Source organism: Haliotis rubra, unplaced genomic scaffold, assembly GCF_003918875.1.
Source record: "Haliotis rubra isolate DU_JTF1 unplaced genomic scaffold, ASM391887v1 Scf526, whole genome shotgun sequence".
NCBI lineage: Eukaryota > Metazoa > Mollusca > Gastropoda > Lepetellida > Haliotidae > Haliotis > Haliotis rubra.
The window spans coordinates 1-60,330 of record NW_025767220.1 but is presented as its reverse complement, the minus strand read 5'-3'; the positions used below and the strand labels follow the sequence as shown (position 1 = coordinate 60,330).

The 60,330-nt window shown below is 41.6% G+C and overlaps 2 protein-coding genes and 2 long non-coding RNA genes across 7 annotated transcripts; all 4 read right to left on the bottom strand.

Annotated features, from left to right (window-relative positions):
* Positions 1-293: 293 nt before the first annotated feature.
* On the bottom strand, positions 294-1,718 carry LOC124252823. 4 transcript variants are annotated; one of them, XR_006892040.1, is made up of 6 exons: positions 1,612-1,718; positions 1,438-1,512; positions 1,363-1,387; positions 1,211-1,260; positions 426-525; positions 294-374 (listed from the first exon to the last, which is right to left on the bottom strand). It is a non-coding gene; the product is annotated as an uncharacterized LOC124252823 (long non-coding RNA). The 4 variants fall into 4 exon arrangements; XR_006892037.1 differs by lacking the exon at positions 1,363-1,387; XR_006892039.1 differs by lacking the exon at positions 1,363-1,387 and having other exon boundaries at positions 1,587-1,616.
* Positions 1,719-4,348: 2,630 nt separating this feature from the next.
* On the bottom strand, positions 4,349-4,838 carry LOC124252838. Its single transcript, XR_006892045.1, has 3 exons — positions 4,778-4,838; positions 4,640-4,685; positions 4,349-4,415 (listed from the first exon to the last, which is right to left on the bottom strand). It is a non-coding gene; the product is annotated as an uncharacterized LOC124252838 (long non-coding RNA).
* Positions 4,839-6,830: 1,992 nt separating this feature from the next.
* On the bottom strand, positions 6,831-23,478 carry LOC124252844 (transforming growth factor-beta-induced protein ig-h3-like). Its single transcript, XM_046686517.1, has 6 exons — positions 23,265-23,478; positions 19,285-19,511; positions 14,063-14,249; positions 11,003-11,101; positions 10,794-10,898; positions 6,831-7,058 (listed from the first exon to the last, which is right to left on the bottom strand). Exons 1-6 carry the CDS (start codon positions 23,419-23,421, stop codon positions 6,961-6,963), a joined length of 873 nt encoding a protein of 290 aa, XP_046542473.1. The 5' UTR covers positions 23,422-23,478; the 3' UTR covers positions 6,831-6,960.
* A 31,828-nt stretch (positions 23,479-55,306) lies between these two features.
* On the bottom strand, positions 55,307-56,414 carry LOC124252843. Its single transcript, XM_046686515.1, has 3 exons — positions 56,187-56,414; positions 55,645-56,019; positions 55,307-55,444 (listed from the first exon to the last, which is right to left on the bottom strand). The coding sequence occupies exons 1-3, from the start codon at positions 56,412-56,414 to the stop codon at positions 55,307-55,309; spliced, it is 741 nt and encodes a 246-aa protein (XP_046542471.1).
* Positions 56,415-60,330: the final 3,916 nt, after the last annotated feature.

Here is a 60,330-nt window from a genome sequence, read left to right as displayed (position 1 = left end):
CTTGGTCTTGAAGGGAATTTACAGTCTCATATTTACATATATCAAGCTTTTTAGTGAAGTGGTGCTACATTGTGTCCTGGTTGTGTCATAGTTGTGTTGACATAGTTTTGTGTGCCTTACCCATCAAGTGCTTACTCTTTTCATGCAGACGTGTCATGTCAGAGCTTTTCAGTCAGTATAGTCTCATCACCCTTTATGTCTAAGGAAAGCATTTTGATAAAACTTCCATAACTGCCATTCCCCTGCATAATCTCAAATCACCCACCCTCTGTACCTGTTCTCATCCCCACCTTCTGTACCTGTAATCATCCCCACATTCTGTACCTGTAATCATCCCCACATTCTGTACCTGTAATCATCCCCACATTCTGTACCTGTAATCATCCCCCACCTTCTCTACCTGTAATCATCCCCACCTTCTATACCTGTAATCATCCCCACCCTCTCTACCTGTAGTCATCCCCACCTTCTGTACCTGTAATCATCCCCACATTCTGTACCTGTAATCATCCCCACATTCTGTACCTGTAATCATCCCCCCCCCCCTTCTGTACCTGTAATCATCCCCCACCTTCTGTACCTGTAATCATCCCCACATTCTGTACCTGTAATCATCCCCACATTCTGTACCTGTAATCATCCCCACATTCTGTACCTGTAATCATCCCCAACCTTCTGTACCTGTAATCATCCCCACCTTCTATACCTTTAATCATCCCCACCCTCTCTACCTGTAGTCATCCCCACCTTCTGTACCTGTAATCATCCCCACATTCTGTACCTGTAATCATCCCCACAATCTGTACCTGTAATCATCCCCACATTCTGTACCTGTAATCATCCCCCACCTTCTGTACCTGTAATCATCCCCAACCTTCTGTACCTGTAGTCATCCCCACCTTCAATACCTGTAATCATCCCCATCCTCTGTACCTGTAATCATTCCCACATTCTGTACCTGTAATCATCCCCCCACCCTCTGTACCTGTTCTCATCCCCACCTATACCTGTAATCATCCCCACCCTTCTGTACCTGTAGTCATCCCCACCTTCAATACCTGTAATCATCCCCATCCTCTGTACCTGTAATCATTCCCACCTTCAATACCTGTAATCATCCGCATCCTCTGTACCTGTAATCATTCCCACCCTATGTACCTGTAATCATCCACACCCCCTCTGTACCGGTAATCATCCCCACCCTCAATACCTGTAATCATCCCCACCCTCTGTACCTGTTCTCATCCCCACCTTCTATACCTGTAATCATCCCCACCCTCAATACCTGTCATCATCCCCACCCTCAATACCTGTCATCATCCCCACCTTCAATACCTGTAATCATCCACACACCCTCTGTACCTGTTCTCATCCCCACCTTCTATACCTGTAATCATCCCCATCCTCTGTACCTGTAATCATACCCACCCTATGTACCTGTTCTCATCCCCACCCTCTGTACCTGTAATCATCCCCATCCTCTGTACCTGTAATCATCCCCATCCTCTGTACCTGTAATCATCCCACCTTCTGTACCAATAGTCATGCCCAAATTCTGTACCTGTAATAATCCCCACATTCTGTACCTGTAATCATCCCCACATTCTGTACCTGTTTGAGTAGCTCTCCGACAGTGTAACAGAGTCATCTATAGGACAATATTGAATGGGGGTTGGTGGGGGTAGCACTCCGACAGTGTAACAGAGTCATCTATAGGACAATATTGAATGGGGGTTGGTGGGGGTAGCTCTCCGACAGTGTAACAGAGTCATCTATAGGACAATATTGAATGGGGGTTGGTGGGGGTAGCTCTCCGACAGTGTAACAGAGTCATCTATAGGACAATATTGGATGGGGGTTGGAGGGGTAGCTCCCACAGTGTAACAGAGTCATCTATAGGACAATATTGAATGGGGTTGGTGGGGGTAGCTCTCCGACAGTGTAACAGAGTCATCTATAGGACAATATTGAATGGGGGTTGGTGGGGGTAGCTCTCCGACAGTGTAACAGAGTCATCTGTAGGACAATATTGGATGGGGGTTGGTGGGGGTAGCTCCCCGACAGTGTAACAGAGTCATCTATAGGACAATATTGAATGGGGGTTGGTGGGGGTAGCTCTCCGACAGTGTAACAGAGTCATCTATAGGACAATATTGGATGGGGGTTGGTGGGGGTAGCTCCCCGACAGTGTAACAGAGTCATCTATAGGACAATATTGGATGGGGGTTGGTGGGGGTAGTTCTCCGACAGTGTAACAGAGTCATCTATAGGACAATATTGGATGGGGTTGGTGGGGGTAGCACTCCGACAGTGTAACAGAGCCATCTATAGGACAATATTGGATGGGGGTTGGTGGGGGTAGCTCTGGCACAGTGTAACAGAGCCATCTGTAGGACAATATTGGATGGGGGTTGGTGGGGTAGCTCTCCGACAGTGTAACAGAGTCATCTATAGGACAATATTGGATGGGGGTTGGTGGGGGTAGCTCTCCGACAGTGTAACAGAGTCATCTATAGGACAATATTGGATGGGGGTTGGTGGGGGTAGCTCTCCGACAGTGTAACAGAGTCATCTATAGGACAATATTGAATGGGGTTGGTGGGGGTAGCTCTCCGACAGTGTAACAGAGTCATCTATAGGACAATATTGAATGGGGGTTGGTGGGGGTAGCTCTCCGACAGTGTAACAGAGCCATCTGTAGGACAATATTGGATGGGGTTGGTGGGGGTAGCTCTCCGACAGTGTAACAGAGTCATCTATAGGACAATATTGAATGGGGGTTGGTGGGGGTAGCTCTCCGACAGTGTAACAGAGTCATCTATAGGACAATATTGGATGGGGTTGGTGGGGGTAGCTCTCCGACAGTGTAACAGAGTCATCTATAGGACAATATTGAATGGGGGTTGGTGGGGGTAGCTCTCCGACAGTGTAACAGAGTCATCTATAGGACAATATTGGATGGGGTTGGTGGGGGTAGCACTCCGACAGTGTAACAGAGTCATCTGTAGGACAATATTGAATGGGGGTTGGTGAGGGTAGCTCTCCGACAGTGTAACAGAGTCATCTATAGGACAATATTGAATGGGGGTTGGTGGGGGTAGCTCTCCGACAGTGTAACAGAGCCATCTGTAGGACAATATTGAATGGGGGTTGGTGGGGGTAGCACTCCGACAGTGTAACAGAGTCATCTATAGGACAATATTGAATGGGGGTTGGTGGGGGTAGCTCTCCGACAGTGTAACAGAGTCATCTATAGGACAATATTGGATGGGGGTTGGTGGGGGTAGCTCTCCGACAGTGTAACAGAGTCATCTATAGGACAATATTGGATGGGGGTTGGTGGGGGTAGCTCTCCGACAGTGTAACAGAGTCATCTGTAGGACAATATTGAATGGGGGTTGGTGGGGGTAGCTCTCCGACAGTGTAACAGAGTCATCTATAGGACAATATTGAATGGGGGTTGGTGGGGGTAGCTCTCAGACAGTGTAACAGAGCCATCTGTAGGACAATATTGAATGGGGGTTGGTGGGGGTAGCACTCCGACAGTGTAACAGAGTCATCTATAGGACAATATTGAATGGGGGTTGGTGGGGGTAGCTCTCCGACAGTGTAACAGAGCCATCTGTAGGACAATATTGGATGGGGTTGGTGGGGGTAGCTCTCCGACAGTGTAACAGAGCCATCTGTAGGACAATATTATCAGGGTATCTATCTGACTGTGTAACAAAGGCATCCATGTATGTTTTGTGCAAATAGAATCTGTAGTGAAGGGAAGTCTGTGAAGTAATTCTTGAGAATTGTAATGACTTGAGAAAGGTTAGCTAACAAAGCATCAAGTGCCACAAATAGAAACATATCAGTAAGTATCTCATTTCTATGAGTATTGTGGATTAGTCATGATGGTCTGTATATGGTCTGCATATCCATTATGCCACAGTAACAATGGGAACCTGCATTGTTTGTATCCATAGGTCACTTACCTGTGTATCTATAGGTCACTTACCTGTGTATCTATAGGGCACTTACCTGTGTATCTATAGGGCACTTACCTGTATCTATAGGGCACTTACCTGTGTATCTATAGGGCACTTACCTGTGTATCTATAGGGCACTTACCTGTGTATCTATAGGGCACTTACCTGTGTATCTATAGGTCACTTACCTGTGTATCCATAGGTCACTTACCTGTGTATCCATAGGGCACTTACCTGTGTATCTATAGGGCACTTACCTGTGTATCTATAGGGCACTTACCTGTGTATCTATAGGGCACTTACCTGTGTATCCATAGGGCACTTACCTGTGTATCTATAGGGCACTTACCTGTGTATCTATAGGGCACTTACCTGTGTATCTATAGGGCACTTACCTGTGTATCTATAGGGCACTTACCTGTGTATCTATAGGGCACTTACCTGTGTATCTATCTATGTATCTATCTATAGGCACTTCTACCTGTGTATCTATAGGGCACTTACCTGTGTATCTATAGGGCACTTACCTGTGTATCTATAGGGCACTTACCTGTGTATCTATAGGTCACTTACCTGTGTATCTATAGGTCACTTACCTGTGTATCCATAGGTCACTTATCTGTGTATCTATAGGGCACTTACCTGTGTATCTATAGGGCTCTTACCTGTGTATCTATAGGTCACTTACCTGTGTATCTATAGGTCACTTACCTGTGTATCCATAGGGCGCTTACCTGTGTATCTATAGGGCGCTTACCTGTGTATCCATAGGGCACTTACCTGTGTATCTATAGGGCACTTACCTGTGTATCTATAGGGCACTTACCTGTGTATCTATAGGGCACTTACCTGTGTATCTATAGGGCACTTACCTGTGTATCTATATGGCACTTAGGGCACTTACCTGTGTATCTATAGGGTACTTACCTGTGTATCCATAGGGCACTTACCTGTGTATCTATAGGGCACTTACCTGTGTATCCATAGGGCACTTACCTGTGTATCTATAGGGCACTTACCTGTCATTGTGCTGTAATTATTACATGTATGTAACAAGTGAGCATGTGGTCATGTATTGACACCATGACCTCTGCCTCCATTTGACATCCACAGTACAGAAGTGTACATGTTGTACAAGAAAGTTGGGATCTGTACAGTTCACATGGAACTTTGTAGTTTACATTTAGCCAGTGTGTTGTGTTCCCTATAAGCCAAGTACTTGCCTTCAGACAGTCCATCACTGTGAACTGTGAACCTTTATCCCTTCTGCCTTCAGACAGTCCCTTACTGTGTCCTTCTGCTTTCAGACAGTCCCTCACTATGAACCTATATACCTTCTGCCTTCAGACAGTCCCTCACTATGAACCTATATACCTTCTGCCTTCAGACACTCCCTCACTTTGAACCTATATCCCTTCTGCCTTCAGACAGTCCCTTACTGTGTCCCTTCTGCCTTCAGACAGTCCCTTACTGTGTCCCTTCTGCCTTCAGACAGTCCCTCACTATGAACCTATATACCTTCTGCCTTCAGACAGTCCCTTACTATGAACATGTATCCCTTACTAAGAACCTATATCCCTTCTGCCTTCAGACAGTCCCTCACTATGAACCTATATCCCTTCTGCCTTCGTATCTCTCATGTATTGGCCAACTGTGGTATATACTGTGTACACAGGGTCAGACTGGTTCATACTGTGTACACAGAGTCAGACTGGTTCATACTGTGTACAGAGTCAGACTGGTTCATACTGTGTACACAGGGTCACACTGTGGTTCATACTGTGTACACAGGGTCAGACTGGTTCATACTGTGTACACAGGGTCAGACTGGTTCATACTGTGTACACAGGGTCAGACTGGTTCATACTGTGTACACAGGGTCAGACTGGTTCATACTGTGTACACAGGGTCAGACTGGTTCATACTGTGTACACAGGGTCAGACTGGTTCATACTGTGTACACAGGGTCAGACTGGTTCATACTGTGTACACAGGGTCAGACTGGTTCATACTGTGTACACAGGGTCACACTGGTTCATACTGTGTACACAGGGTCAGACTGGTTCATACTGTGTACACAGGGTCACACTGTGGTTCAGAATGGTAAATACTGTGTACTTTACTGCTAGTTGTGATTGGTTATGAAAATTTACCATACTCCTTGTAATGACTGCTCCTGTCTCCTCTGCCAGACTGCTAGTTGTGATGCAGTATATTTATATATGTAGCAGAACGGTCCTCACTATGTGACTGCTGCACAGCGTGATATTGTCCAGGTCGGTTGTGTCTAAGATGAATAATTATCTGTGTTGTGGTGCATGTTTGTCTGAATGATACTTAGCAGTGTCCAGTGTATGGAGAAGAGACTATCAACTGACAAGGAATCAAAGGCATTAAAGCATTTTGTATCTCACTGTGTGTCCCTTGTCTCGCGGGGACTGCAGGGGGTCCATGCATTCCGTAGCTTCAATGTTTGCCAAGAATGTTAGTGCCATAATCGGCTTCAGCTGGTATGATGTCATTAGTGCCTCACTGTGCATCAATTGACAAGTTTTACATGTGTTTCGTGTTTCTGTGAGCCGGAGCCGCAATGGTTATCAAGCACAGTTACGTCAGATTTGATGGAAAACGTCCAACGAAAACGATTTGAAAAATCTATACTTTCTTTTGCCCGGAAGTATATTTCTGAAGTCTTCACATACTGGCCGAAAACGTGTGTGGAATATACTTATTACGTAAATAGTTACATGCATTACATAGAGATACCAGGTGATATCCAACAGACAAATAGGGCAAAACTGTGAATGTCGAGCCACTGACAGCTAATCATTATATTTGTCAATGGTTGCTGAGGAGTTCACTGAAAACATTTATTCTACAAATTATAAATACAAAGTACATATTGTTCCTGTTGCCAAGGGATGACACCAGACCCAGCTGTTGTGGCCTCCCAGAACATTCTCAGTGAGTGCTTCAGGCTGTGGACCTAAGCTTGGATCAGCACAGAGTCTATGGTGTGGAGCACGCCATTGGTCACAGTGGTGTCAGCTGTCGTGATGTTGGACCCATTCACTGTTAAGCCACCTGTCAACCAAACATATAATAATACATTGAACAGTGACACCATTAAAGTGGACATAAATGCGTTCAGAGCTGAATCTGAATAAACCTGTTCGTATAATATTCAACTAGTATATTATCAACAAAGGACTGTATATGAGATTCACTTACCAGTACCAGCCTATATATCAGTAATACCTACCTGTACCAGCCTATACATCAGTAATACCTAGCAGTACCAGCCTATATATCTGTAATACCTACCAGTACCTGCCTATATATCAGTAATACCTACCAGTACCTGCCTATATATCAGTAATACCTACCAGTACCAGCCTATATATCAGTAATACCTACCAGTACCAGTCTCTATGTCTGTAATACCTACCAGGACCAGTCTATATGTCAGTAATACCTACCAGCACCAGTCTATATATCAGTAATACCTACCAGTACCAGCCTATATATCAGTAATACCTACCAGCACCAGTCTATGTCAGTAATAGCTTCCAGCACCAGTCTATATGTCAGTAATACCTACCAGCACCAGTCTATATATCAGTAATACCTACCAGTACCAGCCTATATATCAGTAATACCTACCAGCACCAGTCTATATATCAGTAATACCTACCAGTACCAGCCTATATATCAGTAATACCTACCAGTACCAGCCTATATATCAGTAATACCTACCAGTACCAGCCTATATATCAGTAATACCTACCAGTACCAGCCTATATATCAGTAATACCTACCAGTACCAGTCTATATGTCAGTAATACCTACCAGTACCAGTCTATATGTCAGTAATACCTACCAGTACCAGTCTATATGTCAGTAATACCTACCAGCACCAGTCTATATGTCAGTAATACCTACCAGCACCAGTCTATATGTCAGTAATACCTACCAGCACCAGTCTATATGTCAGTAATACCTACCAGCACCAGTCTATATGTCAGTAATACCTACCAGCACCAGTCTATATGTCAGTAATACCTACCAGCACCAGTCTATATGTCAGTAATACCTACCAGCACCAGTCTATATGTCAGTAATACCTACCAGCACCAGTCTATATATCAGTAATACCTACCAGCACCAGTCTATATATCAGTAATACCTACCAGCACCAGTCTATATGTCAGTAATACCTACCAGCACCAGTCTATATATCAGTAATACCTACCAGTACCAGTCTATATATCAGTAATATACCTAGTCTAGTACCAGCCTATATATCAGTAATACCTACCAGTACCAGCCTATATATCAGTAATACCTACCAGTACCAGCCTATATATCAGTAATACCTACCAGTTTACCAGCATATAATAATCCAGTATATACCTACCAGTACCAGCCTATGTATCAGTAATACCTACCAGTACCAGCCTATATATCAGTAATACCTACCAGTACCAGCCTATATATCAGTAATACCTACCAGCACCAGTCTATATGTCTGTAATACCTACCAGTACCAGCCTATATATCGGTAATACCTACCAGCACCAGCCTATATATCAGTAATACCTACTATTTTATGGCTACATATCAATAATACCTACCAGTACCTGCCTATATATCAGTAATACCTACCAGTACCAGCCTATATATCAGTAATACCTACCAGTACCAGCCTATATATCAGTAATACCTATCAGTACCAGCCTATATATCAGTAATACCTACCAGCACCAGTCTATATGTCTGTAATACCTACCAGCACCGGTCTATATATCAGTAATACTTACCAGCAACAGCCTATATATCAGTAATACCTACCAGTACCAGCCTATATATCAGTAATACCTACCAGTACCAGCCTATATATCAGTAATACCTACCAGTACCAGCCTATATATAAGTAATACCTACCAGCACCAGTCTACATGTCTGTAATACCTACCAGCACCAGCCTATATATCAGTAATACCTACCAGTACCTGCCTATATATCAGTAATACCTACCAGTACCTGCCTATATATCAGTAATACCTACCAGCACCAGTCTATATGTCTGTAATACCTACCAGCACCAGTCTATATATCTGTAATACCTACCAGCACCAGTCTATATATCAGTAATAACTACCAGCACCAGTCTATATGTCAGTAATACCTTCCAGCACCAGTCTGTATGTCAGTAATACCTACTAGTTTAAGGCTACATATCAATAATACCTACCAGTACCAGCCTATATATCAGTAATACCTACCAGTACCAGCCTATATATCAGTAATACCTACCAGTACCAGCCTATATATCAGTAATACCTACTAGTTTAAGGCTACATATCAATAATACCTACCAGTACCTGCCTATATATCAGTAATACCTACCAGTACCAACCTATGTATCAGTAATACCTACCAGTACCAGCCTATATATCAGTAATACCTACCAGTACCAGCCTATATATCAGTAATACCTACCAGCACCAGTCTATATGTCTGTAATACCTACCAGTACCAGCCTATATATCGGTAATACCTACCAGCACCAGCCTATATATCAGTAATACCTACTATTTTATGGTTACATATCAATAATACCTACCAGTACCTGCCTATATATCAGTAATACCTACCAGTACCAGCCTATATATCAGTAATACCTACCAGTACCAGCCTATATATCAGTAATACCTATCAGTACCAGCCTATATATCAGTAATACCTACCAGCACCAGTCTATATGTCTGTAATACCTACCAGCACCGGTCTATATATCAGTAATACTTACCAGCAACAGCCTATATATCAGTAATACCTACCAGTACCAGCCTATATATCAGTAATACCTACCAGTACCAGCCTATATATCAGTAATACCTACCAGTACCAGCCTATATATAAGTAATACCTACCAGCACCAGTCTACATGTCTGTAATACCTACCAGCACCAGCCTATATATCAGTAATACCTACCAGTACCTGCCTATATATCAGTAATACCTACCAGTACCTGCCTATATATCAGTAATACCTACCAGCACCAGTCTATATGTCTGTAATACCTACCAGCACCAGTCTATATATCTGTAATACCTACCAGCACCAGTCTATATATCAGTAATAACTACCAGCACCAGTCTATATGTCAGTAATACCTTCCAGCACCAGTCTGTATGTCAGTAATACCTACTAGTTTAAGGCTACATATCAATAATACCTACCAGTACCAGCCTATATATCAGTAATACCTACCAGTACCAGCCTATATATCAGTAATACCTACCAGTACCTGTCTATATATCAGTAATACCTACTAGTTTAAGGCTACATCTCAATAATACCTACCAGCACCAATCTATATATCAGTAATACCTACCAGTGGCAGCCTATATATCAGTAATACCTACTAGTTTAAGGCTACATATCAATAATACCTGCCAGCACCAGTCTATATGTCAATAATACCTACCAGCACCAGTCTATATGTCAATAATACCTACCAGCACCAGTCTATATGTCAGTAATACCTACTGGTGTCCAACAATATGTTACTAAAACCCACCAGTACCAGACTACATATCAGTAAAAATTCCCGTACTCAACTTATTTCACTTATTTCTTCCAATACCCAGCTATATATCACTAATATTTCCACTACCAGACTATATATCTGTAATGTCTTTCTGTACTCCGCTACATTTCACTAATACCTACCGGTACACAACTGTATACCATTACTACCTATTAGTACCAGATTACATAAAGATTACAGATTGTAACTCAGTTATACCCACCGACTCCTATCTGTAGCTTGCCCTGTAAGGATTGAAGTACTAGACCTTCGTACAGCCCTGCACTGAAGAACGTTCCTGTGTTAACCAAGTGGTTTTGCAGCACACCTGTGAACAGACAGCGTGCTACTGAAATATGTCAATGTTTAGTGTCAGCAGAATCTCACTTCGCCACGGTGTGGAAATACCGGCAGACATTGACTTGTACCTACCCCGGAGTCGGGGGATGTTTTCCAGCAGGGAATCTAGGACCCCAGGGGGGAGGCGAGCAAAGGCGGCATCAGATGGGGCAAATACAGTCTGGTGGTCAGCTGAAAACACCAACATGTTCATCAGTAGCCTCAATTCACCCAAACTGATAGGTAACCTTCATTCAACAACCGATAAACGAGTAGCCTTGATAAACAACTGACCAGTAACCTTCATTCAACAACCGATAAACGAGTAGCCTTGATAAACAACTGACCAGTAACCTTCATTCAACAACCGATAAACGACTAGCCTTGGTAACATTGATTCATCCATTCTGAGAAGTATCACAGATTCATCTATTCTGAGAAGTGACTCTGATTCATCTATTCTGAGAATTAACATTGATTCATCCATTCTTACTAGTAAAGTTGATTCATCTATTCAGAGAAATAACACTGTTTCATCCATTCTGAGAAGTAAAACTTATTCATACAAATAGTTGTATTGTATCTGGGTGTAGTTGAATCCCATTCGTACATGTGTCACATATTTGTATTGCTAGTTCATTAATGAAAAACGTAAAAAGGAAAGGGCTTAAAATACAGCCTTGTCTAACACCTAGTTCACTAATGAAAGGTTCAGATAATTCATGCTGATTCCTTACACACACTTTAACATTTTCGTATATACTCTTCAACATTTTATTCATTTTACTACTAAGACCGTGCGAATGTAGAAGTCTCCATAGTTTATCCCGCTGCACAGAATCGAAAGCCTTTGCAAAATCAACGAATAGTGCGTAGAACTTTCCACCTTTTGAGCTGAGGTATCTTTGTATTAGGCTATACAGTATAAAGATATTATATGTTGTTGTATATCCCTCCCTAAAGCCCGCTTGACCCTCGTATATCTGATCCATGACGTCAGTCCATTTAACTAATCTTTTGTTGATAATGTAAGTAAATAACTTGCCAAATATACTAAGTACAGTTATTCCACGGTAGTTATTGGTATCTTTAGGGTCACCCTGTTTATAGACTGGAACAAGAATGCCAACTGACCAAGATTCAGGAAAGTTCCCAGTGTCGAGAATAATATTGAAAATAAGCTCAAGATATGGAAGTAAAAGATCAGATGAATGTTTGAAAAATTCCGGGAGGGTGTTGTCTAATCCTGGTGACTTATTACACTTTAGATGTTGTATACTGTTAAGTATTTCATCTCTACTTATTGGGGCATCCAATATGTCGGGGTCTACACCTGTAATATGAGTAGACTCAGTATCGTTCACATAGTCTTGTCTATTTGGATCTGGGTTGTTATCAGAGGTAGAGAATAATGACTGAAAGTAATTGAACCATTCGTCGATTTCAATGTTATTATTTTGGCTTTTCTTAGGATTTAGTGTTTTAAGTTCATACCAGAATTTTTTTGGCATCATTTATATTATTTTCTAGGTTATATTTATTTATATTATTTTCATATAATATACATTGCTGGTTATGAAAAAACATATAAACAAAATTATAAGCGTACAATCGCAAATCAAAAGTGCAATATTGTTTTCCTTGGGTTTACTTCCCCAGAAATCGAAGCAGCCGGGATACCGAACCCAGTCAGAGTGGGTGGGTGTGCACTCAAGTATAACGGCTGGTTCATTAGCAGATGCCCTCACGGCTCATTGTGTGTGTATATATAGAGATGTTGGGTTTTGTAAATACATGCTCATTTTTGTGTATAACATTTTACAATCAACAGACATCATAATATGTCATGTGTTTAAGTATCACACCTGCCTGTCTGTGTAATTACATAATGTGACAGAGACCGAACTCGGGCCATAAATCAATGCATTTTGTTTATGGTGTATAGCTTGATTGGTGTTAAGTTCACCACCATTACATGTGGTCAGTGATAGCAGCTGTATATTTAATATTGTCATTAGCAGACAGGCAGGCAGACACACAGGTGTCAATAAAACAATACATTGAGTTTTGTCTGTGACAACGACATATCTGTATCACAGTTAGAAATTCTGTCAACGCTAAATAATGACATTGCTTTTAAGTATCGAACTGAGAAAGTGACTCGGTAAGAAGAACGTGTGGTGAAATAGACAAATGAAATTATATAAACAGTTTATTTACTGTCATAACATATAAAAAGCTCGCGCCTGTGAGATATCAACAAAACATTAGGAAAATGGCTCACACCAAAGCCTTCACCGAGTATTCACCTGACAACCCGCTTCCAAGCTGCACGAACCTATTTCACTGCGCACGTGTTATGAGCGCAGCCCAGCTGTTGAAACCAGTTTTCCCCCGAAAAGTCTGGGGAAAATTAGTGAAACGTTTGAACTCCGATTTCGCGCGTGTTTTTTCATCGCGTTATTTTTCAACTTTTTAAGATGAATTTGCATTTTTTACGATTTGTTTCGGTAAGTCCATACCGAAAGGTATAAGAATCTGCAAAGCTGTGTTTTACGTTGCATGTGACCTTTAACATTGATTCATCCATTCTTACTAGTAACGTTGATTCATCTATACAGAGAAATAGCACTGTTTCATCCATTCTGAGAAGTAAAACTTATTCATCCTCTCTCATTGGTAACATCAACTCATCAATTATCACTGGTAACATCGACTCATCCATTCTCACTTGTAACATCGACTCATCCATTCTCACTGGTTACATCTACTCATCCATTCTCACTGGTTACATCGACTCATCCAATCTCACTGGTAACATCGACTCATCCATTCTCACTGGTTACATCGACTCATCCATTCTCACTGGTAACATCGACTCATCCATTCTCACTGGTTACATTGACTCATCCATTCTCACTGGTTACATTGACTCATCCATTCTCACTGGTACCTTTGATTCATGTACATTCTAACTGGTAACATCGACACATCCACAGACTATTATATGGTCTCTGCTTGACCTGACTATCAAGTTACCTACATTTATTCAGCCACTGACAAGCAGCTTTAATCAAAGATTGCCAAGTTACCTATATTCTGCAAATAATGCCTCAGTATGTGGGGCCATATTGTAAGAATTACGCTGATCACCTGCAAATTCCTGGGACAAGCTGGCTTTGGTGATGGCAAGACGGAGGGTGCTGAAACTGTCACTTCCGGCCACATAGTCGAATGCACTTCCGGTAGGTACAGGGTAGATAACTCCCTTCATCATAAACAACATGCCATTACTGCAGGGTAGATCCGAGAGGAGGACGGGGCTCCCGGACACTGTCGTCTGTCAGAGCGAAAAGTTAGAAATAGTTCACACGTTCTCACTCATGAGCATGATTTGAACCCAAATAAAATCTGAGTATCTAACAAGAACACAAATTGTACCTGGACTTTTATCTGTAAAAAAAGATGATAAACTGTATACGTATTAATTAGTGGACCCTGAAGAAGAGAGAGACAGCGTGAAGTGGACAACCCTGAAGAAGTGTGACACAACGTGAAGTGGACAACCCTGAAGAAGTGTGACACAACGTGAAGTGGACAACCCCGAAGAAGAGTGAGACAGTATGAAAGAGAGTGAGACAACATGAAGTAGACAGCCCTGAAGAAGAGTGAGACAACATGAAGTAGACAACCCTGAAGAAGTTTGACACAACGTGAAGTGGACAGCCCTGAAGAAGAGTGAGACAATGTGAAGTGGACAACGCTGAAGAAGTGTGAGACAGCATGAGGTGGACAACCCTGAAGAATAGTGAGACAATGTGAAGTAGACAACCCCGAAGAATAGTGAGACAACGTGAAATGGACAACCCCTAGGAGGGTGAGATAGTATGAGGGGGACAACCCCGAAGAAGAGTGAGACAGCGTGAAGTGGACAACCACGAAGAAGAGTCAGACAATGTGAAGTGAACAACCCTGAAGAAGTGTGACACAACGTGAAGTGGACAACCCTGAAGAAGAGAGAGACAATGTGAAGTGGACAACCCCGAAGAAGCGTGAGACAGCGTGAAGTGGACAACCCCGAAGAAGAGTGAGACAGCATGAAGTGGACAACCCCGAAGAAGATTGAGACAGCGTGAAGTGGAAACCCCGAAGAAGTGTGACACAACGTGAAGTGGACAACCCCGAAGAATAGTGAGACAACGTGAAGTGGACAACCCCGAAGAAGAGTGAGACAGCATGAAGTGGACAACCCCGAAGAAGATTGAGACAGCGTGAAGTGGAAACCCCGAAGAAGTGTGACACAGCGTGAAGTGGACAACCCTGAAGAATTGTGAGACAGTATGAGGTGGACAACCCTGAAGAATAGTGAGACAATGTGAAGTAGACAACCCTGAAGAAGCATGAGGCAGTATGAGGTGGACAACCCTGAAGAATAGTGAGACAACGTGAAGTGGACAACCCTGAAGAATTGTGAGACAGTATGAGGTGGACAACCCTGAAGAATAGTGAGACAATGTGAAGTAGACAACCCTGAAGAAGCATGAGACAGTATGAGGTGGACAACCCTGAAGAATAGTGAGACAACGTGAAGTGGACAACCCTGAAGAATTGTGAGACAGTATGAGGTGGACAACCCTGAAGAATAGTGAGACAACGTGAAGTAGACAACCCTGAAGAAGCATGAGACAGTATGAGGTGGACAACCCTGAAGAATAGTGAGACAACGTGAAGTGGACAACCCCGAAGAAGAGTGAGACAGCGTGAAGTGGACAACCCCGAAGAAGATTGAGACAGCTTGAAGTGGACAACCCCGAAGAAGTGTGACACAACGTGAAGTGGACAACCCCGAAGAAGAGTGAGACAATGTGAAGTGGACAACCCTGTAGAAGTGTGAGACAGCGTGAAGTGGACAACCCCCAAGAGGAGTGAGACAACGTGAAATGGACATCCCCTAGGAGGGTGAGATAGTATGAGGTGGACAACCCTGAAGAATAGTGAGACAACGTGAAGTGGACAACCCTGAAGAATAGTGAGACAGCGTGAAGTGGACAACCCCGAAGAAGATTGAGACAATGTGAAGTAGACAACCCTGAAGAAGCATGAGACAGTATGAGGTGGACAACCCTGAAGAATAGTGAGACAACGTGAAGTGGACAACCCTGAAGAATTGTGAGACAGTATGAGGTGGACAACCCTGAAGAATAGTGAGACAATGTGAAGTAGACAACCCTGAAGAATTGTGAGACAGTATGAGGTGGACAACCCCTAGGAGGGTGAGATAGTATGAGGTGGACAACCCTGAAGAATAGTGAGACAACGTGAAGTGGTCAACCCTGAAGAATTGTGAGACAGTATGAGGTGGACAACACTGAAGAATAGTGAGACAGCGTGAAGTGGACAACCCCGAAGAAGAGTGAGACAGCGTGAAGTGGACAACCCTGAAGAAGAGTGAGACAACGTGAAGTGGAAACCCCGAAGAAGTGTGACACAACGTGAAATGGACAACCCCGAAGAAGTGTGAGACAATGTGAAGTAGACAACCCTGAAGAAGCATGAGACAGTATGAGGTGGACAACTCTGAAGAATAGTGAGACAACGTGAAGTGGTCAACCCTGAAGAATTATGAGACAGTATGAGGTGGACAACACTGAGGAATAGTGAGACAGCGTGAAGTGGACAACCCCGAAGAAGAGTGAGACAGCGTGAAGTGGACAACCCTGAAGAAGAGTGAGACAACGTGAAGTGGAAACCCCGAAGAAGTGTGACACAACGTGAAGTGGACAACCCCGAAGAAGAGTGAGACAATGTGAAGTAGACAACCCTGAAGAAGTGTGAGACAGCGTGAAGTGGGCAACCCCGAAGAAGAGTGAGACAGCGTGAAGTGGACAACCCCGAAGAAGTGTGAGACAATGTGAAGTAGACAACCCTGAAGAAGCATGAGACAGTATGAGGTGGACAACCCTGAAGAAGAGTGAGACAATGTGAAGTAGACAACCCTGAAGAAGTGTGAGACAGCGTGAAGTGGACAACCCTGAAGAAGAGTGAGACAGCGTGAAGTGGACAACCCCGAAGAAGATTGAGACAGCGTGAAGTGGACAACCCCGAAGAAGTGTGACACAACGTGAAGTGGACAACCCTGAAGAAGAGTGAGACAATGTGAAGTGGACAACCCTGAAGAAGTGTGAGACAGCGTGAAGTGGACAACCCCCAAGGAGAGTGAGACAGCGTGAAATGGACAACCCCGAAGAAGTGTGAGACAATGTGAAGTAGACAACTCTAGAAGCATGAGACAGTATGAGGTGGACAACCCTGAAGAATAGTGAGACAACGTGAAGTAGACAACCCTGAAGAAGTGTGAGACAATGTGAAGTAGACAACCCCGAAGAAGTGTGAGACAGTATGAGGTGGACAACCCTGAAGAAAAGTGAGACAGCGTGAAGTGGACAACCCCGAAGAAGTGTGAGACAGCGTGAAGTGGACAACGCTGAAGAAGTGTGAGACAGTATGAGGTGGACAACCCTGAAGAATAGTGAGACAACGTGAAGTAGAGAACCCTGAAGAAGTGTGAGACAGCATGAAGTAGACAACCCTGAAGTAATGTGAGACAGTATGAAGAAGAGTGAGACAGTATGAGGTGGACAACCCTGAAGAAGTGTGAGACAGCATGAGGTGGACAACCCTGAAGAAGTGTGAGACAGCATGAAGTGGACAACCCCGAAGAAGAGTGAGACAGTATGAAGAAGAGTGAGACAACATGAAGTAGGCAACCCTGAAGGAGTGTGACACAACGTGAAGTGGACAGCCCTGAAGAAGAGTGAGACAATGTGAAGTGGACAACCCTGGAGAAGAGTGACACAACATGAAGTAGACAACGCTGAAGAAGTGTGAGACAGCATGAGGTGGACAACCCTGAAGAAGAGAGAGACAGCATGAAGTAGACAACCCTGAAGGAGTGTGACACAACGTGAAGTGGACAACCCCGAAGAAGAGTGAGACAATGTGAAGTGGACAACCACGAAGAAGAGTGAGACAATGTGAAGTGGACAACCCTGAAGAAGTGTGAGACAATGTGAAGTAGACAACCCTGAAGAAGAGTGAGACAATGTGAAGTGGACAACCCCGAAGAAGAGTGAGACAATGTGAAGTGGACAACCCCGAAGAAGTGTGAGACAATGTGAAGTGGACAACCCTGAAGAAGAGTGAGACAATGTGAAGTGCGCGACCCCGAAGAAGAGTGAGACAATGTGAAGTGGACAACCCTGGAGAAGAGTGACACAACCTGAAGTAGACAACGCTGAAGAAGTGTGAGACAGCATGAGGTGGACAACCCTGAAGAAGAGAGAGACAGCATGAAGTAGACAACCCTGAAGAAGAGTGAGACAGCGTGGAGTGGACAACCCCGAAGAAGAGTGAGACAATGTGAAGTGGACAACCCTGAAGAAGTGTGAGACAATGTGAAGTAGACAACCCTGAAGAAGAGTGAGACAATGTGAAGTGGACAACCCCGAAGAAGAGTGAGACAATGTGAAGTGGACAACCCCGAAGAAGAGTGAGACAATGTGAAATGGACAACCCTGAAGAAGTGTGAGACAGCGTGAAGTGGACAACCCCGAAGAAGAGTGAGACAATGTGAAGTGGACAACCCCGAAGAAGAGTGAGACAATGTGAAGTGGACAACCCTGAAGAAGTGTGAGACAGCGTGAAGTGGACAACCCCGAAGAAGCGTTGAGACAGCGTGAAATGGACAGCCCCGAAGAAGTGTGAGACAATGTGAAGTAGACAACCCTGAAGAAGCGTGAGACAGCATAGGGTGGGCAACCCTGAAGAAGAGAGAGACAGCATGAAGAAGAGTGAGACAGTATGAGGTGGACAACCCTGAAGAAGAGTGAGACAGCGTGAAGTGGACAACCCTGAAGAAGAGTGAGACAACATGAAGTAGACAACCCTGAAGAAGTGTGACACAACGTGAAGTGGACAACCCTGAAGAAGAGAGAGACAACATGAAGTAGACAACCCCGAAGAAGAGTGAGACAGCATGAAGTAAATGTCAAAATAAGTTACAACTGTTATTCATTTTGGATTTTCCCTCCCATCCGGTCTGTTGCTGGTTGAAGCTGGAGATGAGAAAAAAACTTGACGAGGTTCCACTATGACGAGGTTCTACTATGACGATTTTCCTACTATGATGAATTTCTTCTATGACGAGTTTCTGCTATGAAGACTTCCCCCTTCCAAAATTTTTTTCTTTTGGATATAATGATGTAATTATCTATGAATATTATACTGGAGATTTTATAAACGGGTAGTCGAATATAACTAACTACGGATACTCGGGGCACATTGACAACTAAAGACCTTGCCGGCTTGCCACTCACAATCTCCTTGCCACTTTTGACGATGTACTTGTTGATGCGGACAGCGGCGCCAGCAACAGTGGGCAACAACTCCTCGTTGTTGAAAAATGCGGATACCATGCTGCCAGTGACGATGTGGTAGGACATGAGGTTTTTGCGGAAGGATGGGTCATCGTTGAGACTGTTGTTGACGGTGGCTGGGAGGGACTCGAATGCCGTCGGCACAGGTGCAAAGAGGCTTAGATTTCCTGGGTCGGTTAAACGAGGTTAACTTCAACTGTCGGAGTATCAATTTTTTATACTTTGGCAACACCCCTTCCCCCACCAACCCCAACATTGACTCTCTCTCAGTCACTCACCCACTTCTACATTGACATATGGTGCTACGTGGACTTCTGGACTGACATATGGGATAAGTGGACTTCTGCATTGACATATGGGATAAGTGCACTTTTACATTGACATATGAGATAAGTGGACTTCTATATTGACATATGAGATAAGTGCACTTCTACATTGACATATGGGATAAGTGCACTTTCACATTGACATATGAGATAAGTGGACTTCTATATTGACATATGGGATAAGTGCACTTCTACATTGACATATGGGATAAGTGCACTTTTACATTGACATATGAGATAAAGGGACTTCTACATTAACATATGGGATAAGTGCACTTCTACATTGACATATGAGATAAGTGCACTTCTACATTGACATATGAGACAAGTGGACTTCTATATTGAATCCAGTGGACTTCTAAATTGAACTTCTAAATAAGTGGACTTCTAAATTGACATATGGGATAAGTGGACTTCTATATTGAATCCAGTGGACTTCTAAATTGGACTTCTAAATAAGTGGACTTCTAAATTATCATATGGGATAAGTGGATTTCTACAATGACAGATGAGATAAGTGCACTTCTATATTGACACATGGGATAAATGCACTTCTACACTGACATATGAGATAAGTGGACTTCTACATTGACATATGGGATAAGTGCACTTCTACATTGACATATGAGATAAGTGCACTTCTACATTGACATATGAGACAAGTGGACTTCTATATTGAATCCAGTGGACTTCTAAATTGAACTTCTAAATAAGTGGACTTCTAAATTGACATATGGGATAAGTGGACTTCTATATTGAATCCAGTGGACTTCTAAATTGGACTTCTAAATAAGTGGACTTCTAAATTATCATATGGGATAAGTGGATTTCTACAATGACAGATGAGATAAGTGCACTTCTATATTGACACATGGGATAAGTGCACTACTACATTGACATATGAGATAAGTGGACTTCTACATTAACATATGGGATAAGTGCACTTCTACATTGACATATGGGATAAGTGGACTTCTACATTGACATATGGGATAAGTGCACTTCTTCATTGACATATGAGATAAGTGCACTTCTACATTGACATATGAGATAAGTGCACTTCTACATTGACATATGGGATAAGTGCACATCTACATTGACATATGGGATAAGTGCACTTCTATATTCACATATGGGATAGGTGGAGTTCTACTTTGACACATGGGATAAGTGCACTTCTACATTAACATATGGGATAAGTGCACTTCTACATTGACACATGGGATAAGTGCACTTCTACATTGACACACGCCGCTAGGTAGACATATGTCGTGGCCAGAGAGGTTAGTGAACACTTGTATTTGGTCAAACAGGGTTAACTGTACTGGTGTATGGACGTATAGTGATAGGTTGATTAGCAAGTGGTCCCAATAGGTAGGTAAACGTCTGTATGGACGTATAGTGATAGGTTGATTATCCAGTGGTCCCAATAGGTAGGTAAACGTCTGTATGGACGTATAGTGATAGGTGGATTATCAAGTGGTCCCAATAGGTAGGTAAACGTCTGTATGGACGTATAGTGATAGGTGGATTATCAAGTGGTCCCAATAGGTAGGTAAACGTCTGTATGGATGTATAGTAATAGGTGGATTATCAAGTGGTCCCAATAGGTAGGTAAACGTCTGTATGGACGTAAAGTGATAGGTGGATTATCAAGTGGTCCCAATAGGTAGGTAAACGTCTGTATGGATGTATAGTGATAGGTGGATTATCAAGTGGTCCCAATAGGTAGGTAAACGTCTGTATGGACGTATAGTGATAGGTGGATTATCAAGTGGTCCCAATAGGTAGGTAAACGTCTGTATGGATGTATAGTAATAGGTGGATTATCAAGTGGTCCCAATAGGTAGGTAAACGTCTGTATGGACGTATAGTGATAGGTGGATTATCAAGTGGTCCCAATAGGTAGGTAAACGTCTGTATGGACGTATAGTGATAGGTGGATTATCAAGTGGTCCCAATAGGTAGGTAAACGTCTGTATGGATGTATAGTAATAGGTGGATTATCAAGTGGTCCCAATAGGTAGGTAAACGTCTGTATGGACGTATAGTGATAGGTGGATTATCAAGTGGTCCCAATAGGTAGGTAAACGTCTGTATGGATGTATAGTAATAGGTGGATTATCAAGTGGTCCCAATAGGTAGGTAAACGTCTGTATGGATGTATAGTAATAGGTGGATTATCAAGTGGTCCCAATAGGTAGGTAAACGTCTGTATGGACGTATAGTGATAGGTGGATTATCAAGTGGTCCCAATAGGTAGGTAAACGTCTGTATGGATGTATAGTAATAGGTGGATTATCCAGTGGTCCCAATAGGTAGGTAAACGTCTGTATGGATGTATAGTAATAGGTGGATTATCAAGTGGTCCCAATAGGTAGGTAAACGTCTGTATGGACGTATAGTGATAGGTGGATTATCAAGTGGTCCCAATAGGTAGGTAAACGTCTGTATGGACGTATAGTGATAGGTGGATTATCAAGTGGTCCCAATAGGTAGGTAAACGTCTGTATGGACGTATAGTGATAGGTGGATTATCAAGTGGTCCCAATAGGTAGGTAAACGTCTGTATGGACGTATAGTGATAGGTGGATTATCAAGTGGTCCCAGTAGGTAGGTAAACGTCTGTATGGACGTATAGTGATAGGTGGATTATCAAGTGGTCCCAATAGGTAGGTAAACGTCTGTATGGATGTATAGTAATAGGTGGATTATCAAGTGGTCCCAATAGGTAGGTAAACGTCTGTATGGACGTAAAGTGATAGGTGGATTATCAAAACATGCCTCTGTTCACCCAGCAGAAAATGGGTACACGGTTGGAAAAAAGTCATGTGACTATAACCTTCCAGCGCCTTTCAGGCAGCTTATCCGGGGTAATAATCATCAGATTCTGATAAAGCGCCGCGAGCAATCACTTGGTGTTTGGATACTGCGCGCTATAGAAGATGACTTATTATTAGTATTATCATTATTATATACTGTTTATGAATTTACTGTCTCGTGAATTTCGTTCAAGCATTGTTCATGATGTGCACGTGAACATGTTCGGGATAAAACTCCAAAGTTTGAGTGAAACGTGTATGTGTTGTGTAGGCACATCCTTGGACACGTCATCGTCGACAACCACCGACTACTTTCAGCGAATTTGGGGCTGCCCTGCATGAATGGAATGAACCAAAGTGGCATTGGACATTTGATTAGCAATATGCGTCGTCGAATCTGAGATGTACGTCATTCACGTAATATTACCGAGTTTGACTTTTCATGGTAAATGACTTGATATACAGGAAGGCGCTTTGGCCGATCGTTTAACAAAATAGCTGTTATTCAACTCTTGCAATATAGTATCCACAGTTTCCAATATAGTATCCATTCATGTTACGTAGTATTCACACATCGTAACATGATATCATTAGGTTATAATATAGCTGTTATTCAACTCTTGCAATATAGCATCAAACTGTTCCAGTACACTATCGATCGCTTGTAATATGATTGATTGTATCCACAGGTTCTAATATAACTATCTTCTCATAACTGATGAAATGTATTATCTACGTGTATGGTAAGTAAAAGCTCACTGCATGGAGGTACCTGGTTGTTTCACCATGCTGCTCAGCCCCGCATCGGTGAGGTAATCTGTCAATGAAGTGGCACCATAGTAATTAGCATCGTCAAACAGCGTCACGTTGTCCCTCACGGCGGACACAGCCGTCAACAACAGGAACACGCCACAGCAAACTGAAGCCATTATAATCGATATCTTCGTGAGACCTGACGCCAGTTGGAGCTATGTGTTTGTTATCTCGGGAACGCAGAAGCCTATCTACAAGGTGACACAGCGAGAGACTCCTATCTGTAAACAGATCTACTTCTATCGTCCACTTTCATACACACATGCCTTTACATGTCATCTATTCTTGTGACATAAAACACACACACACACACACAAACATACACACACATACACCCCCGCGCGCGCGCACACGTCAAGTACATGTCATCTGTTGCTGCTACTATATTCTCACATGTCTTCTATATCTTCTATATTCTCACATGTATGTAAAAGGACACAAGTGCTGCTGCTACTATATTCTCACATGTCTTCTATCGTATATAAAGGACACAGGTGCTGCTACTATATTCTCACATGTCTTCTATTGTATATACAGGTGCTGCTACTATATTCAGGTTCTGCTGCTACTGTATGTATATAAGGACACAGGTGCTGCTACTATATTCTCACATGTCTTCTACATGTCTTCTACTGTATATAAGGGACACAAGTGTGCTACTATATTCTCACATGTCTTCTACTGTATATAAAGGACACAGGTGCTGCTACTATATTCTCACATGTCTTCTATTGTATATACAGGACACAGGTGCTGCTACTATATTCTCACATGTCTTCTATTGTATATAAAGGACACAGGTGCTGCTACTATATTCTCACATGTCTTCTACTGTATATAAAGGACACAGGTGCTGCTACTATATTCTCACATGTCTTCTATTTTATGTAAGGGACACAAGTGCTGCTACTATATTCTCACATGTCTTCTACTGTATATAAAGGACACAAGTGCTGCTCCTATATTCTCACATGTCTTCTACTGTATGTAAGGGACACAAGTGTTGCTGCTATATTCTCACATGTCTTCTACTGTATGTAAGGGACACAAGTGTTGCTCCTATATTCTCACATGTCTTCTACTGTATGTAAGGGACACAAGTGTTGCTGCTATATTCTCACGTCTTCTACTGTATGTAAGGGACACAAGTGTTGCTCCTATATTCTCACGTCTTCTACTGTATGTAAGGGACACAAGTGTTGCTCCTATATTCTCACATGACTTCTAATGTAAACGACACAAGTGCTGCTCCTATATTCTCACATGTCTTCTACTGTATGTAAGGGACACAAGTGCTGCTCCTATATTCTCACATGTCTTCTACTGTATGTAAGGGACACAAGTGTTGCTCCTATATTCTCACGTCTTCTACTGTATGTAAGGGACACAAGTGTTGCTCCTATATTCTCACGTCTTCTACTGTATGTAAGGGACACAAGTGCTGCTACTATATTCTCACATGTCTTCTACTGTATGTAAGGGACACAAGTGTTGCTCCTATATTCTCACGTCTTCTACTGTATGTAAGGGACACAAGTGTTGCTGCTATATTCTCACATGTCTTCTAATGTAAAGGACACAAGTGCTGCTCCTATATTCTCACATGTCTTCTACTGTATGTAAGGGACACAAGTGTTGCTGCTATATTCTCACGTCTTCTACTGTATGTAAGGGACACAAGTGTTGCTCCTATATTCTCACGTCTTCTACTGTATGTAAGGGACACAAGTGCTGCTACTATATTCTCACATGTCTTCTACTGTATGTAAGGGACACAAGTGTTGCTCCTATATTCTCCCGTCTTCTACTGTATGTAAGGGACACAAGTGTTGCTGCTATATTCTCACATGTCTTCTAATGTAAAGGACACCAGTGCTGCTCCTATATTCTCACATGTCTTCTACTGTATGTAAGGGACACAAGTGTTGCTCCTATATTCTCACATGTCTTCTGTATGGAATGGACACAACTGTTGCTACTCCTATTATTCTACACGGGTTCATTCTGTCAACTTGTTCCCTTGTCAACATACATTTAATAATTTATTCAAAACTAAACGAAAACGTTCTGATATATAGTAAAGTCAGATATTCAATAATGAGGCCAAAGGTCAAAGATTAGATGATTGCAGACAGCAATGTGTAAACGTGAGGCAGTACATCACCAAGCGCTACACACAATGTACAGCATGACGACAGTCGTGGAATATACATACTGAGCATAGTACACACAATGTACAACATGATGGCAGTACAGGCAATATACATACTGAGCATAGTATACACAATGTACAACATGATGGCAGTACAGGCAATATACATACTGAACATAGTACACACAATGTACAACATGATGGCAGTACAGGCAATATACATACTGAACATAGTACACACAATGTACAACATCATGGCAGTACAGGCAATATACATACTGAACATAGTACACACAATGTACAATATGATGGCAGTACAGGCAATATACATACTGAACATAGTACACACAATGTACAATATGATGGCAGTACAGGCAATATACATACTGAACATAGTACACACAATGTACAACATGATGGCAGTACAGGCAATATACATACTGAACATAGTACACACAATGTACAATATGATGGCAGTACAGGCAATATACATACTGAACATAGTACACACAATGTACAACATGATGGCAGTACAGGCAATATACATACTGAGCATAGTATACACAATGTACAACATGATGGCAGTACAGGCAATATACATACTGAACATAGTACACACATAATGTACAACATGATGGCAGTACAGGCAATATACATACTGAACATAGTATACACAATGTACAACATGATGGCAGTACAGGCAATATACATACTGAGCATAGTACACACAATGTACAACATGATGGCAGTACAGGCAATATACATACTGAACATAGTACACACAATGTACAACATGATGGCAGTACAGGCAATATACATACTGAACATAGTACACACAATGTACAACATGATGGCAGTACAGGCAATATACATACTGAACATAGTACACACAATGTACAACATGATGGCAGTACAGGCAATATACATACTCAGCATAGTACACACAATGTACAACATGATGGCAGTACAGGCAATATACATACTGAGCATAGTATACACAATGTACAACATGATGGCAGTACAGGCAATATACATACTGAACATAGTACACACAATGTACAACATGATGGCAGTACAGGCAATATACATACTGAGCATAGTACACACAATGTACAACATGATGGCAGTACAGGCAATATACATACTGAGCATAGTACACACAATGTACAACATGATGGCAGTACAGGCAATATACATACTGAGCATAGTACACACAATGTACAACATGATGGCAGTACAGGCAATATACATACTGAACATAGTACACACAATGTACAACATGATGGCAGTACAGGCAATATACATACTGAGCATAGTACACACAATGTACAACATGATGGCAGTACAGGCAATATACATACTGAGCATAGTACACACAATGTACAACATGATGGCAGTACAGGCAATATACATACTGAGCATAGTACAATACACACAATGTACAACATGATGGCAGTACAGGCAATATACATCCTGAGCATAGTACACACAATGTACAACATGATGGCAGTACAGGCAATATACATACTGAGCATAGTACACTCAATGTACAACCTGATGGCAGTACAGGTAATATACATACTGAGCATAGTACACACAATGTACAACATGATGGCAGTACAGGCAATATACATACTGCGCATAGTATACACAATGTACAACCTGATGGCAGTACAGGCAATATAAATACTGACCATAGTATACACAATTTACAACCTGATGGCAGTACAGGCAATATACATACTGAGCATAGTATACACAATGTACAACATGATGGCGGTATAGGGAATATACATACTGAGCATAGTATACACACTGTACAACATGATGGCAGTACAGGCAATATACATACTGAGCATAGTATACACAATGTACAACCTGATGGCAGTACACGCAATAAACATACTGAGCATAGTATACACAATGTACAACATGATGGCAGTACAGGCAATATACATACTGAGCATAGTATACACAATGTACAACCTGATGGCAGTACAGGCAATATAAATACTGAGCATAGTATACACAATGTACAACCTGATGGCAGTACAGACAATATACATACTGAGCATAGTATACACAATGTACAACCTGATGGCAGTAGAGGTAACATACATACTGAGCATAGTATACACAATGTACAACCTGATGGCAGTACAGGCAATATACATACTGAGCATAGTATACACAATGTACAACCTGATGGCAGTAGAGGCAATACACATACTGAGCATAATATACACAATGTACAACATGATGGCTGTAGAGGCAATATACATACTGATCATAGTATACACAATGTACAACATGATGGCAGTACAGGCAATATACATACTGAGCATAGTACACACAATGTACAACATGATGGCAGTATAGGGAATATACATACTGAGCATAGTACACACAGTGTACAACATGATGGTAGTACAGGCAATATACATACTGAGCATAGTATACACAATGTACAACATGATGGCGATGGCAGTACAGGCAATACACATACTGAGCATAGTATACACAATGTACAACATGATGGCAGTACAGGCAATATACATACTGAGCATAGTACACACAATGTACAACCTGATGGCAGTATAGGGAATATACATACTGAGCATAGTACACACAATGTACAACATGATGGTAGTACAGGCAATATACATACTGAGCATAGTATACACAATGTACAACATGATGGCGATGGCAGTACAGGCAATACACATACTGAGCATAGTATACACAATGTACAACATGATGGCAGTACAGGCAATATACATACTGAGCATAGTACACACAATGTACAACATGATGGCAGTATAGTGAATATACATACTGAGCTTAGTATACACAATGTACAACATGATGGCAGTACAGGCAATATACATACTGAGCATAGTACACACAATGTACAACCTGATGGCAGTACAGGCAATATACATACTGAGCATAGTACACACAATGTACAATATGATGGCAGTATAGACAATATACATACTGATCATAGTATACACAATGTACAACATGATGGCAGTACAGGCAATATACATACTGAGCATAGTACACACAATGTACAACATCATGGCAGTACAGGCAATATACATACTGAGCATAGTACACACAATGTACAACCTGATGGCAGTACAGGCAACATACATACTGAGCATAGTACACACAATGTACAACATGATGGCAGTACAGGCAATATACATACTGAACATAGTACACACAATGTACAACATGATGGCAGTACAGGCAATATACATACTGAGCATAGTACACACAATGTACAACCTGATGGCAGTACAGGCAATATACATACTGAGCATAGTACACACAATGTACAACCTGATGGCAGTACAGGCAATATACATACTGAGCATAGTACACACAATGTACAACCTGATGGCAGTATAGGGAACTATGTGCACCCTTTCTTATTTCACAGTAGAAACAAATATTTACACTATCTGTATATAATATCCGGAACATGCAACTGTGTAATAATTATCTGGAATGCTTATCCCTTGTTAAAGGTGTTATATAATAGCAGAATTGACTACACCCTTTCTTGTGGCCATATTTGAACAATCTCTACCCAGTCTATGTATAGCGGAGGCACCATGGATCGGTGTCATATGAGGTACTGACTGACTGACTGACTGAGTTTGGTTTTACGCCGCTTTTAGCAATATTCAAGCAATATGACGGCGGGGGACACCAGAAATGGGCTTCACTCATTGTACCCATGTGGGTTTCGAACCCGGGTCTTCGGCGTGACGAGCCAACGCTTTAACCACTAGACTACCCCACCGCCCCCATATCAGGTACATCTCTACCCAATCTATATATAACAGTAGAACAGCACATAGTTATATATATATCTGCAGGTGTATAAGCAAAAATTATATAAAAGATGAGTCCAGATATTCTTGCTCCTTTATATCTGCACAAGACTTTTCCCCGTTCAACGGTCCTTCATGTGTACAATGAAAACTATGTGTCGCCATAGGCGACGCTATGTCGTCATCATGCGTTTGACAATAGTGACAATAACTGGAGACGTGAAAGGTAGTCATGGGTGACACTGTCACTAACTGTAACGTCATACGCATGATGACGACAAAGCTTTTACCGTTACGGTAGGAAATAATTTAGAAAACGTAGCAGATACGCACCACAGCGATGGTGTACCTTCTTAGAATCATTTACAGATGTATTTATCTAAAACATGTCAATCTGATTTCAAGCAGTGTCCTATCTTTGAATTTACGTGATAGCGACACATGGGGGTTTCCCTTGTCGTGTTCCGGGAGTCCTGGTTGCTAAGGAAACCAAGTACCGCACCGACACATCTCGGTTAAATGTGATTGGTCAAAATTGCGCACGTGCATATAAACATGGCGGCACAGAAACAGAGGTCATTCATGACCAACTCGTGTTATTCCGGGACAAGCCGAATAGCGACTCGTGCCCCTCTTGAAGGATATCATATTGGCGCATGAACATCATGCCCCGATTTCTTGAAACAAACTTAAGTTTTTACTCAAATTTCAAACTGAGATTGACAATTTAAAACAGCTGAATGTTTAACTCAACTGCATTTTAAAAATAAAGAAGCCCCAACAACTTGAGTAATCTATTCACCAAGCGCAAATTGTCTTCCATGTTTGAGTTTGATGTCGATTTCAGTTCTTTCTGGGAAATGCATTTCCCTGCGTTTTCTCAAATTTGAGTAAAAACTCTTCAGACGTAGTTTGTTTCGAGAAATCGGGGCCAGAACTACTTTAAACAAGAACGATAACTCAATCTCTGTTTGATTCCAATGTTTCCCAAAGCACTCGCACACTGCTGTTTTTGGCTCTACTTGTCTATTGTAAAGCATGAAACCTCTTGATACAACTCTAAAAGGAGAAAAACATATTTGTTAAAGACATATTCTAATGTAATTATTACCAGCTGTTCACCTTATATTTCCAATTTAATCACCACAAATGGCAATTGTTTTATTGAATATGCGAAAAATATAATAAACAATCATCTACATTAAATCCCAAAAGCAGATGCTCAAAAAGTTACTTTAAAATATTCCTCAAACTGAACGTTTGTGTAACCTTGCTGTCATGGTTGAATTTTAAATGAATTCGCTGAAAAAAAATATGAATGCGCAAAAAATGTCAGACTAAGATATCACCACAGACGTGAAATATAAGCCCAATGTTAAAGATTAAACTTGATTAGTTACATACAGATATATTATTGTTGTTTTGAAACTCGTAGCGATATATAATGGCATTTCCTGAAAATGTTGGAAGCGGACGTACAATCTCCAAAACAAGCCCACAAGACTGTCAGAAATACACTCAATTGGACCCATGGGAGCCGTTATGTCAACAAACGCACGTGCGTGTATTTGAATCTCTCACCGCCCATGGCACTATCCTTACTAGAATCTTCACGAGGCAACAAAGTTCTGTAAACTACGTTCTTTGTGCTTTCAATATGACGATATATATTTTTCATGATTTCTGAAACAATGACATAATGCCATAACGGATTTAAGTACTCGGGATTATATCTATCAAAGCACGGCAATCATTACGCTCGTTCTGATTGTTTGTCGTATTTTCGCACATAACAAGCATCGATCGGGGGACGAGTCTTCTTGGAGGTTACGGTAAGGCGCGAGTGGTGACGAATGAAACAGAGGTCTTTCAGAAACAAGACTGTGCCTCGGCGACCTGTAAACAGTCAAGTCATCAAATTGAACATTGAACGAACTGCTTACTACTGTAGTATCACTCGTTCGTGTTGTCGTAGTCAAGGCGGTTTAAACTTACAAACTACAACGGAAAAGAATCGGTGAACCTACCCATGGCTCGAAATCATCGTAACTGAAACAATGATCGGAAACTGTTCTGTTCACTGTGTAAACACGCGAAGAAACATAATGCTATGGCTTCTACTGTTGTAGTGATGTACATAATGCTATGGCTTCTACTGTTGTAGCGATGTACATAATGCTATGGCTTCTACTGTTGTAGTGATGTACATAATGCTATGGCTTCTACTGTTGTAGCGATGTACATAAAGCTATGGCTTCTACTGTTGTAGTGATGTACATAAAGCTATGGCTTCTACTGTTGTGTGATGTACATAAAGCTATGGCTTCTACTGTTGTAGTGATGTTCATAATGCTATGGCTTCTACTGTTGTAGTGATGTACATAATGCTATGGCTTCTACTGTTGTGTGATGTACATAAAGCTATGGCTTCTACTGTTGTAGTGATGTACATAAAGCTATGGCTTCTACTGTTGTGTGATGTACATAAAGCTATGGCTTCTACTGTTGTAGTGATGTACATAAAGCTATGGCTTCTACTGTTGTAGTGATGTACATAAAGCTATGGCTTCTACTGTTGTAGCGATGTACAAATTTCAGCCATTAAGAAGCATAACGTACACTACCAGCATAAATCTGCAATTCTGTCAAAGTTGAATCGTACATGGACATGTACTTCTTCTAATCAATTACATTTGTTATTTTATTTTTTAATTGTAGGATATTTATATAGCGCACATATCCACACACTAGTGTAGGATATTTATATAGCGCACATATCCACACACTAGTGCAGGGTATTTATATAGCGCACATATCCACACACTAATGCAGGGTATTTATATAGCGCACATATCCACACACTAGTCCAGGGTATTTATATAGCGTACATATCCACACACTAGTGCAGGGTATTTATATAGCGCACATATCCACACACTAGAGCAGGGTATTTATATAGCGCACATATCCACAGACTAGAGCAGGGTATTTATATAGCGCACATATCCACACACTAGTGCAGGGTATTTATATAGCGCACATATCCACACACTAGAGCAGGGTATTTATATAGCGCACATATCCACACACTAGTGCAGGGTATTTATATAGCGCACATATCCACACACTAGTGCAGGGTATTTATATAGGTCACATATCCACACACTAGAGCAGGGTATTTATATAGCGCACATATCCACACACTAGTGCAGGGTCTTTATATAGCGCACATATCCACACACTAGTGCAGGGTATTTATATAGCGCCCATATCCACACACTAGTGCAGGGTATTTATATAGGTCACATATCCACACACTAGTGCAGGGTATTTATATAGGTCACATATCCACACACTAGTGCAGGGTATTTATATAGCGCACATATCCACACACTAGTGCAGGGTATTTATATAGCGCACATATCCACACACTAGTGCAGGGTATTTATATAGCGCACATATCCACACACTAGTGCAGGGTATTTATATAGCGCACATATCCACACACTAGTGCAGGGTATTTATATAGCGCACATATCCACACACTAGTGCAGGGTATTTATATAGGTCACATATCCACACACTAGTGCAGGGTATTTATATAGGTCACATATCCACACACTAGTGCAGGGTATTTATATAGCGCACATATCCACACACTAGTGCAGGATATTTCTATAGCGCACATATCCACACACTAGTGCAGGGTATTTATATAGGTCACATATCCACACACTAGTGCAGGGTATTTATATAGCGCACATATCCACACACTAGTGCAGGGTATTTATATAGCGCACATATCCACACACTAGTGCAGGGTATTTATATAGCGCACATATCCACACACTAGTGTAGGAAATTTATATAGCGCACATACCCACACTAGTGCAGGATATTTATATAGCGCACATAACCACACACTAGTGCAGGGTATCTATATAGCGCACATATCCACACACTAGTGCAGGGTATTTATATAGCGCACATATCCACACACTAGTGCAGGGTATCTATATAGCGCACATATCCACACACTAGTGCAGGGTATTTATATAGCGCACATATCCACACACTAGTGCAGGGTATTTATATAGCGCACATATCCACACACTAGTGCAGGGTCTTTATATAGCGCACATATCCACACACTAGTGCAGGGTATTTATATAGCGCACATATCCACACACTAGTGCAGGGTATTTATATAGCGCACATATCAACACACTAATGCAGGGTATTTATATAGCGCACATATCCACACACTAGTGCAGGGTATTTATATAGCGCACATATCCACACACTAGTGCAGGGTATTTATATAGCGCACATATCCACACACTAGTGCAGGGTATTTATATAGCGCACATATCCACACACTAGTGCAGGGTATTTATATAGCGCACATATCAACACACTAATGCAGGGTATTTATATAGCGCACATATCCACACACTAGTGCAGGGTATTTATATAGCGCACATATCCACACACTAGTGCAGGGGTATTTATATAGCGCACATATCCACACACTAGTGCAGGGTATTTATATAGCGCACATATCCACACACTAGTGCAGGGTATTTATATAGCGCACATATCCACACACTAGTGCAGGGTATTTATATAGCGCACATATCAACACACTAATGCAGGGTATTTATATAGCGCACATATCCACACACTAGTGCAGGGTATTTATATAGCGCACATATCCACACACTAGTGCAGGGTATTTATATAGCGCACATATCCACACACTAGTGCAGGGTATTTATATAGCGCACATATCCACACACTAGTGCAGGGTATTTATATAGCGCACATATCCACACACTAGTGCAGGGGTATTTATATAGCGCACATATCAACACACTAATGCAGGGTATTTATATAGCGCGCACATATCCACACACTAGTGCAGGGTATTTATATAGCGCACATATCCACACACTAGTGCAGGGTATTTATATAGCGCACATATCCACACACTCTTGCAGGGTATTTATATAGGTCACATATCCACACACTAGTGCAGGGTATTTATATAGCGCACATATCCACACACTAGTGCAGGGTATCTATATAGCGCACATATCCACACACTAGTGCAGGGTATTTATATAGCGCACATATCCACACACTAGTGCAGGGTATTTATATAGCGCACATACCGTATACCGGGAAATTTTCGAGGTATCTAATTTTCGAGATTTCGAGGTTAGAAACGCAACCTCGAAAATATTATATCCATGAATTTTTCCGAACTTCGTACCTTTGGGCTAGATTTCCTATCGATAAGCATTTCAACTGCTGACAAACAATGACTTCCTGACATATCTCCTTAAAGGAATTGTAACAATGACTTCCTGACATGCGCATTAACTCTGTAATGCCTACAACCACGCTATTAGACTCATTTTGTCTCGTTAAAATGTAACGATATCGACTGAAACAAACTTTTATTCGTGCGATGGCACGTTTGAGTCAAGCTACTTACATGAATAAACTATCGTAAACAATATCGTCTGAGAAAAAAATGACGTCATGTTTGAACTCTGCCGTTAGAATGTTTTATTGGCCATTTATCACAACAAAGGATCAAACGTTTGTTTTCATTACTCTTATTGCTACCATGGACTGGTATACCGGTTGTTATAACAGTCAGACAGCAGTTATCACTGGCTACTGGGAGTTTTGCCGATAGCTCAGTGAGTATTGGTCCGGTAAGTGATGTTTCTGGCCCCTTTCTTCTAACCTCGAAATTAACATTGTCTACAATATTTATATATTTTAGGTCCCCAAACCTCGAAATTTAAATCACCTCGAAAGCTCTGGGGGTCTCAAACCTCGAAATTTTAATACCTTGAAAATTTCCCGGTATACGGTATTCACACACTAGTGCAGGGTATTTCTATAGCGCACATATCCACACACTAGTGCAGGGTATTTCTATAGCGCACATATCCACACACTAGTGCAGGGTATTTATATAGCGCACATATCCACACACTAGTGCAGGGTATTTATATAGCGCACATATCCACACACTAGTGCAGGGTATTTATATAGCGCACATATCCACACACTAGTGTAGGAAATTTATATAGCGCACATATCCACACACTAGTGCAGGATATTTATATAGCGCACATATCCACACACTAGTGCAGGGTATCTATATAGCGCACATATCCACACACTAGTGCAGGGTATCTATATAGCGCACATATCCACACACTAGTGCAGGGTATCTATATAGCGCACATATCCACACACTAGTGCAGGGTATTTATATAGCGCACATATCCACACACTAGTGCAAGGTATTTATATAGCGCACATATCCACACACTAGTGCAGGGTATTTATATAGCGCGCATATCCACACACTAGTGCAGGGTATTTATATAGCGCACATATTCACACACTAGTGCAGGGTATTTATATGGCGCACATATCCACACACTAGTGCAGGGTATTTATATAGCGCACATATCCACACACTAGTGCAGGGTATCTATATAACGCACATATCCACACACTAGTGCAGGGTATTTATATAGCGCACATATCCACACACTAGTGCAGGGTATTTATATAGCGCACATATCCACACACTAGTGCAGGGTATTTATATGGCGCACATATCCACACACTAGTGCAGGGTATTTATATAGCGCATATATCCACACACTGGTGCAGGGTATTTTTATAGCGCACATATTCACACACTAGTGCAGGGTATTTATATAGCGCACATATCCACACACTAGTGCAGGGTATTTATATAGCGCACATATCCACAAACTAGTGCAGGGGTATCTATATAGCGCACATATCCACACACTGGTGCAGGGTATTTATATAGCGCACATATCCACACACACTAGTGCAGGGTATTTATATAGCGCATATCCACACACTAGTGCAGGGTATTTATATAGCGCACATATCCACACACTGGTGCAGGGTATTTATATATGGCGCACATATCCACACACCTGGTGCAGGGTATTTATATAGCGCACATATCCACACACTAGTGCAGGGTATTTATATAGCGCACATATCCACACACTAGTGCAGGGTATTTATATAGGTCACATATCCACACACTAGTGCAGGGTATCTATATAGCGCACATATCCACACACTAGTGCAGGGTATTTATATAGGTCACATATCCACACACTAGTGCAGGGTATTTATATAGCGCACATATCCACACACTAGTGTAGGAAATTTATATAGCGCACATATCCACACACTAGTGCAGGGTATCTATATAGCGCACATATCCACACACTAGTGCAGGGTATTTATATAGCGCACATATCCACACACTAGTGCAGGGTATTTATATAGCGCACATATCCACACACTAGTGCAGGGTATTTATATAGGTCACATATCCACACACTAGTGCAGGGTATTTATATAGCGCACATATCCACACACTAGTGCAGGGTATTTATATAGCGCACATATCAACACACTAATGCAGGGTATTTATATAGCGCACATATCCACACACTAGTGCAGGGTATTTATATAGCGCACATATCCACACACTAGTGCAGGGTATTTATATAGCGCACATATCCACACACTCTTGCAGGGTATTTATATAGCGCACATATCCACACACTAGTGCAGGGTATTTATATAGCGCACATATCCACACACTAGTGCAGGGTATCTATATAGCGCACATATCCACACACTAGTGCAGGGTATTTATATAGCGCACATATCCACACACTAGTGCAGGGTATTTATATAGCGCACATACCGTATACCGGGAAATTTTCGAGGTATCTAATTTTCGAGATTTCGAGGTTAGAAACGCAACCTCGAAAATATTATATCCATGAATTTTTCCGAACTTCGTACCTTTGGGCTAGATTTCCTATCGATAAGCATTTCAACTGCTGACAAACAATGACTTCCTGACATATCTCCTTAAAGGAATTGTAACAATGACTTCCTGACATGCGCATTAACTCTGTAATGCCTACAACCACGCTATTAGACTCATTTTGTCTCGTTAAAATGTAACGATATCGACTGAAACAAACTTTTATTCGTGCGATGGCACGTTTGAGTCAAGCTACTTACATGAATAAACTATCGTAAACAATATCGTCTGAGAAAAAAATGACGTCATGTTTGAACTCTGCCGTTAGAATGTTTTATTGGCCATTTATCACAACAAAGGATCAAACGTTTGTTTTCATTACTCTTATTGCTACCATGGACTGGTATACCGGTTGTTATAACAGTCAGACAGCAGTTATCACTGGCTACTGGGAGTTTTGCCGATAGCTCAGTGAGTATTGGTCCGGTAAGTGATGTTTCTGGCCCTTTCTTCTAACCTCGAAATTAACATTGTCTACAATATTTATATATTTTAGGTCCCCAAACCTCGAAATTTAAATCACCTCGAAAGCTCTGGGGGTCTCAAACCTCGAAATTTTAATACCTTGAAAATTTCCCGGTATACGGTATTCACACACTAGTGCAGGGTATTTCTATAGCGCACATATCCACACACTAGTGCAGGGTATTTCTATAGCGCACATATCCACACACTAGTGCAGGGTATTTATATAGGTCACATATCCACACACTAGTGCAGGGTATTTATATAGCGCACATATCCACAAACTAGTGCAGGATATTTCTATAGCGCACATATCCACACACTAGTGCAGGGTATTTATATAGCGCACATATCCACACACTAGTGCAGGGTATTTATATAGCGCACATATCCACACACTAGTGCAGGGTATTTATATAGCGCACATATCCACACACTAGTGCAGGGTATTTATATAGCGCACATATCCACACACTAGTGCAGGGTATTTATATAGCGCACATATCCACACACTAGTGTAGGAAATTTATATAGCGCACATATCCACACACTAGTGCAGGATATTTATATAGCGCACATATCCACACACTGGTGCAGGGTATCTATATAGCGCACATATCCACACACTAGTGCAGGGTATCTATATAGCGCATATCCACACACTAGTGCAGGGTATCTATATAGCGCACATATCCACACACTAGTGCAGGGTATTTATATAGCGCACATATCCACACACCAGTGCAGTGGTATTTATATAGCGCACATATCCACACACTAGTGCAGGGTATTTATATAGCGCGCATATCCACACACTAGTGCAGGGTATTTATATAGCGCACATATCCACACACTAGTGCAGGGTATTTATATAGCGCACATATCCACACACTAGTGCAGGGTATTTATATAGCGCACATATCCACACACTAGTGCAGGGTATCTATATAACGCACATATCCACACACTAGTGCAGGGTATTTATATAGCGCACATATCCACACACTAGTGCAGGGTATTTATATAGCGCACATATCCACACACTAGTGCAGGGTATTTATATAGCGCACATATCCACACACTAGTGCAGGGTATTTATATATAGCGCATATTTCCACACACTAGTGCAGGAGTATTTTTATAGCGCACATATTCACACACTAGTGCAGGGTATTTTATATAGCGCACATATCCACACACTAGTGCAGGGTATTTATATAGCGCACATATCCACAAACTAGTGCAGGGGTATCTATATAGCGCACATATCCACACACTAGTGCAGGGTATTTATATAGCGCACATATCCACACACACTAGTGCAGGGGTATTTATATAGCGCACATATCCACACACTAGTGCAGGGTATTTATATAGCGCACATATCCACACACTAGTGCAGGGTATTTATATAGCGCACATATCCACACACTAGTGCAGGGTATTTATATAGCGCACATATCCACACACTGGTGCGGGGTATTTATATAGCGCACATATCCACGCACACTAGTGCAGGGTATTTATATAGGTCACATATCCACACACTAGTGCAGGGGTATCTATATAGCGCACATATCCACACACTAGTGCAGGGTATTTATATAGGTCACATATCCACACACTAGTGCGGGGGTATTTATATAGCGCACATATCCACACACTAGTGTAGGGAATTTATATAGCGCACATATCCACACACTAGTGCAGGGTATCTATATAGCGCACATATCCACACACTAGTGCAGGGTATTTATATAGCGCACATATCCACACACTAGTGCAGGGGTATTTATATAGCGCATCCACACACTAGTGCAGGGGTATTTATATGGGTCACATATCCACACACTAGTGCGGGGTATTTATATAGCGCACATATCCACACACTAGTGCAGGGTATTTATATAGCGCACATATCCACACACTAGTGCAGGGAGGATATTTATATAGCGCACATATCCACACACTAGTGCAGGGTATTTATATAGCGCACATATCCACACACTAGTGCAGGGTATTTATATAGCGCACATATCCACACACTAGTGCAGGGTATTTATATAGCGCACATATCCACACACTAGTGCATGCTCAAGGCGCTGTTATTTTTCCCCTCGATCATTGGATGTCAATTACATGAAACTGACAGTAATGACAACAAGGATTACGAAGTTACTGGTATTAGACTTGAATTCAGATCTGCTTTGTTCAGTGTCACCGAGACTTTAGCAGTGAGTGATACACTCATGCATTGATTGTTGGAAACTAGAAACGTATAGTATGATCATGATGATGGGAGGAGATGCTATTCACACTTGCTTATGTTGATTCCAGGACTGAGATGAATAGTTTAAGCATAAACCTTACTTCAAATGGCATTTAACTTTAAATGTTTCAGTCGTTCAATTTCAGTTAGAAATTACCAGTCCTTCTGACCGCTGTAACATTTTGCATAAACAGTTTTGTAACAGTATTTCATGTCATAACCAGGTCCATTAGGTCCTTTTCCCATGTCACCTTATCTTGTATGTTACAAGTTGCCCCAGAATTCTAAAATGCATGTGTTAATCTAACATAAAAATGATTATTCTAAATATATTTCCAACCTTTATATACCGATTATTCCCACGTGATTCTCGCCACGAATCAAACCATATTTCTAGATGAACATGTCTTCAATATCTCCGAGTTCTTGGATCCCAATCACAAGTCCTTTCTCGTCAGCTTAGTGGGGCTACGATTCTGGGGTTGGTGACGTCTCTTCCAAATCAGCTCATATCTTGCTCGGAGCCTGGGGGCGTTGAAGTTCGCCAAGTTCAAACAATTTAACACATATTTGTGGACATTTAAGAATTTCCGTTTGGAAGGCATACTGACTTATCGCTGTCAACCTAGAACTCTAACAAACATCCTACTCAACGTGCATTGAAATCCCCGATAGGTACAAAATCTGTCGCCAACCACCCCCACCCCAGAAACTGGAATCACATCTAAGCTTACAGATTCTCGTAGCTCATGTCTCCTGACCCAGCTCGACAAACAGCTACGACATGATTCACTTATCGCTGTACAGAACTCTGTCCTACAGTGATTTAAACTCCTCCGATACAACACTTGCTTCAGCAAAGTGCATGTGTCCTGAAATACGAGTGATTTATACTTACGAGTACATACTTTACAAATCATATGAATCGATTTATCGATTTAGAAGACGGGTCGGTATGGACCTTTTTTCGTCATTGCGATAGCGGCCAGCAATTCGTTCTTTCTGGGCGAATCTAAGCTGATAAACACAAACAAGGTTTCGTGATCAGGATTTCCCGTACATACATTTGAAGATAGTTGTTTCAGGAAGCGAATCCTGGTGACGTTTTTCCTGAATATTACCGCTTAATCCCTGTAAACACGCATAGGACCCAGTGCCCAACCAGGGACCCAACTGTGTAACACGGGAGGGGATTTCACTTGCATTTGACACATAGATCAAATAAATAGCGAGAAACAAGGAAACAATTGATTAACACGAGTGGTAAATGCTCGTAATTATCTATAATGGCATGATTGTGTTTGCGAATAGTGAACATTTTCGTTTAATGTTTGCGACAATATGAGTCATTCCAGGTAATCGCAAACATATACTATCGGAAAGAAGTAACTGTGCATAACATAACATTGCATAAAATAAAAGTGATTTGAAAGTTATAAAAATAACCCTAAATAAACATTTAGCAAAAAACTTTGCATGAAATTTGATGTCACGTACAGCGCGTGACACGAGCACTTTGTGCACAGTGGACTTTTCCACGTTTTGAATGCTTTTTGACACCTGAAGTTCGCACACCTGGGCCTCGTTCTTCAAAACGATCGAAGCGCTAAGATGATCGTAACTCCCATACTTTAACATACACTTTCGACAGTCATAGAGCTAAGATGATCGTAACTCCCATACTTTAACATACACTTACGATAGTCATAGCACTACGATGGCTTTGAGGAAAGAGGCCCTGATATCAAAAATTGAAGAACGATTGATCATTCTCTAGTTTCTGAATGTTGTGGAAAAATATGTCAATGTCTAATCCTCGCGTAAGTCATGCCACGGCTTACAGAAAATCAGCGTCTCCGCGCAGTGGGTATGCTGGAGACTGGAATGGCCCAAAATGAAGTGACCAGACATTTTGGTGTTCAACTAAACACGATCTCATCTCTATGGAGACGTTTTCAACAAAATGGGAACACAAGAGATTTCCCTCACGTCAGCAAGACAACCCATTCTGCTGACCCATCTAAGGAATCGATTCTAGACTACCAGCTTGACTGCTCAGACCATTCCTGGCTTAAGCCCAATCAGTTCCCGGACTGCACGGAACCAGCTGATGGAGCACAACATCCGGCCCCGACGGCCTGCAATACGTCCAACTTTGCTTCAACGTCACCGACAGGAAAGAATTCCTTTGTCGGGCAAATAAAGCATTATTATTATTATTGCTTGGTGCAGACATCATCTACGACACATGAGACAGGATTGGGATGGTGTTTTGTTCACTGACGAGTCGAGATTTCATCAAGACAGCTCAGATGGCAGGGCAAGGGTGTATAGGCGGCGAGGTGGACGTTATGCTGACGCGTGCGTTGTCCAACGTCGACTGGCGTCAGCGTTGTTATGGCGGATGGTATATAAGATGCTCGTTTGACAGAGCATGGTTTGATAGAGAGAATTGATTGTATATAAGTAACTATGTACGTACGTTGGCATTTGTGCATTAATAAAACATCAGGAAACTTTAGGATATTTCTTTGTCTTGGCATATCTTATTTCTCTGTGTACGCAGGTGTCTGTATCACTGACATTACATCACTACTTCTTGTGATCACATTGCTACTTCTTGTCAGCACTGGTCATTGTAATATTTCTTGTCAGCACACGTCATTGTAATATTTTTGTCAGCACACGTCAGTGTACTACTTCTTGTCAGCACACGTCAGTGTACTACTTTGTCAGCACACGTCATTGTAATACTTCTTGTCAGCACACGTCATTGTAATATTTCTTGTCAGCACACGTCAGTGGTACTACTCTTTGTCAGCAATCAGTGTAATATTTCCTTTGTCAGCACACGTCAGTGTACTACTTCTTGTCAGTACACGTCATTGTACTATTTCTTGTCAGCACACGTCATTGTACTACTTCTTGTCAGCACGTCAGTGTAATATTTCTTGTCAGCACACGTCATTGTAATATTTCTTGTCAGCACGCGTCATTGTACTACTTCCTGTCAGCACACGTCATTGTACTACTTCTTGTCAGCAGCACGTCATTGTAATATTTCTTGTCAGCACACGTCATTGTAATATTTCTTCTTGTCAGCACACGTCAATGTACTACTTTCAGTACAGTACACGTCATTGTAATATTCTTTGTCAGCAAACGTCATTGCTACTTCTTGTTCAGCACATCGTCATTGTAATATTTCTTTATCAGCACATCGTCATTGTACTTACTCCTGTCAGCACATCGTCATTGTAATTCACTTCCTTGTCAGCACACGTCATTGTAAATATTTCTTTCAGCACATCGTTTGTACTTTCTGTCAGCACACGTCATTGTATTTATCCTTGTATACTTCATTGTAATATCAGCACACGTCATTGTATCACTTCTTTCGTCAGCACATCGTCATTGTACTACTTTGTCATCAAATCGTCCGCCGTACTACTTCATCAGCACACGTCATTGTAAATATTTCTTGTCAGCAATACGCGTCATTGTACTACATCATCAACGTCATTGTACACTCTCTTTGTCAGCACACGTCAGTGCTACTTCACACTTTGTCAGCTATACATCGTCATTGTACTCACTTTGTCAGCATCAATCATTGTACTCACTTCTTTGGTCGCAAACGTCATTGTAATATTTCTTGTCAGCACATCGTCATTGTACTACTTATTTATTCAGCACTTCTTGTCATTCACTTTGTCATTGTCATTACTATTTATCAGCACAACGTCATTGTAATTCACTTCTTTCGAAGCACACCATTGTCATTGTCGTTAACAACGTATTTTCACCTTTATCAGCACATATCATTGTACTACTTCTTCAGCACACGTCAGTGTCACACTTCTTTCAGCAACATCGCCATTGTAATACATAACACGCCAGTAATTTTGTCAGCACACGTCATTGTACTACTTTGTCAGCACACGTCATTACTCACTTTCCGTCGTCATTGTCTTTGTCAGCACACGTCATTGTATTAATTTTGTCACCAAAGCACACGTCATTGTACGCCGTTCTTGTCGCATGCTTTACGTCATTGTACTATTTCTTGTCAGCACACGTCATTGTACTACTTCTTGTCAGCACACTTCATTGTAATACTTCTTGTCAGCACACGTCATTGTACTACTTCTTTTCAGCACACGTCATTGTAATATTTCTTGTCAGCACACGTCATTGTAATACTTCTGTCAGCACACGTCATTGTAATTCACTTCGGTCAGCACACTTCATTGTAATACTTTGTCAGCACACGTCATTGTACTACTTCTTGTCAGCACACGTCATTGTAACATTTCTTTGTCAGCACACGTCATTGTACTACTTCTTGTCATTGTAATACTTTTGTCAGCACACGTCATTGTACTACTTCTTGTCAATACTTTTGCACACACGTCATTGTAACACTTCTTGTCAGCACACGTCATTGCTACTTCTTTGTCAGCACACGTCATTGTACTCACTTCATTTCTTCTTGTCAGCACACGTCATTGCTACTTCTTTTCAGCACACTTCATTGTAACACTTCTTGTCAGCACACGTCATTATACTTCTTTCAGCACACGTTATTGTATACTGCTCTTGTCAGCACACGTCATTGCTATACATTCTTGTCAGCACACGTCATTGTACTTTATCGTTACTTCTTGTCGCTACACTTCATTGTACTACTTCTTGCCACCACACTTCATGGCTACTTTTGTCAGCAAACGTCATTGCTACTTCTTGTCAGCACACGTCATTGTACTACTTCTTGTCAGCACACGTCATTGTACTACTTCTTGTCAGCACATCGTCAGTGTACTACTTCTTGTCAGCAAACGTCATTGTAACACCCTGTACTACTTCTTGCCACACGTTATTGTATCACTTCTTGCCACCACACTTCATGGCTACTTCTTGTCAGCAAAACGTCATTGCTACTTCTTTGTCTTCATTGTACTACTTCCTTGTCAGCACACTTCATGTACTGCTTCTTGTCAGCACATCGTCATTGTAATATTTCTTGTCAGCACACGTCATTGTAATACTTCATCATTGTAATGTACCACTCTTTATCAGCACACGTCATTGTAACACTTCTTGTCAGCTACACGTCATTGTACTACTCAGCACGTCATTTCAGCACACTTCATTGTACTACTTCTTGCCACCACACTTCATGGCTACTTCTTGTCAGCACACGTTATTGTACTACTTCACCACACTTCATGGCTACTTCTTGTCAGCAAAACGTCATTGCTACTTCTTGTCAGCACACGTCATTGTAATCTACTTCTTATCAGCACACGTCAGTGTACTTACTTTGTCAGCCACACTTTGTCAGCACACGTCATTGTAATATTTCTTGTCAGCACACGTTATTGTAACTTCTTGCCACCACACTTCATGGCTGCTTCTTGTCAGCAAACTCATTGCTACTTTGTCAGCACACGTCATTGTATTACTTCTTGTCAGCACACGTCAGTGTACTACTTCTTTGTCAGCACACGTCATTGTAATATTTCTTGTCAGCACACGTCATTGTATCTACTTCTTGTCAGCACACGTCATTGTACTACTCTTGTCAGCACACGTCATTGTAACACTTCTTGTCAGCACATCGTCATTGTACTACTTCTTGTCAGCACACGTCATTGTACTACTTCTTGTCAGCACACGTCATTGTACCATTTCTTTTCAGCACACGTCATTGTAATATTTCTTGTCAGCACACGTCATTGTACTACTTCTTGCCACCACACTTCATGGCTACTTTTGTCAGCAAACGTCATTGCTACTTTTTTTCAGCACACGTCATTGTACTTTACTTCTTGTCAGCACACGTCATTGTTGTACTACTTCTTGTCAGCAATACGTCATTTGTAATATTTCTTGTCAGCACACGTCATTGTACTACTTCTTGTCAGCACACGTCATTTCATTACTACTTCTTTGTCAGCACACGTCATTGTAATATTTCTGTCATTAAACGTCATTGCTATGCTTTTCAGCACACTTCATTATTACTTCTTTTGATCACACTTCATTACTACTTCTTTTGATCACACTTCATGGCTACTTCTTGTCATCACACGTCATGGCTACTTCTTGTCATCACACATCATGGCTACTTCTTGTCATTGTACTACTTCTTGTCATCACACTTCATGGCTACTTCTTGTCATCACACTTCATGGCTACTTCTTGTCATCACACTTCATTGCTGCTTCTTGTCAGCACACTTCATGGCTACTTCTTGTAATCACACGTCATTGTTACTTCTTGTCATCACACTTCATGGCTATTTCTTGTCATCACACTTCATGGCTACTTCTTGTCAGCACACTTCATTGCTGCTTCTTGTCAGCACACTTCATGGCTACTTCTTGTCATCACACTTCATGGCTACTTCTTGTCATCACACTTCATGGCTACTTCTTGTCATCACACTTCATGGCTACTTCTTGTCAGCACACTTCATGGCTGCTTCTTGCCATCACACTTCATGGCTACTTCTTGTAATCACACTTCACGGCTACTTCTTGTCATCACACGTCATTGCTACTTCTGTCACGGTATCTGACTGTATCTTTACACGAAGCCTCTGTAGTACCATTGTGACCTAGCTAGGAACACTGTTATGGTGTCTGACTGTAATTAAGCACTAAACCTCTAGATATAGTGTGACTATGAAGTATTTAGGAGACCCGTAGGAACTGATAACAGAGTAATATGACTAATCTAATGTTATACCATATATTGTAATATGACTAAACTCTATAACAGAGTAATATGACAGGAGTAATATGACTAATCTAATGTTATACCACATATTGTGTAAACTCTATAACAGAGTAATATGACTAATCTAATGTTATACCACATATTAGAGTAAACTCTGTAAACTCTATAACCAGATATAATCTATGACAGAGTAATCTAATGTTATACCACATATTCTGTAAACTCTATAACATATTCTGTAAACTATGACTAATCTAATGTTATACCACATATTGAGTAAACTCTATAACAGAGTAATATGACTAATCTAATGTTATACCACATATTGACTGTCAACTCTATAACAGAGTAATATGACTAATCTAATGTTATACCACATATTCTGTAAACTCTATAACAGAATATGACTAATCTATATTATACCACATATTCTGAAACTCTATAACAGAGTAATATGACTAATCTAATGTTATACCACATATTCTGTAAACTCTATAACAGAGTAATATGAGTGAGTAATATGACTAATCTAATGTTATACCACATATTGTGTAAACTCTATAACAGAGTAATATGACTAATCTAATCCACATATTTGTAAACTCTATGATTATACCACATATTCTGTCTAAACTCTATAATGTTATACCAGAGTAATCTATGACTAATCTAATGTTATACCACATATTGTGTAAACTCTATAACAGAGTAATATGACTAATCTAATGTTATACCACATATTGGAGTATTATAACAGAGTGTAAATCTCTATATACCATGTTGAGAGTCTATAACAGAGTATGATGACTAATCTAATGTTATACCACATATTGTGTAAACTCTATAACAGAGTAATATGACTAATCTAATGTTATACCACATATTCTGTAAACTCTATAACAGAGTAATATGACTAATCTAATGTTATACCACATATTCTGTAAACTCTATAACAATGAGTAATCTATATGACTAATCTAATATTAATATTGTACGCTAATAACTAATGTTATCTAATGTTATAATGACTAATCTAACGTCATATATTGTTAAACCACATATTGAGTAATAATGATAATATATTCTATTTTTCAGAAGCAGGTTTTGGTTAGGGTTTCGGAGTATCATTTCTCGAACTTAACATTTTATGTCATCGTAACAAGGCTATTTGCTCGATTAATTGACTGAGCCTTCCAGCTGTTCCTATAACTCTCTCTCTCTGTGTATATATATATATATACACATATATATATATACACATATACACACACATATATATACACACACACACACACACACACACACACACACATACATACACACACACACACACATTAGACCCCAAACTAATTTTGAGGAGGTCTGTATACATTCTACTCAATTATAAGTAAGGAAATGACGAAATAGTAGTTTGTATTGCAGATTTATCAGACACAGTGCATAGCATCAGGAACACCGGCGTCTTATTTCGAGAGGCGAAGACAAGGGAGCGGACACTCACCACAAAGCACCGATAAAGGAAGCCAGCGAAACACTCCCATTCAGATATATGGTTACAGATTCAGAGTGCTCACAACTGTTCTAAGGACTGTGTGGCAAGAGAAATGACAACCTTCACAACTTTAGCGGTATAATCGGCTAATATACTCATGCCAATAATGGTTGTAACCCTCCTCCAAGTTTGTTAATTGGAGAGGTGTGGGGTGGAGTGTGTGTGTGTGTGGTGTGGGTGTGTGTGTGTGGGGTTGGGGTGGAGAGGAGGGTGACAACCATTATTGGCATGAGTATATATTAGGAGAAACCATACACCAGATGTTGTTGGATTACGGGTCAACATCAAAGCCTCAAGTGAGTGATGATGCAATATGCAATATTCCAACAATAGGACCTCGAAGGGACATCAGAAATGGTTTCGTATCCATTGTGCCCATGTGTTGAATCGAACCTGGGTATTCAGGTGAATATATATTCTTTGAGAACACAAAGAGTTGAATGTGAAACTATGCACTTACTTGTTGTTTCAGCTGGGAACTTCACCCTGTTTGTGCCGACAATAAAGCCTTCCATGGTCTGTGTAGAAACATCACCGGCAACAAAACACTGCTTGACTCAGCTCATTCTCTTCCACTCAGTCAACGGAACATACAACAGATCAGAGATGATCCGAAACAAGAAACTACAGGCACTGTCAGGGAAGATTCCTTTACTTCAAACCACACACTAAGACCAAGGTATAGAAGAACGACATATAATATTGTGTAGGTACATGTACATTTACGACACTACAACCACGACAGAGCAGCAACGACAGACACTGACCTCTGAATTCATGTACCTTTGACACTAGGACCAAGGTAAACAGAGACGACGGATACTGCTTGGATTTGATTCCTGTACTTCAACGAACGTAGGATCCAAGGTTAACGAAAGGACAAGGTGTGAGGAAAGAACCTACTCTGACGGAATGCAGGAACGGTGTATGAATAGAACCTACTCCTGACGGTATGCGGGAAGGTATATGCTAGATAGAACCCACTCCTGACGGTGTGCGGGGAGGTATATGCTAGATAGAACCTACTCTGACGGTGTGCGGGGAAGGTGTATGCTAGCAGATAGAACCTACTCTGGCAGTGTGCGGGGGAGGTATATGCTAGATAGAACCCACTCTGACAGTGTGCAGGAGGTCGCATGCTAGATAGAACCTACTCTGACAGTGTGCGGGGAAGGTGTATGCTAAGATAGAACCTACTCTGACGGTGTGCAGGGAAGATAGCCATGCTAAGATAGAACCTCTGACGGTGTGCGGGGAAGACAGCATGCTAGATAGAACTTTACTCTGACTGACGGTGTGCGGGAAAGGTGTATGCTGAGCCGAACCCACTTCTGACGGTGTGCAGGGAAGGTGTATGCTAGATAGAACCCCACTCCTGACAGTGTGCAGGGAAGGTGGTATCTTTAGATAGAACCTACTCCTGACAGTGTGCAGGGAAGGTCAACATGCTAGATAGAACCCCACTCCTGACGGTGTGCGGGAAGGTGTATGTGCTAGATAGAACCTACTCTGACGGTGTGCGGGGAAGACAACATGCTAGATAGAACCTAATCCCGACAGTGTGCGGGAAGGTGTATGCTAGATAGAACCCACTCCTGACGGTGTGCGGGGGAGGTATATGCTAGATAGAACCCGCTCCTGACGGTGTGCAGGAAGGTGTATGCTAGATAGAACCTACTCTGACGGTGTGCAGGGAGGAATGTATGCTAGATAGAACCTACTCCTGACGGTGTGCGGGAAGGTCTTCATGCTTGCTAGATGGAACCTACTCTGACAGAATGCAGGAAAGGTGTATGCTAGATAGAACCTACTCCTGACGGTGTGCAGGGGAAGGTGTATGCTACAGATAGAACCTAATCCACGACAGTGTGCGGGGAGAGGTGTATGCTAGATAGAAACCCACTCCTGACAGTGTGCAGGGGAAGGTGTATGCTGAATAGGAACCTATCCCCGACGAGGGTGTGCAGGGAAGGTATATGCTAGATAAGAACCTACTCCTGACAGTGTGCAGGGAAGGTGTATGCTAGATAGAACCTAATCCCGACAGTGTGCAGGGGAGGTGTATGCTCAGATAAGAACCTACTCTGACAGTGTGCAGGGAAGGTGTATGCTAGATAGAACCTACTCTGACGGTGTGCAGGGAAGGTATATGCTAGATGGAACCTACTCCTGAGAGAAGTGTGCAGGAAGGTATATATGCTATATAGAACCCACTCCTGAAGCAGTGTGCAGGGGAGGTATATGCTAAGATAGAACCTACTCCTGACAGTGTGCGGGGGAGGTGTATGCTAGATAGAACCTACTACTGGCAGTGTGCAGGGGAAGGTATATGCTAGATAGAGACCTACTCTGACAGTGTGCGGGGAAGGTGTATGCTAGATAGAACCCACTCTGACAGTGTGCAGGGGAAGGTGTATGCTGGATAGGAACCCTACTCCTGACAGTGTGCAGGGAGGTATATGCTAGATAGAGCCTACTCACGGCAGTGTGTGCAGGGGGAAGGTATATGCTAGATAGAACCTACTCTGACAGTGTACAGGGGAGGTGTATGCGAGATAGAACCCACTCCTGACAGTGTGCAGGGGGAGGCATATGCTAGCTAGAGACCCCACTCCTGACAGTGTGCAGGGGAAGGTATATGCTAGATAGAACCCACTCCTATGACAGTGTGCAGGGGGAAGGTGCCCAATGCTAGATAGAACCCACTCCCTGACAGTGTGCAGGGGAGGTATATGCTAGATAGAACCTACTCTGACAGTGTGCAGGAAAGGTGTATGCTGGATAAGAACCTAATCCTGGCAGTGTGCAGGGAAGGTGTATGCTAGATAGAACCCTACTCCTGACAGTGTGCAGGGGAAGGTGTATGCTAGATAGAACCCACTCCTGACAGTGTGCAGGGAAAGGTGTATGCTAGATGATAGAGACCTACTCCTGACAGTGAGAGCAGGGAAGGTATATGCTAGATACAGAACCCACTCCTGGTGTGCAGAGGGTAATATGCTAGATAGAACCTACTCTGACAGTCTGTGCGGGGAAGGTGTATGCTAGATGAGAACCCTCTGACAGTGTGCAGGGAAGGTATATGCTAGATAGAACCTACTCTGACAGTGTGCAGGGAAGGTGTATGCTGGATAGAACCCCACTCTGATGGTGTGCAGGAAGGTGAAATGCTAGATAGAACCTACTCCTGACAGTGTGCAGGAAGGTGTATGCTAGATAGAACCCACTCCTGACAGTGTGCAGGGGAAAGGTATATGCTAGATGGAGAACCACTACTGACAGTGTGCAGGGAAGGTGTGTATGCTAGATAGAACCTTACTCTGGAAGCAGTGTGGGGGAAGGTGTATGCTAGATAGAACCCACTCCCTGACAGTGTGCAGGGAAGGTGGATGCTAGATAGAACCCACTCCTGACAGTGCAGGAAAGGTGCATGCTAGATAGAACCTTACCCCGACAGTGCAGGGAAGGTGTATGCTGGATAGAACCTAATCCCTGACAGTGTGCAGGGAAGGTGTATGCTAGATAGAACCTACTCCCCTGACAGTGTGCAGGAAGGTATATGCTAGATAGAACCCACTTCCCTGACAGTGTGCAGGGAAGGTGTATGCTAGATAGAACCCACTCCTGACAGTGTGCAGGGAAGGTATATGCTAGATAGAACCCCACTCCCGACAGTGTGCAGAAGGTAATATAGCTAGATAGAACCTACTCCTGACAGTGTGCAGGGAAGGTGTATGCTAGGATAGAACCCACTCCTGACAGTGTGGGAAGGTGCAGGCTAGATAGAACCTACTCCCCACAGTGTGCAGGGAAGGTAGATGGATAGAACCTGGCACTCCTGACAGGAAGGTGTGCTAGGGATGGAACCTACTCCTGACAGGATGCAGGGGAAGGTGTATGCTAGATAGAACCTACTCCTGACAGTGTGCAGGGAAGGTATATGCTAGATAGAACCTTACTCCTGACAGTGTGCAGGGGAAGGTGTATGCTAGATAGAACCCACTCCTGGACAGTGTGCAGGGAAGGTGTATGTCTAGATAGAACCCACTCCTGACAGTGTGCAGGGAAGGTGTATGCTAGATAGAACCCACTCCTGACAGTGCGCAGGAAGGTGTATGCTAGATAGAACCCACTCCTGACAGTGTGCAGGAAGGTGTATGCTAGATAGAACCCACTCCTGACAGTGTGCATGGGAGGTATATGCTAATGATAGAACCCCCTCCTGACAGTGTGCAGGAAGGTATATGCTAGATAGAACCTACTCCTGACAGTGTGCAGGAAGAAGGTGTATGCTAGATAGAATCTACTCCTGACAGTGTGCAGGGGAAGGTGTATGCTAGATAGAACCTATTCCTGACAGTGTGCAGGGGAAGGTGTATGTTAGATGATTGTGTGACAGGATAGGGTGTGTGTTCATATAGAAAGAGGGTATATGCTAGTTAAAAACATAATCAATGAAGGACTATATGCGAGATCACATATCAAATATACACGGTGGTAGATAGCATTTGTATGGAGTAGATTTAGTCCTTGGCCCAAGTGAGTCTGTTCGTTTCTGTTTGTGCAGTCAGTGCTTGTGAACGGTGTGGATATAACTGGATTCAACAAGAGAGCCTCGAACGGCTTCATCTTCCTTGTGAGCAAGGTCATGCTTCAGGGATCAGGACTACCGAAATAAACAACAATGGCAACAGTACCCATATGAGACTTCACATACAACACCAACAATGTCAATCACCCAATCGTGCATGCTAATGGTATATTCCGTCAACGGAACCTGGGGTAAAACTGTACCTTCCATGGGAATGGTACACATGGCAACAACATTTTGTCCCAACAGGAACCTAGGGTGTCAACTGTACTTACCATAGCAACAGTACACATGGCAACGGTACTCATGGCAACAGCACACTTTTGCCCCGACGGAATCTGGGGCTTCAACTGTACTCAAGCATGGGAACATAACACATGGCAACGGTACTCATGGCAACGGTACACATGGCAGCTTGAAGTACTTATGGCAACATGACGCATGGTAGTATCAGTCAAGTGTTCTGAGTCAGGGCTATGGCCAGTTCAGCACCCTGATAACGGACTTGATGAAAACTGGAGTCTGGAGCGAGCTCGAGAGTAAGTAAAATGCTTACGTCTTGCAGACATTTTTCCACCGTTTAGACATTTTCTCTATCAATATTTAGCTGTTCTGAGTGAATACTGGGTGTAATCGTTAGCATGCTTTCACATTAATTTAACATATTCTGGTAGAACGGACACACCAACTTTACTTTGACAGAAAGAAGCCCTTTCCGTGTTGAAAGACACAAAAACACGTGTGTTGCTGAACTTATCTCTTCCGTGAATATATAATGTATCATTTGTCTTCCGGTAGGACCTCAAGTGACCCTCCTCGCTCCGACCAATACAGCGTTCAGCAAGCTCCCCGATGGCCTACCGGAACAACCTGGACAATCACGCCAATTTTCTGAAGAGTGCGTACATCTCTCCTGTTTGCTATTGCTACAAAACCTCCCGCATTGCTGAATACTAACTGAATGTTTCTTCAAATGGTATTTATACACATCTGCACTAACCAACGGCCATATCAGGCACAGTATCGATGGTATTTTCAGGTACAATGATGTACCACATCCTGAACGGCATCCGAGACCCTGAGTCCCTGCACCAGAACGACATGATCACCTCCTAGGGGAGCACAGCGAATCCACGTGTCCATGCAGAACGGTGAGATATATACCATGGAAAACACAAGTCCTGTACACATGGTACACACTGAGCATTTCAACATGATAAGCACAAGGCCTTTAAGCATGATAGACACAAAGCATGGACACATGGTAGACACTGAGCATTTCAATATGATAGAAGCACAAGGCCTTTAAGCATGATAGACACAAAGCATTGGTTGATCATATTGTTTGTCATGAGCTTAGCACTTTGGAAAGCATGGAAACTGTGGCCAAGCAAAGTCTGAAAATGATTACAATTTGTTTTGCACTTGAATTATTCTCTTGAATTGTGTCAGTATTCAAGTGAGCGAACTGGACGCCTGTTCTGATAAAAGGTTTTCATAAAGTTGTTCTTCCAAATTCGAATGGAAACGTTTGTACCGTATACCGGGAAATTTTCGAGGTATCTAATTTTCGAGGTTTTCGAGGTTAGAAACGCAACCTCGAAAATATTATATCCATGAATTTTTCCGAACTTCGTACCTTTGGGCTAGATTTCCCATCGATAAGCATTTCAACTGCTGGCAAACAATGACTTCCTGGCATATCTCCTTAAAGGCATTGTAACTCTTTCGAGGTATCTAATTTTCGAGGTTTTCGAGGTTAGAAACGCAACCTCGAAAAATATTTTATCCATGAAGTTTTCCGAACTTCGTACCTTTGGGCTGGATCTCCTATCGATAAGCATTTCAACTGCTGGCAAACAATGACTTCCTGACATATCTCCTTAAAGGCATTGTCACAATGACTTCCCTGACATGCGCATTAACTCTGTAATGCCTGTCTACAACGGTTACATACCTGGAAGTAGACATTTGTGATGTTTAAAACAACAAACCAGTGGAGCATGTAAGGATTTTCAAGTCCACTGCCTCCAGAGAACAATGGAGGTTCTATGTTATTTCAACCACATGGGTCATACAAAAATGTTAACTGGTAAATAGATGGAATACATCCACAAACCATTCCCAAGGTAAAACAAAATACATAGCATAGTTTCGTTCTTACTTTTATTTCATAAAGTCATATGTATACAATAAAGTTCAATAAATATACACAAATATCACAAAAATGATATTGTCAACACTGTCATGTACAAGTATCAGGTATCACTATTTTATTTTATTAGTTCATTTACATTAATATTACATACATAAATTAAATAATAATATACACAAAGCATGATTAACATTGCATTCAGTACTTAGCACTAGGTCTACTGCATCACACTTCAAAGTCACACACTAAATGTCAGTTCACTGTGACTTCATTAGATGCGACACGGCATCAGCGTAAACCATGACACTCATGGCACCATCTCGAGTTCTTGCTTCAGAGTCTCTAGTCTTGAGTCGACGACATGGATGTACTTCCTCCTTTTGGTGGCGGTTTCCTCCCAGCAGCGTACTGAACAAGCTTGATTTCGTTCAGTTTCTGCTCTTTCCTGAGGAAAGACAACATCTCGAAGACATTGGGGTGAGCCTTAGAAATAATTTTCTTAAGGCGACCATGCCAACCTTCCAGGTGGTTATTGGTTCTTGGACCGGTGTTCTGGTAGTGGTTCCACGCTGTCTGGGGTATATGTCCTTCCACCCACTGGGTGGCATGGAGAGTGTACAGCTGCAGGAAGAGTGATGGTCAGACATAAAAGGTTCCGTCACCATACACAACTTCGGCAGCACAAAGATGTTGCATGTTCACCGTTGTCGTCATGCCAAGGATCTTATCGTCGTCGCCATCGTTGATGATGACAAAGGGCTCGCCAGCGTTGGTTGTTTTGAACTCGTCTGGGATCACGATTTCTCGTCGGGAAGATGGGATGGGTGGGAAGGTGGATCTTCGGGCCTGGTACAGTCTGTTCTTGACGGTGTCGTACGTCGGCATTTCTGCGATGAACGACCTGTTCTCTTCCGTCCAAGGACCATCGCTCACTGAGGCCAGAACCTCGTTGTACAGCGTCGGTATCGGACCCAGAGATGACTTGGCCACCATCTTCATCCTGTCCAGTGTCTCTCTGACCTGTAAATAAGATATAACCAAAATTAATGTAATGTTATGGCTGCATAAATCTAATGAAGTGCTTTTCGAGCACATTTGTCTAAAATTGTGCAAATAATGAACAAATGTAGCAGAGCTTTATACCATTTTAATATTATAATTTATAGATACATTTACGCACAACATACCTTTATCTCATTATGGACAGGTCCATGGTTATGTGGGCTGGGATGCTTGGTGATGATGTCGTTCACAGTAGAGACAGTCGCAGCACATGTCTTCTCCTGGCATCTCCAAGATGCCCATGAAGCATCGTTGCGTCTTCGATTCAATCGAAACACAAAGCCTTCAACAACTAGATAACGTCCACCACGTGAAGTCGGGAGAAACTTATAGTCTAACTGCTGGTTTGCCATTTTTGACAGTGATAGATTCTTGGTGGAATTACCATGATATATACCCAGTGTGAGTTTATATCAATCAATCTAAATTCTATAGTTAATTTGTGAGTTGATATCAATCAAATAATCATAATTGTGTTATTTGTCATTTAACTAGTGAGTTCATATCAGCAACTATGTTCATAGTTAGAACTAGTGAGTTCATATCACTAATTAGTGAACTCCGAGTTCACTCACCAGTTCAAGTTTTAGTGTCACCCATCTCATTAATCCTTTAAAACAACATGTATCTACCTCGGCCGAACATCAAAGGATTTTACTGTAATAACAAATGTCTACTTCCAGGTACGACACCTCTACAACCACGCTATTAGACTCATTTTGTCTCGTTAAAATGTAACGACATCGACTGAAACAAACTTTTATTCGTGCGATGGCACGTTTGAGTCAAGCTACTTACATGAATAAACTATCGTAAACAAAAGAGTTCAACTTCTCAGCTTTCTAACAACAACATAGTTTCAGCAGAGACCCATGCATACATGCTTATAACTAGTTGTTAAGAAAACAATATCGTCTGAGAAAAAAATGGCGTCATGTTTGAACTCTGCCGTTAGAATGTTTTATGGGCCATTTATCACAACAAAGGATCAAACGTTTGTTTTCATTACTATTATTGCTACCATGGACTGGTATACCGGTTGTTATAACAGTCAGACAGCAGTTATCACAGGCTACTAGGAGTTTTGCCGATAGCTCAGTGAGTATTGGTCCGGTAAGTGATGTTTCTGGCCCCTTTCTTCTAACCTCGAAATTAACATTGTCTAAAATATTTATATATTTTAGGTCCCCAAACCTCGAAATTTAAATCACCTCGAAAGCTCTGGGGGTCTCAAACCTCGAAATTTTAATACCTTGAAAATTTCCCGGTATACGGTATGGAGTCTGTTCATTTATGGAAAGTAACGGTTATTACCAAGGCTCTGGTCAGTGTTCTTCTAGTACCGTTAGCTCTGGACTACATGTCGGTTATTACCAAGGCTCTGGTCACGTTCTTCAGTACCGTTAGCTCTGGACTACATGTCGGTTATTACCAAGGCTCTGGTCACGTTCTTCAGTACCGTTAGCTTCTGGACTACATGTCGGTTATTACCAAGGCTCTGGTCACGTTCTTCAGTACCGTTAGCTCTGGACTACATGTCAGTTATTACCAAGGCTCTGGTCACGTTCTTCAGTACCGTTAGCTCTGGACTACATGTCGGTTATTACCAAGGCTCTGGTCACGTTCTTCAGTACCGTTAGCTCTGGACTACATGTCGGTTATTACCAAGGCTCTGGTCACGTTCTTCAGTACTGTTAGCTCTGGACTACATGTCGGATGTTTCCCAACAGGCTATGAATCAGTTGGCTATACCTCACGAAATGCTATTGCATAACATCCTCAATATCAGGGAGCTTTAGAGAATGTTAATAAGACCCCCAAGAAGAAGATTATATGGAATGGAGTAACTGCTTTGGTACTGAGAAGTACTGTGATGAAGGTGTTCGTTACTCTGTGTGTCATGGGACACATTCATATTAGCTCTCTAACACACATGTATCAGCACTAAACTCTTCTAAGTACTGTGATGAAGGTGTTCGTTATTCTGTGTGTGTCATGGGACACATTCATATTAGCTCTCTCTAACCCTGGCATTCTAAACCTAATCGTGTGCTGTTACACAAGATATCCATTTGTTTCAAATACATTGCAGGTCACGTGCACCAGTTCAACAAGGTCACCATCATGAACGCGATTCGTGCAACCAACAGCATCATCTACGTCCTGGACGGAGTCCTTCACGTGCCAAACAGCCCCTATTGTGTGAAGTAGAGCAGAAGTAACATGTCACAGTGATGCACAACGTGGAAAATAAAATGATTCTGCGGCTACATCTTCACTCCTCAAACTTATCAATCGGGCTCCTAGCACTAAACAGTTCTAAACTGACTTACCACACATGCATCTGCACTAAATTCTTCTACATTCACTTAACACTCATGTATCAGCACTAAAACTCTTCTACATTCACTTAACACTCATGTATCAGCACTAAACTCTTCTACATTCACTTAACACAAATGAATCAGCACTAAACTCTTCTAAGTTGACTTAACGCACAGACACACATCAGCACTAAACTCTTCTACATTCACTTAACACTCATGTATCAGCACTAAACTCTTCTACATTCACTTAACACTCATGTATCAGCACTAAACTCTTCTACATTCACTTAACACAAATGTATCAGCACTAAACTCTTCTACATTCACTTAACACACATGTATCAGCACTAAACTCTTCTACATTCACTTAACACAAATGTATCAGCACTAAACTCTTCTACATTGACTTAACACACATGTATCAGCACTAAACTCTTCTACATTCACTTAACACACATGTATCACCACTAAACTCTTCTCACATTCACTTAACACAAATGTATCAGCATAAACTCTTCCACATTGACTTAACACAAATGTATCAGCACTAAACTCTTCTACATTCACTTAACACACATGTATCACCACTAAACTCTTCTACATTCACTTAACATGCATGTATCAGCACTAAACTCTTCTAAGTTAGATTGAACGCACACACACACACATCAGCACTAAACTCTTCTACATTCACTTAACACTCATGTATCAGCACTAAACTCTTCTACATTCACTTAACACACATGCATCAACACTAAACTCTTCTAAGTTGACTTAACGCACACACACACATCAGCACTAAACTCTTCTACATTCACTTAACACTCATGTATCAGCACTAAACTCTTCTAAGTTGACTGAACGCACACACACACACATCAGCACTAAACTCTTTCTACATTCACTTAACACACATGTATCAGCACTAAACTGACTCTTACCTACATTGATTTAACACACATGCATCAACACTAAACTCTTCTAAGTTGACTTACGCACACACACACACATCAGCACTAAACTCTTCTACATTAAACACAGATTGTATCCCAGGACTGTATCATGTATCTATGAATTGTTTTGAATATTCTATAATCTCGACTAGATGGATTGTATTACGAGACTGTATCCCGATTCTATGAATTGTATTGTTAGACTATAATCCGACTATACAGTTTGTTTTATAAGACTTTAATCCAACTATACAGATTGTTTTATAAGACTTAACACGAATCTGTAATTGTTTTCAAAGACTTTTTAATCCAACTATACAGATTGTTTTATAAGACTTAACACGATTCTATGAATTGCATTATAAGAATATCTCGACAATATGAATTGTATTGTTACACTATATATGATCCGACTGTACGGATTAGTATCGAGGCTGTATCATGAATCAATGAATATAACATATGTTATATTTAGTACTACACTTTCTTAGTAAAGTACAGATTCTAGTATTACTTTTGGTAGGTTGAGTCCCATCCAGGATTCGAACCCACACCGTCAGAGTCAGGCACCTTATCGCGCCAGCACACAACCTATGACTAGTTTTTTCAGGACTACACTCCAACTATACGGATAACTTGTTTGAGTGGCATTTTTAGAAGTTGAGACGTACAATATATAACAAGTTTTATGGATAACAACTTCTTTATTTTCATTAGTGCGACGTTTCCGATACAGATTCTTGTACCGTTGTCAAGCAAAAGAGTGATGAGTGATGTATCTATGCATCACTCTTGTATTGACAACGGTACAAGAATCTGTATCGAAACATCTAACTCACGAAAAATAAGTTATTATCTATAAAACTGGATATAAACTATACGGATATATATATATATATATATATATAACAAGACTCTATACCTACGTCCTGCATCCAGTAATGAGCAGTGGGTCACAGCAACTGAAGACACTGACCAATGTCCATTTT

Coding starts and splice junctions, on each gene's coding strand:
- LOC124252844 (XM_046686517.1), bottom strand. CDS start 23,421: ATGGCTTCAGTTTGCTGTGGCGTGTTCCTGTTGTTGACGGCTGTGTCC. Junction 19,512..23,264: donor CAGCATGGTGAAACAACCAG/GTACCTCCATGC, acceptor TAACCGACCCAG/GAAATCTAAGCCTCTTTGCA. Junction 14,250..19,284: donor TCAAAAGTGGCAAGGAGATT/GTGAGTGGCAAG, acceptor TCGCTCTGACAG/ACGACAGTGTCCGGGAGCCC.
- LOC124252843 (XM_046686515.1), bottom strand. CDS start 56,414: ATGGCAAACCAGCAGTTAGACTATAAGTTTCTCCCGACTTCACGTGGT. Junction 56,020..56,186: donor CTGTCCATAATGAGATAAAG/GTATGTTGTGCG, acceptor TCTTATTTACAG/GTCAGAGAGACACTGGACAG. Junction 55,445..55,644: donor ATGGTGACGGAACCTTTTAT/GTCTGACCATCA, acceptor GTCTTTCCTCAG/GAAAGAGCAGAAACTGAACG.